The 72,089-nt window shown below is 37.9% G+C and overlaps 1 protein-coding gene and 1 pseudogene across 1 annotated transcript; one reads left to right on the forward strand and one right to left on the reverse strand.

Moving 5' to 3' along the window:
- Positions 1–14,923: 14,923 nt before the first annotated feature.
- On the reverse strand, positions 14,924–23,837 carry LOC113351445 (annotated as a pseudogene).
- Positions 23,838–25,901: 2,064 nt separating this feature from the next.
- LOC113353597 (nicotianamine synthase-like) lies at positions 25,902–27,134 on the forward strand. Its single transcript, XM_026597146.1, has one exon. It carries the CDS (start codon positions 25,902–25,904, stop codon positions 26,742–26,744), a length of 843 nt encoding a protein of 280 aa, XP_026452931.1. The 3' UTR covers positions 26,745–27,134.
- Positions 27,135–72,089: the final 44,955 nt, after the last annotated feature.

A 72,089-nucleotide genomic window follows, 5' to 3' on the forward strand; every position in this document is an offset into this window, starting at 1 on the left:
TTTCTGCTTTCGGTTGGAATACGAAGCAACAAATAACGAGACTGAATATGAAGCAGTGGTACAAGCTTTAAGGATTGAGATAGAAATGGGATTAAACGAAGTACGAATTACCAGTGATTCACAACTAGTGGTTCACCAAATTGAAGGAAGATATAACGTAGTTGATCCGGTGAAGCAGAGATATCAGCAACTCGTGAAAGAATACTCAATGAAGATACAAAGCCTTATTTGGAGCAACATAGGACGAGACAATAATAGACATGCAGATGCACTTGCCTTTATAACCTTAATGATTGAGGATCCAAAAATCGGGCATATCATAATTGAGCGGTTAATGCAACCCTCAGTAAGCATAGAGGAAATGGAGTCCCAAGTAATGATGATAGAAGAAGGGGATGTGTAAATAAGCGATGATGATTAGCGAGCCCCCATTTATAACTATTTGATGAAAGGAGATCTCCCGCGAGATAGGCAAGAGGAAAATAAAATTAAAACTAAGTCCACGAATTACGAGGTGCGAGAAGAAATCCTGTACCGAAGATCGTATTTGGGTCCGATGATGAGATGTTTGTCGCAGAAGGAGGGAATAGAAATCATGAAATCAATTCACTATGGAGACGCTGGTAATCATAGTGGAACCAGGTCACTAGCTCTCAAAACCAGGACGCAAGGGTACTTTTGGCCATATATGCACAAGAGACGCGAAGGATATCTCCATAAGGTGTGAAGCCTGTCAAATATTTGGGAAAAGGATACATGCACCATCCACGAGCTTAAACTTTGTATTGGGTGTATGGATCTTCGCCATGTGGGGAATAAATATCGTGGGACCGTTTGTAACCGGGAAAAAGCAAAGAAGGTACCTGATAGTAGCAACAGATTATTTCACGAAATGGGTGGAAGCCAAATCCCAACAATACACGAGAGATGGTGATATGTACGATTTCATTCTGGAGCATATTATTTGTAGATTTGGAATACCAGTTATGATCGTTTCGGACAATGGGAAACAGTTTGAAGGAGAAAATGTAAGAATGCTATTTAACGCATTCAAAATTTAATCCGGGAAATCAACTCCGCTATACCTACAGATCAACGGGCAAGCGGAGGCTACAAACAAGACGATAACAACAACGTTAAAGAAAAAGTTGGACGGTCATCATAAGGGATGGTGTGAGAAGATCCCAAACGTGTTATGGTCATATAGAACCACCAGACGAGATGCAACGGGAATGTCACCCTTTTGTTTAACATATGGAGCTGAGGCGGTGCTGCCCGCTGATGTATTTTCAAAGTTGTTGTAGTAAAAAGGTTCGTTGAGACTTGTGAAGGAAGATTATTTTAGACTTAATTTTAAATAAAAATATAAGAAACTTAAATAAAAGTGATTTTATATTCTCTAATTATAATTATGCAAATCCTTCATTCAAATTGATTCTAAATATTGCAAAAGTTGATTTTTTTTAGAAATAACAATTGTAAATCGAAAGTATGGGACATCAAAACCCTAGTCTAGCATGCTCCATCAATTGAAATAACAATTGGTTAACAAAGCCATTTTTTTCTATTTATTTATCAAGGCAAATATTCATATAATAATTGCATAAATTAAATAAAATTGAGATTACCACATTTTATTGGCGAAATAGCTTCCTCCGTCGCCCCAGAGGATGGTTTTAGCTCATCATTGTATAAACTTGCTCAAAGTATTGATTCATGCTCAAAATTTGTATACAAAGATGAAATGGAGAGAAAATAATGAAAAATAGGGTCTTTGCAACATTTATAATTGCTGCAAAACACTGTTACAAAGAACGATAAAAGAGAACTGTTGTTGTTGTCTCTCTGCGACCCTCACGTGACTATCGTTGTCACTGTTGATAAACGACTGTCTTCGTCAGTCTGTTCTTCGTGTTCTTCAGTTCTGCAGCAGCAGAAATGGTGTTCTCTTCAACTCGATTTTTCGGCTCTGTGATGCTCTATAACTCTCCCAAACTCTCCCTCTCCCTTCCTCGAAACCTCAGCAACATATTTATATCCAACAGGTGAAGAAAATCCTCTGTAATAACTCAAAATTATCTTCATATATCTGGCAGTGAAGAAAAGTTGTTAGAGTCTTCCCAGCATGCGCAAACTCTCTCCAACTCATGCAAATCCCGTGAATATCTCCTCTCTTTGCACACACACCTATGTTTTCTTCCCAACGATTATCCAGCCAAACTGGATCAATTCCAACGACCCTACCACGCCTGTTAAGCTAAATAAAGTCTTCCCATCAAGTTTCAGCCATTGAATCACATTATAACCCCTCCAAATCACGAACTGAAAATCTGTGAATATTTTCCCGCCAAAATTTATATTTGAATTTGAAGAAGATGGGTGATGTGGACAAAAATGGGTGATGTGGACAAAAATGGGCTACATATAGTCGTGGGTGAAAGTTAGCAAAAATGGGGGTCCGTATAGCAAATGTCCTCTGGGGTGCTCCGAGCAACTTTTCGAGCCGAATTTTCCAACAATATTTATTTTCCAAAAATACCTAAAAATACATAAAAAAACAATATTAGTACAAAAATCGAGTTTCAACAATATAAACATTGAGGACAATTTAGACACAAAAATATGTCTATCACCCGCCGAAGTCATCCTTCCAACCACGAGAAGAGAAGCATGGGAGAAAGGGATAAAATCGGAATTGATTCTAGTAAAGTTGGACGACCTCGAGGAAAACAGGGAAGTTGCGTTACAACATATGGTAAATTATCATCAGAGGTTGTCAAGGGAGTATAACAAAAGAGTAAAGCCCCGAAGCTTCGTACCTGGAGAGCTTGTACTACGAGAAATACCCCCATACCAAAGGGGATCAGTAGGAAATCTAGAGCCTACATGGGAAGGCACTTACATCATAAAAAGGGTAGTTGGCAATGGGTCATACGAATTGGCAGATTGCGAAGGAAAGGACACAGTTGAAGAAGAGAATATAATATATGGTGAGATAGAGAGGCAAGAACGAAAACTGGATCATCCCTAGAATCTAGTATACATCAAGAAGTACTACCCATGAACGTAATTGATAATGCAGAAAAGGCAATAAATATGTAGAATGGAGTTTATTAATGAAATATCTCTTCCGTAATCAACTTATACAGAAGCAAGGTCTTTGAAATAAGCAAACAAAACTCGCAGAGAAATAAGACCTCACATTAGGAGGAAAATAAGATTCACAAAATAAACATTTTCTAGTGAAACTTAAAACCTTCGCATAGGAAGGCTGAGAATCCACAGCATGCACCCTAGTTCGCATGAAAAATGCAAGAGGAAAGACCTAACGCATGTCATGAACAACTCTCAGAGAGATAAGCTAGGGGCAATGATAAGACATATCCGCTGAAGGTCCCTTTAATGATGGCCTTCAGTAAGGGATGCATAAATATGACCAAGGCGCCGACGTATTCGGTTGAGATGCGGTTGCCTGGGACGTCTGGAGCGTTACCGGCCATGACCGTATGGCAAGTCTTGGCTACGATGCACTCAATCCCAAAGAAACCTCACTTAGGGTGTGGCTTCATAACCCCAAGCCATATCGGCGAAGGTGATAAGCAGTCACGAAAACAACTGAATGTCGTAATAACTGGATGGGAGGAGACCAACATGCATGTTAGGGTTAACCTCCTTGAAGGGGAAATCAGGGGGGTTATAAAGGGATGGCGCTCTCCAGATTAGGGAGCTGTGTGACCAAAAAATACGACAATGTCATGGGGCTAATGTTCAAGGGAATATCTAGGCATGTCGCATGTCGCGGAGAAAATAAAAATAAATGTTAAGACGAGGTAGATGGATTATTATTCGCAAGGGTAATAAGCGCCTGATACTTCGTCGAGTTAAGATCCTTCAGAAAGGATGAGGCACAATAAGACCTTAACTAGGAGGCGCAATAAGACCTCGTAGAGCCACAAAGAAAACACAAATTCTCTCAGACCCAGCAAGCAAGTTGAAACAATAAATAGAAAGGACTAATCATGAAATTGGTCTTGCGCAACATTGTCTTGATTATCTAATGCTCAATAAGAACAAGAGGCAAGTATATACTTTTATATTTTATGTTCTTATTAAGCATTATCCTCACAAGATTCAATTTTCCAAAGTATATACTTGGTGTGAAGGCATAGGCACGAGATATACAAACGCAAAGAAAGAGATAGAGGAAAACGCAAAGGCACGAGATAAATGCAAACACAAAAGTACAAGGAAGGGTCAAATACATTAAAAATATTGTCTGCCCCCCAAGATTGGGAGCGTTCAGCCAAAGTGAATGCTAAGGTTACAACACTAGCAAAGTTCAACAATGTCATGCATCCTCGCGGGAATCATATTTATGATCCTCGTCAGTTTCGGTATCCTCGCGGGAATCATCTTCACGATCCTCGTCGGTTTCGGTATCCTTGCCAGTAGGAGACAATTTATTAATGTTAGGAATTGATTCTTTGGCAGCAGGTTATGGCTCATCATCAGAAAATGCTTCAAGATCCAGAGAAACGCGAGGAATGCCTTGGGAATCACAAAACTCATTAAAGATCCTGACCTTCTCGTCTTCAGCATTTCTACGAAGACGCTTTGCAATCAGGGTTACATCCTTCACCATCTGATCGAGCTCCTCATGAAAATAATGAACGTCCTCTTGAAGAGTGGAGACCTTGTTGGAAAGACTGTCCTTTTCGAGGAATAAAAGGGAGACCTAATCCTTAAGCTCTTGCTCACTTCCTAAGGAATGAAGGAGTTAAACAGGTAAGTTATCACCAAAAGAAAGACAACGCCAAAATGACAAAGAAAGGGAAACTCACGGCGAAGATTGAACGAGATTTTCCTCTCTTCTGCGAGCTGCTCCTCTAGGTGGAGAATACGAGCACTAGAATTTTCATCAATTCACGAGACTCTCGAAGCTCCATGAGAATAGCCATGTTGCAATGTTGCTCCTAATGATGAAAGATCTTCTTTTAAAGTTCTCCGAAATATTACAAGGGGAAAACAAATTTTAAACGCATGTGAAAGATTCACCAAACCCATTATGGAAGAATGTTGCTCCAGAGAGAGATTCAAAGTAGCATTCAATATAAAGGATTGATCTTCAACCAGAAAATCATTAAAACTAAGAGAAACCAAATATTCAGTCGCCTCAGATCTTAAGGAAGGATCTCCGCGAGTTTAAACAAAAATCTCCCTTAAAAATTTTATGTTAGGAAGAAGATTAGGCTCCTCTACTTCGGCAGTTTGCTGACCACCTCTAGATAAAGTGGGCTCGGGAGAAGGGGAATTACGCGAGGGGATAGTATCGAAAGATGAGAGAGGATGCTGATGATGAGAGGGATCAGGGAGAGGTAAGACTGAGGAATGGACTTGGGACAGGCCGTCCACATCCAGGCCGTGACGGCGACGCTGTGAGGTGCGAAAGGTGGGAGGATCGTCCTGAAATCCATGAGGTTAAGGAATGATGCGAGAAGAAGAAAACAAATTAAGGAAGAAAGGGATACCTTGGAAGTAGTAGGAGGAACCCCAGAACGTTGGCGTTTCCTAAAATTCTTAGCAGGACCATCCGTTGCTTGAGGCTCATTCTCCTGAAAATCGGAGGTTAGGAATCGACGAAAACAACGACCAAAAGGGAGGCCACGGGATACGAACCCGTTCTTGAACTGACTTTTTAGACCGGTCTTTCAGCATACCAGTCGGGGGAACAGGATACTGAGGCAGGAACAAGGACGTTAGGATACAATAAAATAAAAGATAAGGAAACCAAATGAGGATAAGACTGACCTCGTGGGGCATCTTATGCCAGCAAAATCGACCCGCATCATATGCCTTGAGATGGGCATTTTGAGAGAGAGGACCAATGCGAGCAGTCCCGTTCTCGTCGAGACCCCACACCAGAGGACCTTTGGCTATCAAAGGAAACATCATCCAATCCTCATCACTAGAAAGACGAAGATACTTGTTTTGTTTCGCACCAATAGGATCAACATCTAAAAGAAGGGCCTTGGATGGATCAGCCAAAGTTTTGCGAGAAAGCTTGACGCCCCACTCCTGATAGGCTCTCGTGGTCATATCCTGGCCGGTGTAGTTCGTAGAGAAAGATTCAATGATGTAATCCACAGGAACGAAACTTTGCACCAAGAGTGGAATCTGGGAAGTATCGCCATTAGACCTTCTGACGAATTCATTAGCAAGACGGATGGCATTTCCACTCAATTGATAAACACCTCGTTGAAGCTTGACAAGGATTTCATAAAAAAGAGGGTTCTTCGGATCATACAAAGGAAAAGAAATACCCGCTCTCAGTTTTCCAGCGGTGATCAACATCTTTGTATAAGACTAAGTTTCCGTTTGAATCCATCAGTAATTTAATTCCATGAATTTGGTTGTGGTAATAGAAGGAGAAAAGGGGGAATCAATCGTCGGAGATAGACAAATACCCAACTTTCGAAGATCGATTTTAAAATCCTCATAAGTCGTGGAGGTGGTAGGACTGGGGACTTTCTTGGGAGCCATTGGAGGAGAACGAAACGAAACCTAAGTTTACAAAAGGAAAGAAAGGGAATAGAAGAAGGTAAATGTTATAAGGGACTGATAAAAGGGGTATTTATAGAGATGACTAGTCAAACCAAGCTACCCACTATCGAAGAATACGAATCGGTAATTAGCGGTTACACGAGAGAAGGCACCACGTGGAGAGCATTGATGGGGAGGAGTGGCGGTTACTTAACTTCAAACGATCTAGAAAAGGGGTTCTTATTCTCCTTTACCTACGATCCAGAAGAATAAGAAAAGGCAAACTGTAGATACCAAAATATGGATCGCCACGTAGAAGACGCGAGAATCCGGACTAAAAATCCTGTATCGTGTCACGAAAATCTTCGTCAGTGACTTGTCAAATCAAGTCAGAGTCACCATTATTAACAACTCGACGAGGTAAAAGCTATGTGCGAGATAGTGTCTCATCACGAAGTAAGCTCCGAGAGGAACAAGGGTTACGAAGGATCCATGAAGTACCCTACAAGATATCTGCCACGAAGTAAAAAAGGACGAAGTAAGGTTACTTGGTCGAAAAGAAAATTCACGAGGTATATAAATTATGGAGCAAGAAAATAGACAGGTGTACCTACAAGCCCATGTGAAGTAAGCGAAAGAAGGGGAAAAACTTTATGGAAAACGGTCTGGGCGAAGTGTAACCGTTACTGCGTGAACGCGACGAGATAAAATGAGTTGTGTTCCATTAGGGTTAGATAGCCTATAAATAGAGGTCCATGGGCAATGTATGGAGGTGGGGATTTTGGAGAGTGGGAGAGTTTAACCTTGGGGAGGGATTAGGGTTTCCTTGTATTCGAGAACTTGTATCTTTGTAACTTTGAAGGATTCATCAATAAGAATTTTCGGTGTTTACTTTACTTAAGATGTCTTAGATCTTGGTTACTATTACTTTGGGTGTTCTTCTTGGTTTCCAGTAGTTACATAAGCATTGGTAGAGTCAGTTATTATAAATTAAAATGGTGATGCTATGCAATTATATTGTTTATTGATTAGTTTCAATAAATAAGCTATGTATCAAGCTTTTATTAGGATAGTAATCAGCGGATCATCAACTGAATTACACCGGCAAGAGATGTCTTCAATAAAATGAATGAATGAAGAATGAACCCAAATCCAACAAGCAAACCAAGTACTTCTTAACACCAACAGCAAGAGTGATGAAAAGATCGAACCAATGATAATAAGGTGTGCGCAAATGGATCAAGGACAAGCACTTTGTAGAAACTCAACAACAATGATTTCATCTCGCGTAGAAACATCAACCCTTAATGGCGACGAGATAGTCCATCACGAAGATAATAAAAACGAACAAAGGAGAAATAGGGAAGGAAGAGGATAAGGAAGGATGCGACAAAAAGGAGTCCAACCAAAAATCCGTCGGTATGATAAATTATTGGCGAAGAGGAGGAAAGAACGATTTCAGTTCCAAAAGGGAAGCGCGTAAATCCGTCGATATGATAAACTATCGGTGATGTGGAGGAAAGAAAGATTGCAGTTCCAAAAGATCCTGTATCGTGTCACGAAAATCTTCGTCAGTGACTTGTCAAATCAAGTTAGAGTCACCATTATTAACAACTCGACGAGGTAAAAGCTATGTGCGAGATAGTGTCTCATCACGAAGTAAGCTCCGAGAGGAACAAGGGTTACGAAGGATCCATAAAGTACCCTACAAGATATCTGCCACGAAGTAAGATTACATGATCGAAAAGACAATCCACGAGGTATATAAATTATGGAGCAAGAAAAGAGACAGGTGTCCCGAAAATCCCATGTGAAGTAAGCGAAAGAAGGGGAAAAACTTTATGGAAAACGGTCTGGGCGAAGTGTAATTGTTACTGCGAGAACGCGACGAGATAAAATGAGTTGTGTTCCATTAGGGTTAGGTGGCCTATAAATAGAGGTCCTTGGGCAATGTATGGAGGTGGGGATTTTGGAGAGTGGGAGAGTTTAACCTAGGGGAGAGATTAAGGTTTCCTTGTATTCGAGAACTTGTATCTTTGTAACTTTGAAGGATTCATCAATAAGAATTTTCGGTGTTTAATTTACTTAAGATGTCTTAGATCTTGGTTACTATTACTTTGGGTGTTCTACTTGGTTTCCAGTAGTTACATAAGCATTGGTAGAGTCAGTTATTATAAAATAAAATGGTGATGCTATGCAATTATATTGTCTATTGATTAGTTTCAATAAATAAGCTATCTATCAGGCTTGTATTAGGATAGTAATCAGCGGATCATCAACTGAATTACACCGGAAAGAGATGTCTTCAACAAAATGAATGAAGGAAGAATAAACCCAAATCCAACAAGCAAACCAAGTACTTCTTAACACCAGCATCAAGAGTGATGAAAAGATCGAACCAATGATGATAAGGTGTGCCCCAATGGATCAAGGACAAGCACTTCGTAACAACTCAACAACAATAATTTCATCTCGCGTAGAAACATCAACTTTCAATGGCGAAGAGATAGTCCATCACGAAGATAATAAAAACGAACAAAGGAGAAATAGGGAAGGAAGAGGATTAGGAAGGATGCGACCAAAGGAGTCCGACCAAAAATCCGTCGGTATGATAAATTATTGGCGAAGAGGAGGAAAGAACGATTACAGTTCCAAAAGGGAAGCGCGTAAAGCCGTCGATATGATAAACTATCGGCGATGTGGAGGAAAGAACGATTGCAGTTCCAAAAGGGACGTGCGTAAAGCCGTTGATATGATAAACTATCGGCGATGTGGAGGAAAGAATTATTGCAAATTCCAAAAGGAAAACGCGTAAAGCCGTCGATATGATAAATTATCGACGATGTGGAGGAAAGGACGATTGCAGTTCCAAAGAGGAGATGTGCAAAGCCGTCGATGTGATAAATCATCAACGAAGAGATAAAACAACTCCAACCCAGCGAAAAGGAACGCAGGAAAAGACAAATAAGAAAATAATTAATCCAAGTCCAGCAAGGCAAAATAAGCGAAAGATAGAGAACGAAAGAGAAAAAGTAAGACCTCGGATTAGGAGGCTAATAATATTCACGAAACGGTTCAGGAAACCTTAAACCCTTCACCTAGGAAGGATGGGAATCCACGCGTGCACCCTAGTTCTCACGAAAGTGTAAGAGGCAAGTCCTAACGCACGTCGTGAAAAACTCCCGGACAGAAATCTAGGGTCAATGATAATTCCTATCCGCCGAGGGTTCCCCTTTTGGTGATGGCCTTCGGTAAGGGGTGCAGATGTATGACCAAGACGCCGACGTATTCGGTGGAGCTGTGTATGCTAGGAAGTCTGGAGAGTTTCGGCCAAGATCGTATGGCAAGTCTTGGCCGCGGAAGCACTAGTCCCAAAGAACCCCACCTAGGGTGTCACTTCGTAACCAATAGCCATATAGGCGAAAGGGATAAGAAGTCACGAAAACAACTAGTGTCGTAATAACTGGATGGGAAGAGACCAACATGCATGTTAGGGATAACCTCCTTGAAGGGGCATTCAGTGGGAAGGGACGACACCCTCCAGATTAGGGAGTTGTGTGACCAAAAAGGACAGCAATATCATGGGGATATTATTCATGGGAATAGTTAGGCCTGTCGTATTGTCGCGAAGTAAGACCTCAGTAAATAATGTTAAGGAAAGGTTGATGGATCGTTATTCGCAAGAATAATGAGCACCTGAGACTTCTTCGAATTAAGACCCTTAATGAGAGGGTGGGGCGAGGTAAGAACCTTACTTATGAGGCACAATAAGACCCCTTAAGGCCAAATACGAGTAGAAGATTTGAGCAAAAACCTTACCCGTAACAATTTTCAACACTAAAATATGTATAAGATGCAAAAAGAAAGAAAGAAATAAAACAAAAGCAAAATGAAAAGAAAGAAAGAGAATAAATGAAGAAATCGTCTAAAAGGGAAAGAAGAAAAATGAATGGACGAGGAACAATAAGGCGCGAAGAAAAATGAAATATGATCATCAAGGAAAGATGGACAAAATTTCTCGCAAAAGGCATTAGGAAAGCAATAAAAAGACAATTATGCATGTTATTATAATTTGAGTAAATATCCATATCACTATGATTGTACTACTATTATGCTATGTATGCTAACATTGTAGGAATAAGCTCGAAGGCAATAAAGCGATGTGATGTACGAGCTAAAGTTGAACGAAGACGTACATGGAGCGAACTTAGAGCAAAAGTGGAGTCGATGAGGCAAAGAAAGCGAGCATGCGAAGAGCCATGAACGAGCTAAGATCAATGGATGAACGAAGAACCAAAACCAGGCGATGGGGAATCAAAACAATTCGAAGCAAGATTAACTCCTTCAAGACTTAACGAGTTAAGTAACACACACATACTCTATACATTTCAACTTTAGGTAAGCATATTATTCATGCTCATTCGTTGTATAAGCATTGCATAAGCATTTTCGTCACATTCATCCATTATATATATTCATCGCACACGCTACATATTTCATCTACTTCAAGGAATGATTCTTCTTACTTCGCGTATATAATTCGCAAAAATACAAGGGCAGGTGATCAAGAATGAATACTTCGTATACTTCGGAATTTTATTATCATACTTCTTGAAGATTATATTTATCGCCACGAATACTTTTTGAAGATAATTAATGAAAGATACTTCTTAAACTTCGTAAGGATACTTCGCATACTTCATACTCCGGATATACTTCATACTTCATACTTCGAACTTCATATACTTCGTACTTCTTATACTTCATACTTCATACTTCGTATATTTCAAGGAATAATGTATACTTCACACAACAAGGCTTCGGAACTTCGCAAAAGAATGAGAGGAAAGTATATACTTTTCAAGTAATTATTCTTTCGCTCGTTCCTTCATCAACAAAGGTGAAAGTCATCCACTCAAGCACCACACGTCTCGCTCCAAGAACTACACCAAAACGGATTTTTCCTTAAGGATCGCTTTTCAAGCAATACGCAAGGAAAAAAGGGCAGAATGTAGATACCAAAAACCACACTCGACGGGTGGCTCTAAATGAAGGCCGAAGTAGTATAACATCCCTAGGATACTCTATATAGTATTTTATCCCAGTTTCCTTAATTTGTAAGTAAAGGACATTTATGTAATTTCTACCTCCTTACTCTAGTACTTAAACGAAAAGCAAGAGAGAGAAAAGGGGGCAGATTCTATTTTTCTTATCTTCTTCATCCGAAAACTAGATCTAAAAAGAGCTCAAAGACTCATTAATGGAGTCTCATGTAAACCCCAAAATACTATAGTGAAAATCATGGATGTAGATCCCTTTATGGATCGAATCATGTAAAAATTGTGTGTGTTCTTTGCGTTTGTAGCACTTCATATCATCATTTTAGTGCTCAAAAGGATATATCTAGAAATTGTTCTATGTGTATGAATTTGAAGTGAGTCAAGAACAAGGAAATAACAAATTGGGTGTAAACTATGGATTTTCCGTAGTTACATTACTGGCTACATTAGTGGGTGCTTTTGTTGATGGTGGTGAAGGAAGGTTAGCGATTTTGATTATTATTAGGGTAAAGATTTTTATTATGATTTTTTTATTTGGTTGTGCTGGAGGCGTAAGTGGTAGCGTTGCCGTAATGGTTATGCCGTTCACAGTGTCAGCAGTGGTTGTGGATGAAGGAGATTGTGATTAGCGGTGGAGTATTCATGGGATGAAAATATGCTTGGATATTTTCATTATTATTTAATATATTTTAATTATCTAGAAAGATATATTGTAATTAATTAAGATATTTTCATTTATTAATAATATTTTAGAAATATAATTGTTTATTTAGGAATTTTATATATTAGTTCAGAAATCTCGTATTTTAAGGAATAAATATTTTGATTATTTGTCTGGAAGTTATCTATATAAAGAGCTCCATGTTTTCATATTAGAGGAGAAGATTTTGATTAATTGAAAAGTAGTATTTTACTTGAGAGTGGTATCTCGGAAATATGTGGTTTTAGATTTTAATTTTATTCAACGCTTCCGCCATGCATCAGTTGGTTCAGAGACAGGCAACGCTCCTGCATCATGTTTCGAGGAAGAAATTATGATGTTGTTCGAAGAGCCGCTCTCAGCGATGAGAAAGAGCAAGCGGTAATAGATGATCTAGAACGGAAGGTTAAGGCGCTCACCCTCCAATTGGCTGAAATGCATCATCAGCAAGAGCCCCATCATGGTCCTAGCCTACAGCAAGTGGAGGAAGTGACAGGTGATGAACAAAAAAACTTCCTTGGCGACAAGGAAGAAGGATTTCAAGGAGTTGCACATGATCCACGAGATTCGTTGGAGTCCGGATTAAAGCTTCAAATCCCAAGGTTTGATGGCATTTTTTCTTTTTCTGTGGTTGAGAAAAATAATGTTGTCGTGGATTGGAATCTACCACCAATTTATGATATTTATCCTGATGATGAGATCATATTATGTTCTAGTTATGTTGATTCATACTCTCTAAAAGCTTTATGTAGTCAGGTGGATCAACGACATCAACTTCACATTTTCAAAGCGCAAATATTTTTGAGTCCAATAGCAATTATGCCAAGATTATTTAAGTCGATGGATTATAAATATTTTCATCGACGAATTATTTATACAAGAACTAATACTGGCAAAATTCGAGGGCGAATTTTTTCTGAGAAGGGGAGAATGGTGGAGTATTCATGGGATGAAAATATGCTTGGATATTTTCATTATTATTTAATATATTTTAATTATCTAGAAAGATATATTGTAATTAATTAAGATGTTTTCATTTATTAATAATATTTTAGAAATATAATTGTTTATTTAGGGATTTTATATATTAGTTTAGAAATCTCGTATTTTAAGGAATAAGTATTTTGATTATTTGTCTGGAAGTTATCTATATAAAGAGCTCCATGTTTTCATATTAGAGGAGAAGATTTTGATTAATTGAAAAGTAGTATTTTCCTTGAGAGTGGTATCTCGGAAATATGTGGTTTTAGATTTTAATTTTATTCAACGCTTCCGCCCTGCATCAATTAGGGTAGAGATTTTGATTATGAACGATTAAGGGTGGTGGTGCTGGTTACTGTGATAGTGATAGGGTGGAGAATTTGGCGGTGGTGGTGCTGGTTCAGCAAGTTAACGGTGTTGATGGTTTGAAATCTAATGGCGCTGGTACTGATAGCGTCGGCTGTGGTGTTGGTTATGATGGTGTCGGCGGAGGAGGAATGAGTCGATTAACAGTGAGAGTGGTGGTATTGGTTATGATGTCGGCAGAGGAGGAATGAGTCGATTAACAGTGAGAGCTGAAATTTTGCGGCCGAAAAAGAAACGGAGAAGGAGGACAAAGAAGGAAGTAGTTTTTAAATGTAAGGGTATTTTGGATTTTTCAGGTCCCAAAGATTACCACCAAAATCTTTTTTATCAATTTATAAATTTTTGTTGGTTTCAATTGATAAAAAAGTGGTCATAAAAGAAACTCCCTCCCTACGGACCTTTCAGACCCTCCAGTCTGTCGGCCCAATTAGTGTATATACATTGATTATGGAGGTGACGGTGCCATCCGAGTACAGCAACAAAAAAAAAAGGGGATATTTCCTACAAAAGTATAGTGTATTCTGTTGCTAAGACGAAGAATCTGTATACATGAAAACAACATAATTCGGAAAGTTGTATAATAATGACCAAGAAAAAGGAATCTTTAAATAATAATCTGTTATACTATTATATGTGGCATGGATTAAATCACCAAGACGTGTTAAATAATACATATCAGCCACAAAGAGCAATTAATAATAATACTCGCACAGTGACAATCTACGAAAGAAACATTTAATTAGCCCTGCTTGGTGCAATCAGTTGGCTTCAAAGAAACCTTCTTCTCCTTCAAAGCATATTCAGCAAGGAAATTGATCGGAGCTACGTTTCCATAAAGGTAAGGTCTCTCGGAGGGAAAGAAAGATAAACAAATAACACACCGGCCAACAGAAACAAAATAACAAGTTTGATATCGGCATACGTAAAATGAACAGTAACCTCCAGAAATGTCATAGAATCGTCGAATGGGTAACAGGCTGTTGGCATTAAGGATAAAAATTAACCACCACTTTCTGGTCCATATCAACACAAGCTTTAATAAGAGCTTCTTCGTCAAGATCCATCGCCTCAGATAATACTTCCAGTAATTTGTAAGCCAAATATGTTTCTGTCACTTCTTTCCACCCCTCTGGCTTGTCGGGTCATCTCGAGTAGTCCCTGCTCCTAATTGAGTACGTAAAAATGAGTTACAATTTCACGCCAATCTTGAACAGCTTTTCCCTGTAATTCATTTTCTTTAATTGAAAGGCTTCTTCCGAACATTGATGGTGCACGTTTAGCTGGAAATGGTTCTCTGGCGACTGTCTTTCTCGTCAAATTTTTCAACTGTGTTTTCGGCAGCCACTGGTTCCGTGTTTGTACTAGCATTGTCTTCCTCATTATATCTGTCAACACTGTCTAGAAAGATTTCAATCAACCATATAGCTGCTGCTACACCAAAGATAGACGTGAAAATAAGAGCAGTCGTCCTCCAATTGTGGATTTGATCTTGGATACGTCCAATAAGTGGTGAAGAAGGAACGTCACCAAAAATATGGATTGCTACTGTGGAGATCGCCAGAAAGATTGGTCTTAAACTAGGCTTGACGCTCGAAGACAAATAAAGTTCACCGGTGCCTGTGTAGCAAAGAGAAACAACTGGCCCAATACGAAAAACCCTATGAAATCATACATGCTTTTGAAACAAAAGGCACCAAAACAACATGCGCCTCCAAGAGCTGTTGTTGCAGTAAGAAGCTTAAACCCGTTCTTGATTGAGCAATTTATGTGATCAAGGAGATACGCGCCAGCCAGCGTTCCACATGTTCCACATAAAACCGTAATCACCCCAAAGAAAATATCAGGATTAGTCATATGATAAATATCGGCACCAGCCTTGATATAGCATAGCGGAAACGTTTTGATAATAATCGACACACGGAGAATCCATTCCGGCTAATAGGACCCGATAACGATATACAAGGAGAATCCACTCCTTAACGGTGATGATAGAAACTCCAATCCAGAAGCATGATAACAAATAACGATCAAGATGATCAAACTCTCAAAGAGAAGTAAACATGTTTTAACCCAAACGGTGTTTTCATTAAACGAGCTAATCCAAGCTAATTAAAATAATAAAGGAAATGGCTATTTATAGCCTCCAAACATAAAACCCTAAGTCTAGACTTTCCTAAACAAAATAAACTTGATAAAGAAACTAATTATCTTAATTAATAAAATACTAAATCAATGAATATCCTAATAAATATCCAAGATATTAGCTAGATACTAAAATATACGTGAACTCACGGGATATGTCCCATATCAGGTTCCCCTACTGTGACCAAACTCGTCTCGAGTTTATATTGAAAATGACGTGTCCAAGAAAAAAGAACTTTAGAACTGCCCCTAGTGACACAACTAGATCTTGAATTGTGCATTGGAATCACTAGCAAGCTCTGAAATCAATTTCTCCTTCACAATATTCGGCTTATGCATGTAACAGTTCATCGTCCAATATATTTTGTTCCCACCACTGTCATGTAGCAACTTCCACGAAATTTTCCAAGCATTATCTCTTCTTTGTCCAAAAGAGTTAGGAATACCATCATAAAATTTGGTAACAGAGTCTTCATAAGAATTCTTCGCGACTGTAGACTCCCTTTGTTTAGTTAACTGATCCTGAAATCCATCTTCCCTTATTGTTTGTGGCATACTCTCATCCCTTGCTTCTTTCGAAGGTCGTTTGCCCGGCATTAGCTTGACATTGATTGTTCCCCACATGAATTCACAAATGTTATCACGACAACTTGCTCGAACCTCAAACAACCACGGAGCACCCAACACAACATCACAAACGTCAATATCAATTACTTCACAGAATATGGTGTCAGTGTAACACTTACCAATTGCTACCAAAATATGGTGTCAGTGTAACAATCAATCCAGGATCAAGAACAACTCTAATCCAAGATATAATCAAACAATCAAATGGTTAAACCAAACATACTTTCCATTAATCAAGATGAGCTATTCCAAGCTGATTACAATGATAAAAGAACTTGATACTTATAGTTCTAACTAAACCTAGAAAACCTTTGACTGACCATAACTTCACATATGTGTGAAGTTTATCCTAACAGCTTTACTCATGATAACTCCTTATCTCATATCTTATTGGACTTGGAAATAACCAACTAACATAATTAAGCAATTCCCAACAAAGAGTACGACTAAACAAATAACATGGATTGAATGTATATCACTTATAATAGAGACCCTAAATACGTCCCGTATCAGGCTACCCTGATGCGACGAAACTTTATTGAGTTTATACTGGAAATGACAAGAAGAAAGAATCTTGGTATTCCCACATCCTTTGAAACGGCTTGACCTCGAGTTGTGCATCGGAATTACCAAGTGCTCACAAAACGAACTGCACTTCGCATATAAGAACTTGATGATTGCTTCTTCCCATGTTGCTCGATGCTTCGGATGTATAAAATCCCATATAGAAAACGGCTTATGTCCACAATACTTGGTAAATGGATCTATATAAGTTCTTTTCGGAGCTGCCACCACAGAGTTCATTTGGAAAAGACTAGTACTGAGGAACTGAATGTCTTCAGTCACTTGATTACTGTCTGGACATGAGTAGTAGGAGTGATGTCGTGTTCAACTTCAGCAAAATTTTCTATAAACTTAGCCTCACACGTTGTATGAAGTAAACTTTTAGAAGCCACTTCCTTTGATTCTCCCAATGGTCGTTTTCCCTGCATTAACATGACTTTGGTCTTTCCGCACATAAATTCATAAACGCTATCACCATAACCATGAACTACTTGAACGTCTAATAACCAAGGCGTACCAAGCACAACATCACAAAAATCCATATGAACTACTTCGCAAAAGATCGTTTCAGAATAACACTTACCGATTGACACCGGAATTTTGCAGACGCCCATACAAGTAATCACCCCATCATCCTTATTGACCCATTTAATCTGGTCTGAAACAGGGGACCAATCCATCTCAAAACCTAGTGATATTATCATTTTCATCGAAACCAAATTCTGTTCACAACCACCGTCAATAATGAAATCACAAATTGTGTTTTCCACTATATATCGACTTCGGGAAAACTGATTGTGCCCTGCATCTTGCATACATAGAGACAAAGTTCCCTGGCTAGACACTAATTAGTTTTGGAAAGGTATAAAAGCTAGCTCTGGATGGAACTAATGTTCATCGGAGGTATGTAACTTTGGTTGGATTTCACGTGACAATGGCTTGAAAATTAACTTAAGGCAAATGGATTCACGAGAATCAATAAATTAATGGGATGGATTATATCTATCCAATTTTGAAGTAATAAACCACGTTTTAATTGTTCTCTGTTGGATGGGACATTTGAGTTCAGTAATGATAGGGAAGGGTCAAAGGTTTAGTTTTCTTGACAGGCAAAAGTGGTAAAGGTTTTTGATCAATGGTAAATGCAAAAGCGGGTATTGGGATGGATCTATATTAACCAGTGATAACAGAAGACCCAACAGTTTAATTTTCTTCTCATTAACCGAACAGATTCCTTTTCTTTTCCACTAGTAACAAACTAGGGTTCTCAAAGTACATCAATAGTTAACAAGCAAAGCCAGTTATAAATCTTACCAAACTGAAGAAGTATGCACCGTGATGATGAACAAGATCCTTACGAAACAAGTGGCGACCGATGATAAACAAAACCCAAAAACTTCACAGCCTTCTTTTTTTTTTTGATAAATACCTGGAGATCACAGGAATCCTCGACTGATTATTCTAGGCGGCCTCACAGACCAACATCGCAAGAAAACTTGCTCTGAATACCACCTGGTATGGCACAAGTGGAAGCAATAAAAGACAAGGAGAATCCACTCCTTGAGGGTGATGATAGAAGACTCCAATCCAGAAGCAAAGACTCTAATCCAAGAGTTAAAGGAAAATAACAATCGATCTCTCAAGAAAGGTAAACAGGGTTCTAAACCAAATACTAGTTTTCATAAACGTGAGCCGCAGCACATTTACTATTACTCTATTATTCTTATATTTTATAAGCCCATTTGTTCTCGTATAATACAACGAGGTTACAGTGAACATTGGTTCCACCGAGTCCTGGTTTTCAAACCTTTCCTCAACCAATCCGTACCTAGGGGAGGAACTTAATATATATGCAAGAGTCAAGATGCAGACACAGAATTATACTTTTCGAGGTCGATACATACTTCAAAAGAGACTGTGGGATTTTGTTATCGATGGCGGTTGTGAACAAAATTTGATTTCCATTAAAATGGTGGAAGCTTTGGGTTATGAGATGGACTGGTATCCCGTATCGGATTAGATTAAATGGGTAAGCAATAACGAAGGCGTAGTTACTTGTTTGGGTGTTTGCAGAATTACAGTAGCAATTGATAAGTGTTACACTGACACCATATTTTGTGAAATAGTTGATATTGACGTTTGTGATGTTGTGTTGGGTGCTCCGTGGTTGTTTGAGCTTGGAGCAAGTTGTCGTGATAGCATTTGTGAATTCATGTGGGGAACAATCAAGGTCAAGCTAATGCCGGGCAAACGACCTTCGAAAGAAGCAAGGAATGAGAGTATGCCACAAAAAATAAGCGAAGATGGATTTCAGGATCAGTTAACTAAACAAAGGGAGTCTACAGTCGCGAAGAATTCTTATGAAGACTCTGTTACCAAATTTTGTTCACACCGCCATCGATAACAAAATCCCACAGTCTCTTTTGAAGTATGTATCGACCTCGAAAAGCATAGTTCTGTGTCTGCATCTTGACTCTTGCATATATATTAAGTTCCTCCCTAGGTACGGATTGGTTGAGGAAAGGTTTGAAAACCAGGACTCGGTGGAACCAATGTTCACTGTAACCTCGTTGTATTATACGAGAACAAATGGGCTTATAAAATATAAGAAGGGAAAATTTGGCGCAGAACCAAAAAAAATAATATTCTCACTGTGAGGTCCACAATTAATTATGGGACACCCATAATTATTTCCGTGATACCCATAATTATATGAAATTATTAAAAATGTTTGCATGACGGATTATGCATCCGCATGACGGGTTATGCATCATGGGTATAATTGGCAACGCAACTTGGATATAACATATCTAAAAATCCGCGCCTTGAAATTTTACAAATTTTATATTGTTGGAAATCTTTTTAAGAGAGTTACGCAACGAGTACAAACAACAATATCAAATTTTTGTTTTTCACGAAAAAATTGGAGGTGATCATCATTTTAGGCAAAATTTCGAAAACTGACTACATAACCATTATGCAGCCACCTAAAACGATGCATAACACATTATGCAGACGCATAACGAATTATGCAACCATTTTCTCGACTGCATAACAAATTATGCATTTATAACAAGTTATGTAACCATTGTTTTGGTTGATTTTAGTACGTACATAAAAAATTGATGCATAATGCAGTATGCATTCATATTTATGGATGCATATCAGGTTATGCATCTATTTTCTCGATGCATAAAAGATTGTGCAACAATTTTCTCGATGCATAATGCATTATGCAGTCATATTTTCGGATGCATAACAGATTATGCATCCATTTTCACGATTGCATAACATGTTATGTAGATATTATTGTAGGTGCATGACAAGTTATGCAACCTTATTTTTTGTTGGTTTCAATACTAAGAAAAAATAACAAATTATGCAAAAAAAAAAAAAAAAAACTGCATAACTTGTCATCCACCTACGATAATAACTGCATAACGTGTTATGCAACAAATTTTGTAGATGCATAACATATTATGCAACCATTTTCGTAGCTTCATAAGATATTATTCAACCATTATGATTAATACCAACACTAATACATATGTAGCTTCCCAAACAACAACACCGATTCCTTCAAATAAGTTTATCCAACCATTATCCTCCATCCCCTTGAACCATCTCAGCAATATAACAGCAAAACTCCAAACTTAACTCCACACTCGAGCCAACACCAGTAAGACACACAACCTTCTATATCATCGCTACCGAGCTCTCTCTACAGCCACAACAACACTTTGTTCTCTCCATCTCAACCAATCGACACCACCATTCGTTCGAGACTCCAAACTCATGTCGATACTTCAACTAGTTGTAACGCTAATGGATCGAAACCAACTACGTACAACCAATTTCAGACCCAACAACCACCATACAAAACGAGTTCTGCTGCTGCCTGTTTTAAGAAATGAGAATTTCTTCTGGTTATGGTAAAGATGTTATGATGCTTTAGAGAAAGATATGTGGCAGGAAAGCAGTCCACGTTCACACTTTCATTTCTCATTTGGCATGTTAACCTAGATCACAACACCACTAGTGGAATTTATGTCTTGGACTCGTGAAATTGACAAAGGCAGCTCATCTCTGTCTCTGGCCATGCGTGGATGAAGTAGCGCCAACATATAATGTCAAGTGGCAGTCAAATAAAGCCCTTCTCACTTTTCTCCCGTGAGCCATATTCATCATTTTAGCCGAAAACTCCATTTAAGCTTCCATTCAGTCATTTATCGTCCGACTGTGTGAATTCTCCATCCCCTTGAACCATTGCGTTTAGTTATATCCAAGATGATAACATAAACAACTTAGTCTAATTATCTGCCAACTTCATCTTGCTAATGGTGCACCACCATTCCATTCATTTCACCTGCAATATCCTGGCAACAACTGACAACAATACAACTTGAGCCATTCTTTATAACCTGCAATCCTAGCTCATTCTCAGCTCAACACACTAGTCCTAACATTCATCTACTCATTCCTTCCTTCAACCAAGCCCTTCTTCCATTTGTTACAGTTCATACACCAACTCTCATCGCGACCCTGGCTAGCATCTTCTCTTCTCTGTAACAGTAACCCACACATTTGAGCAAAACAACTCACCAAAACAAATAGCCTGTTTCAGTCCATTCAGAACATCACCACCATTCTCCGCTCTTGTAGCACAGCACTTCAAACTTAGCTCATGTACCAGCAACAAAAACTAACTACACCGATAAATCTTTAATTAATCACCTGTCTTCCAGTAGTTCATCTTTTCCCGGTAATTGATGGCAAACCAAAACTTCAATTTCATTAATCTTTAATCAATCACCAAATTACGGCATAATATGTTCTTCATTCAGAACTTCATCTAATCACATAAACCCTAGTTTCCCATTCTTCTCAATCAAACCCTAATTGCTTCACACTACCACACAATTACCACCAAACCCATCTTCTTATTATCGAATTCGAACTCAGTTCCATCTGATTCATTCACACAGTCAACTTCAAGCAAAACCCATTCATAATCTTTTCTAAATCTTTATTTCTTCATCTGTTTTCAACTGATATAGCAGACCCTAGCTTAAATCAGATACAAATCAAACCACCGTGTCTTTCCTTCTTGTAAATCTGTCGATAGAGATCGAAAACCTCGATCAAACTCGATCGAGGAACAAACTGACGTGATATTCGTCCTAACAAATTTAAAACTTTGAATACCTGAATAACGAAGAATGAAATAATATTAGAGCGAAACCTAGAATGTGTTTCAGTTGATTCAAAAAGAAATTGAACTTTCAGCTCCTCCGACGGAGAAAATCAAATGCCTGCTTGAAAACTAAAAAGAAAAAAAAACGAAGACAGATACAAACGAAAGCATAATTTCAGAAAATATGGGCTTGTAAACAATTTTTCCCCTAAAATGGATGCGCCCTTCAAGTTTTAAAGACGTGGATTTGACAGTGGAAAAAATCAGAAAAATGGGTGTGGTAGTAGTTTTCACTTATAAGAATAATAAAGTAATAGTAAATAAGTTGCGGCTCACGTTTATGAAAACTAGTATTTGGTTTAAAACCATGTTTACCTAATTACCTCTCTTGAGAGATCGATTGTTATTTTCCTTTAACTCTTGGATTAGAGTCTTTGCTCCTGGATTGGAGTTTCTATCATCACCATTAAGAAGTGGATTGTCCTTCTCTTTTATCGCTTTCGCTTGTGCCATACCAAGCCCCCACAACGAATAAGCCCCTATTACAAAGGTATATGCTACGTAGCCCAGAAAACTAACGACATACACCTTCTCAAACAAAATAACTTTCATGTCGTTCCAAAACATGTCTTTCCAAAATCTTGAAATCCGTTTGCGCTTTGAAATCTGTTTGATTGTGCGCTTTGACAGATATGTTTTCCTTGAGGTCTTGTTATTGGACTGCCCTTCTCCAGATGAGACGTGGAAAACATCTTTTCCCTGCTCATAAACTTCTGTAATTCTAACCTTATGCAATTCAGTTTGTTCAGATGTTAACGCTGCTTCACCAGATTCGAAACCTTTTAACTGCAAAGGCTCCATGAAAAAGCATAAAAGGACGAACGGGAGCATTAGAATTGCTTCTCCAAAGAAAGCGCAACGCCAGTTAAGATGACTAGCGAAAAATCCATCATAAACATAGCCGACTGCAATTCCAACTGGTGTACACATGTAAAAGAGCTCAAGACAGAACGTTTTCTTTGCGGCAGGAGCATTGTCATCGATAAAGGGAGCCGCCAGACTCACGAACGAAACCTCTCCAACACCAACTAACATCGGACAAACAACAATATTCCAAAAACTAGATGTAACGCCACAACAAGCTTGGTCCAAATCAATAATCCAATTCCAATTAGCCTAAAGGGTTTGTTGTAATTCTTTGCTAAGGATGCAAATATTATTGAGGCTACGAGAAGTCCAACCATGAACGCAGTAGACAATGCACCATCCTGCAAATCTTTCAAGTCGAAAGCTCCTTGAATTCCTTTACCATCAATACATTCACCACTTTCTTTGCATACCTTAGGCGTTCCGTTAACACCAGTACTTGCAATAACTCCCCGATCAACATAATTCAACAAATTCATCAAACAAAAAATCAAAAGCAACACTTTTGGTGAGCACCAAGTTGTTGTTTTTTCCGGAGATGAACCATCTTTACCTGAATTTGTGGTACCTAATGTTGATTCTGTATTTTCGGACCTAGAAAACCGGCTTGCAAGATTAGGATTGCCTAAGGCTTATTAAGCATGGAACCTAGGTTTCTCTAGGGGATGTGGTACTATTTAACAACAACCACTACACAAATACTTTGAGACTCCTCTGAGCCAGAAGGTTTTGCCATCTATCGAATAATCTCATCTCTATCAATAGATTCGCTCGTCTCTATTTGTGATAATAACAATTAACACAACCTATAACGCTGCGGCTTTTTATAGGCATCAACATATGACAGTGTCTCGAGGGGAATAGGAAACCAGATAAGACCTGGAATGGAACTAATCTAAGTATGGAAAGAAAAGTGACCAACCAAAATATGGAAAGTGAAAGTGACCAACATATGGTGCAAATTTCAGTGTTTTCTTCCATAGAGTCTGCAGATGTTGTGTGAACTCTTGTTTTAATCTGGCTTGAGATAATGTCTTTTAATTGATACTCTTCTTTGTACCATGCCAATCCTTTCTTCCAGTGCGGTTATGATGCCGCCTATATCTGATGGCCCAACGTATCCCACATCATGGAACAAAACTATTATGGAAGGCCCTTGTTGATTTTCATCGTCTTGGATATTGGAATTCAAACTCAACTATCTCCTTTCACCGTCTCATCACCATCATTAACATTGTCGTGTAACGCATCCTCCTCCAGCTGCCTATAAATTAAGGGCCAAGCCAGGCCAGGCCGGCCTGTTTGACACCTCTACCTGTCGACTAGAACTTGACCTGGAACTGTTGTTGTTGTTGTCGTCTGTTGCAGATGTATCATCTATGTTAGATATATGTATAGATGGAATAAATGAAATACTTGAGGGAGGTGATAATCAATTTACAGGTCCCGTACCAAAAAGCATTAGAAACTGCACTAGCCTAACAAGGTTCGGTCTAGAACATAACAAGCTGGCTAATAATATATCAGAGGCCTTCCACGTGTATCAGAATCTATATAGGTTTACAGTGCATCAAAATATGTTGTATGGTGAACTCTCGAAAGATTGGGGTGATTGTCATACTTTGACAACCATAGATATCTCGGGAAACAAGATTACAGGTACAATACCGTCTGGATTTGGAAAGCTGGAGATTTTAATTGAACTTAATCTTGAGTCCAATAATTTAGTAGGCTTGATTCCAAGTGAAAGAGAAGTTTATGCATTGACAGAAATTCGACATAGGAACATTACGAAGAAGCAGCGGAGTTTGATTGGGTAAAGAGAATAAGATTCATCAAGGGAACGGCTAATGCACTTGCTTACATGCACCATGATTGTGTACCAGCTTTAGTTCACAGGGACATATCTAGCAACAATGTTTTGCTGGATTTTGAATATGAAGCTCGTATTTCTGATTTTGGAACTGCGAGGATTTTGAAGCCAGATTCATCCAACTGGATTTCACTAGCAGGAACTTATGGATATGTTAAGAGGAACATAGACATAGTCATATACCGTGACTATATACGTACATAGTGAATGCTATTACATGCGAATCGTTTGTTGTTTGTAATCAACATACTTTTGTAAATGTTAGTGTATTTCATGTGAAAGAGGAAAAGAAAAAGAAGAAAACATCAATTGTTACACCTACATGAGTCTTGAGAGCGAGAAAAACATATCTTTTTTGAATTCAGGTAACAAGTGATCTTTGAATGTCACATAAACCTAATCTATGCATTATTATCTTCATTACTAGTCACAAATGATATTTTTGAATGTCATTCAAACCTGATGGGATCATAATGACAATGACATTTGCAATCAAAATTTGGATTACAAATTGATATAATAAACATTACTGGCTTTCTATGATAACACAACTACGTACTACTCTACCAAACACCAATTGTTCGTGTATTTCATCTCGCGTTGTCAAACTCCTAACGTTGTCCTAACTATTAGTTATTAATTGTTTTTCTGCTTTGTATATTTGGTGTGTTATATATCAACATATATAGTAGTTCCATAAGATATGATGCCATATGGAATAATGGATTATAAAACTAACGACTACTTTCATTGAAAATGTTGTCCATAAATAGCCACCACACTTGGAGGCTAAACAATCAAACACAAATTCTCTTCGGCATATATCTTTATAGAAACTGCTTGATTCATATATACTTCATCCCCTTTGAAGCAACGTCAAAATTGTTGCTCTAATTAGTATATTCATAAACAACACAATTTGTCAGCATGGGTTCATTGGGTTCATTGGTTTCTTGTGATCAAGAAGAAATGTTAGTTCAAAATGTTTGTGAGATCTATGACAACCTATCAACCTTACAAAGCCTCAAACCTTCAAAAGATGTTGACACTCTTTTCACTCGACTAGTCCTAACTTGTATGCCACCATCTCCAATTGATGTAACCAAATTATCAGGAAAACTTCAAGGAATCCGTTCCAAACTCATTCGTGTCTGTGGAGAAGCCGAAGGTCTTTTAGAATCTCACTTCTCTGCCCTGTTGGGTTCTTACGATATCCCACTTGATCATATTAGCATGTTTCCGTACTACACCAATTACATCAAACTTGGCCGTCTTGAAAACACTATAATGAGCAATTATATCACAAATCCAAACCCAAGTGACATTGCTTTCATCGGATCCGGACCCCTCCCTCTCACATCGATAGTATTGGCTTCAACCCACCTGAAAACCACTACGTTTCACAATTATGATATCGACCGATCAGCCAATGCTTTGGCTTCTAACTTGGTCGCTGCAGATCCTGACTTGTCAAAGCGAATGCTATTTCATGATACCGATATTATGAAAGTTTCGACTGGTTTAAGCGACTACGAAGTTGTATTCTTAGCGGCTTTAGTTGGTTTGAACAAAGAAGATAAACGCAAAGTTATTGATCATCTAGCTAAATACATGGCACCAGGGTCCTTATTAATGTTGAGGAGTGCTCACGGTGCTCGTGGATTTCTATACCCAATTGTTGAGCCTAGTGCTTTACCAGGTTTCGAGGCTCTTGCGGTTTTTCATCCGATGGACGATGTGATAAATTCAGTGATTGTTGCGGTTCTATAATAATGCAGATTATGAAAAATAAGAAGCTAACAACAGAAAAAGAAGGATTGAAGACATAACCTTCTTCAAATACACTACGCACGCACCCGTATAATATATGAACAAGAGATATCCAGATTTCTTATATATATACTATAGTACTAATCATACTTACAGTACATGAAAATATTAGTACAGACCTCATGAAAAACCTCAAGTATTAATGACCGATACTCACCCGAATTCATCGATATATAACAGTTCAGTAACTTACGTAAATCTCTTGTCTCTTCGATTTGATTCGACATAATAACCTCAATCATTGACTCTCTAAAATCCTCCCTAGGATCATATGAATATTTATCCAAGGCTACCATTACAACAGACTTAGTACTATAAATATTGAGTCTTTCCTTGCTTCTCCTCTTTTTCCTCAACCCTTCATTTCTTAACTTATCACCAATCCTCATTGATCTGTCTCTTATCATTTGGTCGAGTCTCTCTTGAACCATTGTATGTGATGATGTACTTGCTATTGGCTCGTTAGAATCGGTGGAGTGACAGTATGCGGAGTCGTCTAAAGAAATTGCACGATACCTACACTTGCAACAACAACAACATGAACTGCACTTCTTTTTATTCCTCTTCAATGAAGAACTACAACTCCTTGAGTTCTTAATATCCTCACAACTTGACATTCTTACTACTAATGAAGGGAACACAAGAATGTATGTACACAAACCTAATCATTTATTTGCAATTGGAAAAGTAGTGTTTTTCGGCGTCTTAAGCCTTGTTCAAGTTTTGTTTTCTAAACTAATCATTATTTATTTCCAAATTGGATGGATGAGGAACATTTGGAACTAAAGATAAACCCTTTTACCTTAAATAATATAGGGTTCATTATGAGTTAACAATCTCTTTATAGAGTTATTAGTTGGCGTTACATATAAAAATGGATTGTGTGGTCCATTAAAATCTCTTGATAATATTATGTTTAGTTAGACATTATGACTGAAGTTTGGTACTTGTGGGTTGTCGAGGAGGCAGGGAAAAATGTTAGGAAATTAGTTTTGGTGTTAAATGAATTTGATTAAGACTCCCAAGAACTTTATGTGATACAACTTGCCCTTATCAAGTTCAAAAGCATGTCGACCCCCCAGCTTTAAATCTCTCCTACTTTGGGTTTTATTTTTTAGGGTACTGTTATAATGATGCTAAAATCTGCAATAGATATAACCAGCTGGTCGAGTATCCATTTTGCATATAAGATAATTGGCATGTGGTACCTTTTATAGGTTCCTCGTCACCCTATGAATCTTAGCACATATAATTGAGAGCAGTTTCTAGGCGCTGATACCAGTAAAGGTGAACAGTATGGTACGGTATCATGAGATATGGTGGGAAGAGCATTTGAAGTATTTATGCTAACAAATGAGCTCTGAAATGTCGATTGGCCAAACATAGGGTTGATGGGATATGTTGAAGTTGAATTAGTGTTAGGATTTCAAGTTTGAACCCTGGCTGAATTTCTTGTATATTGAATCAAGAGACACCGATCCTCATTATAACATCTCCTTACCAAATAAAATAAGTCAGCTGAGTTAGCTCTTACTCAAAAGTCAAACCTTAGTGAACCACAGGTACTCTGAGACAGATCAAGATGAGTCGGATTCCAAAAAAAAATTACAAACAAGAGTATATGTGATAAAAAAAGTTCGGACGAAACAATCTTCCGATTACAACTTGGAAAAAGGTCTGGTACTTACCATTGCATCTATTGACTTTGAAAGTGATGGTGCCGGGGTACATACAACGAGAAGATAAGACACTATGGACGAAACTATAGAATATTTTGTTGCAAAAACAAAGAATTGCACACCGAAACAGCATAGTTTGGAGAACTGTTACACCGTTATACACCAAGCTCCGTGAGCTAAAAACAATACTAGCGAAAGCTGCTCGGCATATTGGTTTGGATATTAAACAGAATTGTACAGTTCCCATTCCGGCTAAACTGTTATTGTTTAGATATGTTTTTACATTTTTATTTCTTAATTTCGTTTTCAGGGCGTTCTTCAAATTCATAAAGAAAAAGAATACAAAAATAAATTTCAGTTATTCACGATATGATCAAAATAAATTCGGAAATCCAAACCTTATTTTTCATGATTTGGGGCAGCTTGAACAATACATGCATTTAAAGGTCTGACTTGAGCAATATGAGGTGAAAAATGAAAATATTCAAACACGCCAATTTTGAATTAAAGTTCAACAAACTAGTATAAAAATATTTACACGTCTCTCACAATCGTTCATAAGAAAGAAGAACGAAAAGAAGCCCAAAATATTTACTAGTTAGATATACTTAGATCAGTGTTATTGAGGTGTTCACACAAAGGAGACGGGCATCTGTTCAACCCATACGGTCCATCATGGTAATATTTTTGAAACCAAAAATGTTATCGAAAATTTTCATTAATACTATTTTCTTAGCAGGTAAGCAAATCTTTACAATTAAGCTTTTAAAGAGAACCGACTTACGTGGGAAAAAAAGAAAGAATAAATTAACATGATCATGCACCTTGCATGGTTCACACAACACAACGAGAGATCTTTGACAATGTGTTGCCCTGCAAAAGAGAAAAGAATAAAAAAATATTTGAGTGGAATTAGGATCGGGTATTTACAGTATACCGATCACATCTCCGTTAGATTTGTATAGGTCGTGCTCTTGAGCTTTGATCTTGTTATGCAACTTCCTACTTTATGGACATCTACCACCAGATCTTCCAGAAAGGTTAGTACATGAAGATGGTGTACGAGGATCCGGAACTGATTGTAAGGACTGTTGATGAATTACAAGCTCAATCCTGCTTTTATTCTCAACCTCTTCTGTTTTCTTAGTCATTTTTTCATTATCCTCAACGTTACCAGCAATGTTCATAGTCGTCATGGAAGTACTAGTACTCGATGGACATTTACCAGTGTTACCTTTACCAGAGAGATTAGTGCAGGGAGAAGGTGTACGAGGATTTGGAAGTGTCCTTCTCTGTAAGGACTGCTGATGAATTATAAATTGAGGCTGATTATTCGAGACGACAACGCCTTCATTTGAATCATTTTCCGTTTTCATCAGTAACAAATCTTTATCTTCACGCAATATCCTCATCCCTTCAACTTGCTGGGAACTGTTGATGAGTAAGAAAATGGATAAAACAGCAAATACGGCTACATTGAAGACATCTCTTCTTTCTTTGATTAGACCCATGTTCTATGTTTTTGTGAATGAGAAGAAAGTGAATTGAATTTTACCCTCTTGGCTTCTTGTTTATATAAGAGAAAAATGAGATTTAGTGTTCTTTCTTTGTTTTCTTTCCGGGAGAAAATAGGTATAAGAGGATCTATTAGCTCTCTCTTTCAATATTATTTTTTTGGTTAGTTATGAGATATGGTGGGAAGCCCTGATGAAGTATTTATATAAACAAATGAGCTATGAAATCGTGACTTGGCCAAACGTAGGGTTATTTTTGTACGTATAAAACGAAGAAAGGGTCATGTGTGGAAGTTGAATTAATTTGTTTTAGGATTTCAAGTTTCAACCTTGACCGAATATGTCTAATATATTGAAGCAAAATACACGTACCTTTGAATAGAATCTTATTTTACCAACAACAACTACAGTGCTCTTACCGTTTCAACACACTTGTAAAAAACAGAGAAAGAATTAAGGAATTAAGAGGTCTTTTTGTTGCATGCAAGGACCCCGAGCAGTGGGCAGGCAGGCATCCAGGAAAGTAAGATCATTGCCTGTGGGGGATCTAAGATCAAAAATGAGAGAGGGTAAACAAACTATCTCATTGTATTGTAACAAGAGAGAGGGTAAACAAACAATGTCATTGTAATGTAACAAAATATAAATGAAGAATTTAATTTAGGAGATTTTGTGCCAAAGTTGTATAACCCTTGTAAGTTAGTTGGCAGATAGAGGCGCGGTTCCATCCCATTGCCCTGAGTTCACTCGCATAATAATCCAAAATCAATTTTTAACCATCCATATTTACATGGATGTTAACGGGATACCAAATTACTAAGACGAATACCATAATTCGATACACTCAAAATATTTTGTCTTATACGAATTGTGATACCCTTTTCAGTTAACTGATACTCATTAACAGTGTTGCATTTTTATTCAAATATTTTTCATGAAGTGCGAGTCAGCGGGTTTACTATGGGGTATGGACATTGCTTGTTCATACACACATCGCACTTTTGGATTGCAGAGATGAAAATGCAGCATAAAGGGACCAAAACAGTGATGTTGTCTTCAACTGTTGACTTTGATCAATATGCGGCAGCGCGTCTAGGTAGTTACCACCTATTTTGTTTGCATGTAAATTTTTCATAATTATATGAAAGTCGTGTTGTTGAATGCACTGTTTAAGTTAATTTAAAATAAAAAACAAAAACGCACTTTTGAAGAGCTACCATTATCTTTGAATAAAAAATCAAAATGAATCAAGAAAGAGAAAAGTTCAACCCAAATGAAGTCGTACAAAAGGAAATCAAAAATCAGGCACAACATGCTGTAAGTGGATTCCATTTGAGGGGGGAAATACCACAGTATAACAAAGTAACCATGGTAATGTCGTTATATGTTGGAGTGCTTTTACAAAGAAATTTATGGATGATCCTTTCGCTAACTCCTCTAGTCTTTTGACAACTATCTTTGCAACATTAGTTGTAGTATGCTTCACAAACTTAAGAATCGCAAACTTAAGACTCTGGCGCTGATCATATCACTATATAGGAGTACCTTCATCTACTAAATCTATATCCCATAGACATCTACCTTCGATGGGGATATAAGGAGGGTTGTTCAGGTCATGAGGTGGTATTGTCATTTGTCATTTTGAAACCAAATACATGTACTATCAATATTTTTGTTTACTAAATCTTTATTGTTAAACAAATCTTTACAATTAAGCTTTTTAAGAGAACCCAACTTAATTGGGAGAACAAAATAAATAAATTGGCACGGTCAACTGAACATGCAACCCCTTTGCATGGTTCACAGTTCCCAGAACGAGAGACTCTTGCCGAAAATGTGTTCCCATGCAAAAGGAAAAAGAATAAAAAACAATCGTGTGGAATAAGGATCGGATATTTACAGTATATCGATCACATATCCGTTGGATAAGTCAAGATTGGTATGCTCTTGGGTTTAATCTTGTTATATATGCAACTCCATCTTCATAGTGAACTTACTTCATGGACATAGACCACCAGATCTTCCAGAAAGGTTTGTATGTACACTTTTCATCATCCACCACGTGTACAGAAAGAGACACGTAGAAGACATGCGAAGCGAGACATCAAAACATGATAGCAAGCATCTCATCAGAAGATGCCATCGGTCAGCAGATCTGACGGTCAGGGACAGAGGACCACAGAGGTATGATGGCTCAGAGGAGCACCAGATAATACCCCTTGGGCATTAACACACCCAATCCCGAGGAAGATCCCAGATCAACGGCCGAGAGGAAGTTAGGCTGACACAGATATGACCAGACAAAGAGACACTTGTCTGACACGAGCAGACATCCATCTACCCGCATTAAATACCCAAGAGATATACACGTGTCGATCAGCTCGTGGAAGAAGCGAGGATAACCCTTCGTATTCAAGCTCAGGCCGCGGCATATGCCAAAGACCTCTGGGTAATAGGCACAAAGCACAAGAAGATAAGATTACAACGGCACCTCAGAGATGGGACCCACGTTCCATCCATATAAATACCCTTCTCCACTAAGAGAGGAGGGGCAGACCATTTTGGGAGAGCAATTAGAGGAGAACATGGGAGAAAGAAATAGGAAGAGTAAGTAATCCCCCTACTTCCGCAGACCTATGTATATTCTAAAGTCATTCGACTATCTTTGTAACCATTCAATACATAGTGAAACACCAAACCCCGTGGATGTAGGCCTTAGTGCCGAACCACGTAAATCTGTCTCATTTACATTTCAGCACCTTACATTCAGCGTTAAACTTCATATGCTTTATATTTATACGTGATTCTTTATTTATTCCTTTATACGATTATTATTTATGATAATATTCGACTAGACAATGACAAGCCCGGAGGCTTCGAGTCGATGAATCGATATAATCATCCCGTTACGCATACTACGTACAATTCTAGAATTAGGATGCATGCGAATATTGTTTGTGAACACGTGGTTGGATTCGTGATTTATGTGTTCACAATTTGGCGCTAGAAACAGGGACTTTGTCCCGGTAAAACATTTATCCTATCCTGTGACTTCACCTATGAACACTAACTCCATTGCAGCCGCGGCTCTCAAAGCAGCAGCCACGAAGACTGTTGCGGCCCTCCAGGTTACAAAAGATAACAAGACTTTGGTTTCAAGCCAAGTCCATCAACAAAAAGAGGGGGTAGCAGAATCTATGACACATCAGCCCGCACATACACCAATCTTCGGAATGCCATCAACCAACGGTCAGAATCAAACCATACCGGTGGTTTTAGTACCACGGGTGGAAGCTCAACCGAGGGGACCAAACTTGGAGATACCAACGATTGAAGCTGATCCTCGACCACCCTTAATACACACTGTAGACGAAGGGGGAACTATGGCCGTAGGGGTACCAGCCGGAACTCCCAATCAGGGATCAAACCAGTCCCACCGACTGATGGTAGAGCTCGAAGAATTGAAAAAGAGCCAGCAGGTCTACGCAGATGCCGTAGCTCTTCTGGCCAGGGAGAACCAAGACTTGAAAGATAAGATTGCCCAAAGCACAAAGACTAGCCAACAACTGGACGAAGCAAATTCTAAAGCACCAGAGCCTAATCGAGACCGAAGAATCATCCTAGCAAATGACGCCATGGGAAGCACCGATCCAGAATATTCCACCGAAGAGTTAGACTATTATGACAGCGAAGATCAAAGAAAGAAACGCTCAACTGAGCATGAGAACGTGGGATATTACCGCGCAATGGAGGAGCTGCGTGATGAGATGATGGCTGAGATCAAACAGTTAAAAGCCAGACAAGGCGGAGGAAGGCTTGAAGAGGTGATGAAATATGCTAACTCCACGCCCCTAACTCATCACCTGGAAAACACCCCCATTCCGTTAAAGTTCCCTGCCCCAACTTTTGAATGCTACGACGGATCCAGTGATCCCGCGGCACATATCCGGTATTATAACCGTATCTTAGCCCGATGGAGTCAGAACGACGCCGTCCTCTGTAGATATTTCCCATAAAGTCTGAAGGGATCGGCTTTGTCTTGGTTTGACAACCTTCCACCTGATTCCATCAACTCCTACGATCAACTCGCAGAGAAATTTCTGAGGACATACATGTACAACAAAGCTGTCAACACTGGAATGGATAAACTTTTTTCTCTGGCAATTGGCTACAAGGAGAACACGAGGGAATACACCAACAGATGGCACAAGATCTGCCAAGCCATAGGGAGTGTGGACCCAGTAGTAAGTATCAACTGCTACAAGTGGGGACTAGACCGAATGAGTCCACTATTTGTTGAGATTCATGGAAGCATGCCTAAGACAGAAGGAGACCTTCGAATAATTATTGAAAAGTACGCTCGTCTTGAAGAAATCCAGCGTGAGAACCGAGGGAACACACGCAGAGGTCTCACCGTACCAATTCCGCAGAACAAACCAGCGGGGCCAAAAGAAATAGCTCAGTGGAATGGCCTCACGAAGATAGGAAGGAACGAAGGGATGAACGACGAAAAGACGATCGAAAATTCGAAGATCAGGTTTACACGAAGCTCAATGCTAGCTACGCTCGGATCTTGCGAGAGATCAAAGGAAGGGAAAATTTGGAGTGGCCATGGTCTAAGGGAAAACATCCCCCAAGAACCGAGAAGTCTAAAGATTATTGTGAGTATCATTGCTTCAATGGACACCAGACCGAGAAATGCAAAAACCTCAAAATAATGATCCAAAAATTGATTGATGCTGGCGAACTCAAACTTTACATACGAAAGGAGGTCACCGAGGATAGATCCAAACGGACCAAGCAAGTCCAACTTCTAGATGGAAACCGCACAATCAACACCATCTCGTGTTCCTAAGCCTCGGGGCCCTCCCTTACAGCACAGATAGGAAAGAGGCTACGGAAGCAGTTCGAAGACCACTGCGAATTATATAAGATTCATGTCATAGAGGTGGACGAGCACGAAGAGTGGATGGACGCACCTATTATCTTCGATACTGAAGATATCGAAGAAGAAATATGGAAGATCATAACGATCCCTTGGTCCTCACACTACCAGTGGCTAGATGTAACCTCTAAAAGATCCTCATAGACAGGGGAAGCTCAGTGAACGTTCTATTCTACGACGTATTCAAACGGATGAAGTGATAGACGCATTTATGTGTCTATTTTGTTCTCAATATTTTGTATTGTTAGACTCGATTAAGTACTTATTGTGTTATTTTGTGTTTTTGTAGATGTTTTTAGAGAAATAAGCCTTTGCGACGAAATGAGCTCGAAAAGTAGTGTTTTACACCCCAGGATAATGTACCGGAGGCACCTCAGAAATGCACCGGAAGCGTCCCAGAAATGTACCGGAGGAACCCAGAAAAATTACTATTTCCACCCCAAAATTACTATTTCCACCCCAATTGCTAAAGGGACACCCGTACAGGATTAGGGGGGGTCATCTTCTTTATTTGAAAAATCAAAATTGGCGGGAAAAGCTTCCTTTCAACTGGCAGAATTTTCGATCCAATTTTGAAGGTGTTTTAGGGTGATTAAATGGCTGAAACTTGGTGAGATTGTTCCTAGGATATATATAAACCTATTTCAAGCGTTTTGGTCGATCGAATTTGGCTAGAATCGGCTAAACAAGTCATCATCAGATAACAGGGCAGTCACGGGTTTGAGAGGATTTTTGAGGGATTCGGACGTGTTATGATGATGCATGGAGGACTCTAGCACACTTTTGGACCGTTTAGAAGACAATTAAGGTGATTTTTTCAGCTGCATACGCGTGATCAAACAAAACAGGGAAGACAATATTTTTAGAATATTTTTCTTTAAACCGAATAATGAAGGATTATATGGAGTTATTGCGAGGGATTAAATGCTGCTGTTGGGTATAAATTAACTCCTTGGGTCGAGTAGAAGGTGGGTCGAGAGTCTGGGGGGCTGAGGAGAGCCAGAGAATAAGAAATTCGAGTTTTCCCAAACTCGGTTTCTGCTTCTGCTGCTGCTGATGACGAACACGAAGAACGTACTTGCAGCAGCAGTCGTTTATCAACAGTGAAAGAGACTCACAACCGTGGGTCGTAGGTGTGGGTCTTAGGTATTCAGTAACAATAGCACCTCTTCTGTGTCGTTGCTTCTGGACGCCTCCTGTGGGTCGCAGAATCCTGTTTTATAACATTTCCTTATCTTTCTCTTCATTGTAAACACTTGTGAGCATCAATGAAATATTTTGAGAGTTTTTCCAACATGATGAGCGGCTAAAATTCCCTCGTAACCAAGGAAATGGAGGAAGCTATTCACGCAACATAAATGGGTAACTATTTCATTTAATTATATGATTCACCTAATCGCTGCTTTTGCAGAGTTTTAAATTATTTGAATGATTGTCTTAATTATTTGTTATTCAGTTTGATAGGTTATACTTGGTTAAATCTCTTGAAAATCTATGCTTAAAGTTTAAAAATAAAATTTGAGAATTTGTATGATTGATAGTGAATTAAAGATAAAAGAAGACTTAAGAATAGAATAGAGTTTTGAAATATTTATCAATCAATTTTGCGTAATAGTGGAATCTAGTGTCTTGGTTACCTCTCGCACCCATTGTTAATATTTTTGTATATATATTTTTAAATCTAAAAATCCATTACCTTCACAAGTTCGAGTTTGAACGATACCCCCTTACCACTACAACTACTACAACCACAGAAAAATCTTTTAAAAATTTTTGGCGCCGCCGACGCGGACTTGTGCTTAGGTAGATTTCTTTTTTTAGGTTTATTTTTTTTATTTTTTTTTCTTTTTCCTTTTTACGTTTCTTTTTGTCTTTGATTTGCAGGTTTGAAGTGGAGTACTAAGGACCTTGGAAGGAAAAGCTTAAAGAGAAAGGAGCGAAAGAGGAATTTTTTTTTTATATATAGAAAAGAGAGAAAAAAAAAAGAGAGAGATTTTTTATATATTTTTTTTTTTAGGTTATTTTTTATTTTTCTTTTGAACTTTACTTTATTTGGACTTTGGACTGGACTCTTGGACTTTATTATTATTTTTTTAAACCCTACGGAAGGGTTGTTAAATACAAACTGTGTGCAGGGAAGGACGGTGATTACAATATCACCTCGGCCCCTCGGGTTCGCACACGGCATAGGATTCGTGGCCCGAGTCGACGAAAACGGTTCATCCCCCGTCTGGTACGGGAGGTAAGTCCAAACGAAACACTCGCGAATCTCCTGTAAGCGAGTTACTGTATTCCTTAAGGTGATCATTGATTGAGGACGAATTTGGACTGTCTTTATTTTCCTAGTAAAGGGCAAGTGATTGGGAGAGACTTAGAGCCGAGAGAATCAAAAGAAGAGGTCGACAGGCGAAGAAGTTCTGCTGCTGCTCAGCCAAGAACACGAAGAACATTAGACGGTAAGGGAAAGTCGTTGAAAAGTGTCGCTTAATTGCGACAATTTCCAATTCCTTTCTCGCGACTTAGGAATAGCACTTACAGCATTTCAGTTATGTCGTTCTTCCTTGACGCTTCCTGTGTGTCGCAACGGACGGTCTTAAATCTATTTTCTTATTATTTCATCAATTGTAATCAACTTTTGAGCATTAATAAAATATTTTGAGATGTATTACACCATGATGAGCTAAACCCAATCTCAGGGGTGATGGAGGAAGCCATTCACACAATATTTATGTGGTAATTGTTATTTATTTAATTTTTGCAATATTTTTATATGATTAATTGCATTGAAAAAATGATTTAAATGGTTTTTATTAATCAATTGTATTTTATCTTGATAATGCATGCTTAGTTTTATACTCTTGATGCATTATGCTTGCGACTAACATTTGATATTTTGGAAATCTGGTTTTGGCAATTATTAAGAATCAAATCAATTGTTTAATTTGCATAATTAAAAATTAAATAACATTACATAAATATTGTTGAATGGTGGAATCTTCACCTCTATTTTTCTCCATAAAAATTCACATCACTTTGTTTAATTTTGTTACATTTCTAAGTTTTAAAAAAAAATCTATCTTCACAAGTTCGAAAAGAACCCCTTTTACCACTATCTACAACAACTTTTGAAAATACATCATGAAGCTCCATGATGAACAACTAATGACCGCTTATTACACCATCTACGGGTTCAATGGAGCACCCAAAAAGCCATTGGGAGACATCGTGCTGCAGGTGAACGCCGGACCCATGAAAGTAGAAACACGATTCAGCGTGGTTGACGCCTCATCCCTCTATAACGCCATTATTGGACGAAAGTGGTTACATAAACTCAAGGGAGTGGCTGAAACTTACTACCAATATCTCAGGTTCCCTACACCCGAGGGAGTGATGGAAATCAAGGGAGATCGGGTCTCTGCAAAAGAGTGCCAGACCACTCAGGATCGTATCAACAACGAACAAGAAGAACAGCGAAAAAACCGAAGGATTAAAAATAAAGAAGCTGCGAAAGAAAATGCCATAGACCTGTTCCTCAAGGAAACCAAAGGGAGGGGTTTGACAAAATATGATAGTGTCCTAAACACAGAGACAGGTACTTCAGCAGCCAACGAAGGACAGAAACATACCAAATAGCAATTAAAGAACGTCCCAGTCCTCGGGGACCCGAAGCCGGTGTTGAGACCAGTAGAGCCCGTAAAAGAAATCAACATAAGAACGGAAGAAAACCCGAAGATGATCAAAGTAGGGACCATAATGGACGAAAGAAGAGAAGATTCCTTAACCAAATTACTTAAAGAATACGCGGATGTATTCGCCTGTAAGTTAGGAGATATGCCGGGGATTGATCCGAATATAATCCAACACGAGCTGCGCATCAAACCAGGCACGCCACCTTTCAGGCAGAAAATAAGAAAAGTTGCACCGGAGTATCATAAGGCAGTGGAAAAAGAACTTCGGAAACTACTAGAAGCAGGCTTCATCAAGGAAGTCAAATATCCTACATGGATCTCCAACATGGTCGTCGTTCCTAAGGAAAATGGAGGGGTTAGGATATGCATCGACTTTACTAACCTCAACAAGGCATGTCCCAAGGACAGCTATCCCCTGCCAAGCATAGATCAGCTGGTTGAAGCAGTGGAAGGATACGAAGAGCTGTCATTTATGTATGGATATTCTGGTTACAACCAAGTAGCCCTGGCAGAAGAATATCAACTACACACAACATTCTACACCCCGCATGGCCTTTATTGCTACACTAAAATGCCCTTTGGACTTCGAAACACAGGGGAAACGTACCAAAGAATGGTCCATGCTATCTTTAGGCCATGGATTGGTAATACCTTAGAAGTCTACGTTGATGACATGCTCGTCAAAAGTAAGTTGCGCAAAGATCACCACCAGGACCTGAGAGATATTTTCGAAGCAATGAGGAAACATCACATGAAAGTAAATCCAGAAAAATGCACTTTCGGTGTCACCTCAGGGAAATTCCTCGGATATCTGGTAACAAAAAGGGGCATTGAGGTAGACCCAGCGAAGATTCAGGCCATAGTAGAAATGCCATCTTCGAAGAATTTAAAAGAAGTGCAGAAGCTCAATGGGTCCATAGCAGCCTTGGGAAGATTTATTGCCCGATCCTCGGACAAACGCAAACATTTTTTCAATATTCTCAAAAAAGGGAGTAAGTTTGAATGGACCGCAGAATGAGAAGAATCCTTCCAAAGAATAAAGGAACACCTGGCTTCAATTCCAATCCTGCAGAAGCCTGATCCTGATGAGGTTTTGGCATTGTACATAGAAGCGACAGAAGACGCAGTTAGCGCAGTGTTGGTCAAAACCAATACGAAGATAGAACAACCTATCTATTATGTTAGTAAGACCCTCAATTCTGCGGAAAGGAACTACACCAAGATCGAACAACTTATCCTGGCATTGGTATGGGCTACTCAAAAGCTGAGAACCTATTTCATAACTCACTTCATCCGCGTCCCATGCAAAGCACCACTGGAAGCAGTCCTCAAAAGCGCGGGAAAAGTAGGCAGAATAGCCAAGTGGAACACCCACCTGGACCAATTCAACATCATTCATGAAATTCAACATTCCCAAAAATCCCAAGTTTTGGCGGATTTCTTAGCATACCTCCCCCTGGACAACGACGAAGAGATTAGGGGAATACCAGAAGCCGACGAAGAAAGCAAGGATCCAGTTGATGTCCTCGAACCCGCGAGTCAAAGAAAATGGGAAGTCTTCGTTGATGGTTCCAAAAATAAGGAAGGGGAAGGAATAGGCATTGTCATCACCACCCCAACTGGAGAAAGGATCGTACAGGCACTCAGGTTAGAATTCAAAGAGCATACTAATAACATCGTCGAATACGAGGAAGCCGTACATGCCCTCCGCTTAATAATAAAGATGGGGGTAACTGATGTGAGACTGACAAGTGATTGGCAGCTTGTCATACGGAAAATAGGGCTCGAATACAATGTGTACGACGACACCCTCTCAGCTTACATGGCCTTGGTCCAAACATTGGCATCACAAATTCCGAACATCAAGTTACGACACTTATGCAGAAGGGATCTCAGGAACGCGGATGCCCTAGCATATATATCATCCATGCTGAAGGACAAGAGTATCGAATCTATCAAAATAACAAGGGTATACGAGCCCTCGATTGTAACACAATTTTCCTTTGCTACAAATCAAGATACAGTGGAAGAAAATATCGAAGATCAGGTGGGAGAAGACATCCGTGACGATTTTGACGAAGAAGATATCCTGTCAAGAGCAAATAAAGACAAATATTTCAGCAACGAAGATGATTGGAGAATGATGATCCATGCGTTTCTCAAGGATGAAACCTTACCCACGGATCACAAACAAAACAGGAAAATACTCTCCAAAGTAGGAAGATATGACCTTCGGGATGGCATCCTGTACAAGAAATCTTTCCTCGGACCGTTACTACGTTGCTTATCCAGGAAAGAGGGGCATCGAATTCTAAACGACATCCATTATGGTGACGCAGGAAATCATAGCGGCATGAGATCACTAGCCGACAAAGCAAAAATGCAAGGATATTACTGGCCCACAATGATACAAGATGCCGCAAGAATGTCCCGACGATGTGAAGAATGTCAGCGTTTCGCCAAAAAGATACATGCACCAGCAACAACGTTGAATTCTATGGATAGTCCGTGGCCATTCGCAAAATGGGGCATACATATCGTTGGGCCTTTCATCGAAGGATCAGGGAAAAGACGATTTTTGATAGTATCCACGGACTACTTCAGTAAATGGGTGGAAGCCAAAGCCTTAGCCGGGATCAGAGATGTGGAGGTGTTTACTTTCATATTCCAAAAAATTATTTGCAGGTTCGGCATACCAGCGGAAATCGTGTCCGATAATGGTAAACAATTACAGGGGAAAAACATACACATGCTCTTCGACACTTTCAAAATAAAGAAAAACAAGTCCACCCCCATATACCCTCAAAGAAACGGACAAGCGGAAGCTACCAAAAAGACCCTCGCCCTTATACTCAAAAAGAAATTAGACGAACACAAGGGGTGATGGTGTGAACAGCTACGCAATGTATTATGGGCATACAGGACAACACGAAGATCTTCCACTGGGGAGTCCCCATTTCTCCTCACTTATGGAGCTGAAGAAGTCATCCCAACAGAGATCCTCATGATACCACAAAGACCGAAGCATGGGAGAAAAATCTCACAACAGACATGATGTTAGAGAGACTGGACGACCTGGAAGGAAGGAGGGAAGCAGCATTGCAGAAGATGGAAGACTATCAACGGAGACTAGCGAGGGAGTACAAAAAAAAGGTAAAGCTTCGAAATTTCGTAGAGGGGTAGCATGTGCTACGAACAATCCCGTAGTATCAACGAGAGAAGAAATGGGGAAAGTTAGCACCTACATGGGGAGGACCTTTTATAATACACGACATTGCGGGAAACGGTTCCTACTATCTTCGCATTCTGAAAGGAGAGGTCCTCCGGCACCCTTGGAATGCTAAATGGCTTAAACCGTACTACCCATAGGAGCAGCGCAGCTTTGCATCTGCGTGGAGAATACCAGAAGAAGAAGGCGGCGTAACCGCTTTACATGTTTCTATCTCTGGACGAGGAGTAGCAGGCATCAACCTATCAATCAAACAAGCTTTTTGGGAAAAGTAAACGAAATGGTCAAAAGGCCCACTGGATGAACGCATGTACATTACATTATATATTAACAATATTGGGGAAAGTAGTTAATCTACAACCATGGGGGAGGCATCCAGCAGAAAGAGATACCCAACCAATTTTAAGGCAGTGGGTCGACGGAATGGGTGCATGTGAATATTTTCACGTAAGCATTTCATATCCTAGAACGCTGCCTCGTCCCCCACCGTTTGGGAATCCTCTGGCCCAGGATTCGCCAGCGGGGTGACAGGTCTCAAGACGATCACGAAGGTATTTACCTTCGGTGTCGCACTCAAACACTCTCAACTTCTTACAGAACCAGTTATTTCTAGTTTAGCACTTCACAATACTTTAAAATAAAAAGATGAATTGAAAACGCAGGTACGCCAAAAGGATGATCCATTTCATAAAGAGTTGATTACAAGATTCAGCAAATAAGATAAAACAGGAAACACATCAAAAAATGATCTGAAATTATATAATCAACGAGGATCAACTTTCTATGACTAATAAAAGAAATCTACTTGGACGATACAGCTCCATCAACGGGGTTGTCTCTGCGAGATGAAGGTACCTACCACCTTAAGAGGGCCCAAAAGAACCAGGCAAAGGCGCGGGAAGTGGACGGCGCGGATAATTCTTGACAAGACCATGTTCGACTTTAAGGCCAAGTTCAGTCTTATCCAGGACTTTGTTGGTCTCTTCAGCCAACTGACATAGAGCCTTATAAGTGATAACAGCGGTCCGCTGGTGGGCTTGAGACAGCAATACAGATAGGTGTTCCGCCTCTTTGGAGGAAATCTCCGCTGCTTCTTTACGAGACGCGGCCAACCCTTTGAAATAGTTGGTTTGTCCTTCCTGCTGCACTAAGGCAGATTGAGTCTTTTTAAGCTCATCATTTGCTGCGTGAAGCTGTCCCTCGAGTGCTGAAAACAGAAAATACCAAGGGGTTAAAACGAATAATAACAGAATCACACTCGATAAAACGAGGTTATACCTTTGACATTAGCCGAAGCCTCCTCATACTCATTGACAACTGCGTCCCTAGCCTCATCAAGCAATTCATATTCGGTGGATAGTTTCTTATAATCCGTTTGAAGGTTCATAAGAGCAAATTGACTGGCGTCTAAATCTACCTGCTTCATCGAATCCAAGAGACGAAGATGGTTGACTTCATCATTCACCTCCCCCATCCTTTTATGAAATCGATACACATTCATCTCAAGATCTCTTTCAGACTCCACTTGGCGAGCAACATCCGCTCGAGACGCTGCTAGGGCTTTACTAAGAGCACCAACCTCATCCCTAGCATTATCTCTTTCCTCGGAAATACGCAGCATACTATCCCTAACCCCGGGGCCTAAGAAAGAACGAGCCTGTTGTAACTCTCCTTCTAAAAAGAGCACTCTAGCCTCTAAGTCTGAAGCATGTTCTCGAGCATCACGCAGGTTATCACGCGTCCATAGTAGCGTACCATTAAACAAACAACGGTCATGATTGTACTTATTTTGCATATCGACCATCAGTGTTCGCTTTTCACGCCACTCAGTTGTTAAGGCGTTGTGCTCATCAGCACGAGCATTCCACTTTACGGCTTCGATCTTCAACTTACCCACCAACTCTGCAATACGGGATTTCTGTCGTTCCCTTTCTTTCCGAAGCCATATCAACTCGGGGACTCCACCCACTGAAGATAGGGTGGGGAGACTCAGACATAACACCAAAATACAGATAAGGAATCACAAGGAGTGAAAAATCCGTAAAATACAAACCTGTGAAGGACGAGACACTTCTACGAGTTTGCTCCAATTCATTGCGGACTATAGCAAGTTCTGAACGAAGATTCTCCTCAGCGTTACCCAGCTGTTCTTTTTCCTTCAGACGGCCCCTCAGTTCATTTATTTCCGCTTCAGTCGCAGACAGTTCCTCTTCCCTATGACGAAGCTTGGCCTCCAACTTTAAAGACTTTGCTTTAAAGAATTGGTATAGAGCATGGTTACAGTGTTCGCTCCTCATCATCTACGTCACAAACAACAAACATTATTATACCAAAGGGATCAGATATCACGAAGAACACAATGCGCGGATATCATAAAAAGAGTACAAGGATTTACCTCTAAAACACGCTGCTGGGGAAAACCGTACTGGTACCCATCAGCTATGGCCATCATATCAGGAACATAGGAGGGAGGGTCAACCACTAAATTAGCTTCCGAAGCTCTAAGATTCTTCTCCCACATCTCAGCAACGCGGGCTTCAGAAGACAGTTGCATCATTCGACGAGTATAAGCGTCGGAATTCTTATCACCAGTGACCACGGGGGCAGGGTTAGGGACGAACATCAGGTTCTTCTTCTTTAGCCAAGCCAAAATGGCATCTTCACCTTCAGGCATTAGCGAGAAAGGGAAATCCTCGTAAGGAGACTCAACCGCAGACTTCCCCTTGGCGGTTATCTCCTCACCCGCGCAAGTCTCCACATTACCACCCTCAACATGACCATCTGCGTTCTCAGCTTGCTGATCAGTGGTACCTTCTTTGCCAAGGTCCCCAAGCACATCCTAATCATCATGTGGGGAAAGCAATGAGAAGTCCTCGGCAAGACCCATGACAGCAGTCACATCGAAGGATTCCCCCGCGGAATATATCTTATCGGAAGAGAACTCTGAGGAAATTACGGGAAAAGTACCCACACCAACAATTTCATCCCCAACAGGGGCAGATCCACTCCCACCAGTACCACCGACGGTAATATTACCCTCAGCCTCACCATCACTACCCGCGGCAACTTCTTCTTCAAGATCACCACCCGCGGCAACTTCAGCCTCACCATCACCACCCGCGGAAACTTCTTCTTCATCATTACCACCTTCGTCATCAGGGTAAGAAGTGTCGGTACGCTCTTCTCCGTTGGACATTTCTTCATCCTCACCATACCCTTGGTTTACGGGACTCGTAACCTCCTCATAACCCTCAGCCTCACCAATAACCGCAGTAGAAGATTGTTTGGATCCAAGTTTCTTCTTCTTCGACACCTACAAACCAGTATACATCCCACAAAGGCTCATTTTTTCCCTCACTTCAAAAAATGAAAATTATTTCAAGCAAGGAAAAAGGGGCAAAAAGATACAGAATATAAGAAGAAACTATACCTTGGCAGCAGCAGCACTCTTTGATGGATGGATAGCACCAGAACCCTCCTCCTCATCTCCATCAAGGACATCAAGAGCATAAGGAAAATTCATGCCCGTGAAATTAGAACGCTAAGGACAGAAATCTCCATAACGATCAGGAGGAGTTTCACGAGGCTTGCTATTTTCAGAAGGACGCCAACCACGTGGACCCGGAATCCATCTGTAAGCCCAAGGACCAACTACCTCAATAACAGTAGCATGCCATTCATAATCATGGTCACGCTTAATCCTTTCACGAGCAGGAAAGAGTTTCCGTTTAGCAGATCCCTCAGTACCAGGAACATACTTCAGCTTGGCATCACTCACCTCACTCAAAAGACGAATTTCACCACGGGGAGCAGCAATATTACGAAGACTAACACTCCACGGCTTACGGTTTCTGTTGTTGACATAATCCCCAAAAGAACTATTAAAGTTCTGAGGAGTGTACCACTCTCTCTCAGCAGGATTTGGAACATAGCAGGTCATCAAAGTCTCTCCCTTGCTCCGCAGATAACATTCCTTCAGTGAACGAAGATAATTCCCAGATAGTTGTGACACGGAACGATTATTAGTGTTCGTGGAAGAGCCTTCGCGACTAGCCAACACGTCATAATAAAAGGAGTCACCCGACTTATATAAGGGAAACATAAGACCCGCCTCGAAGGCTCCAACCGTGGTCAACAGATGAAACTCGTCAAACTGATAATTAGCAAGGAGCTCGTAGGTGATATCATCGTCAGGAGCATAGAAGCGAATCTCAAAATCTTGGAGTTCATGATTTTCCTTGAACACCTCAAGATCAATATGCTTGAAAGTGACCTTCTTCTTACCAACTGAAATGCTGCGTATCACGGGGACAGTTTCTTCTTCGTCTGCGGAATCAGAAGTAGGACCCAATTCCGAAGCTTTCCTTTTAGAAGGAAGATTTGTAGACGGATGAGCTCTCGACATAGTACCCTTGGAGTACTTCCCTTTGAAAGAAGTCGCGGGAGGAGGCGGCAAATATTTCTGCGGAGGCACTGAAGGAGGATCCATTGAACGAAGGGGCGGAGCATCCACTATTTCAGTACGAGGAGGAGGATCCCGCGTACTCCTAGAGTCATCACGAGGAGGATCCTGAGTACTCCTAGAATCTTCACGAGGATGAGAAGGGGCGCGGTTAACAGCGTACCTAGATCCAGAAGGACCCTTCGGCATATCCCCTTTCTTGGAAGGCACAATCTTCGCACCGGAGGAAGATGAAACCCTATGACCCCGAGGATCCGATTGCGATGACTTGTAAGGACCTTCCCCAAGTGGAGATATGTCAGGATATCTACGCGGAGGGGATCTTGGCGGACTGGACGGCGGAGTTTGGTAGGGATCCCGCGGACGATCAGACATATCTACAAGGAAACACAAAAACAGTTTAGAGAAGAATACAAGGAGATCACTAAAGATAAAAAAAACCCATAATTGATGGTTCATCCGGATAAACATGAAAAACCCTAAGAAACTAAAAAATACTCCATCCGACTCCAGGGATAATACTCAGATACAGACTCACAGACGCTGTAACAAAGAACAGGGGCAAGCATATATGTTTCGACGTGTATGATCTTCATCGCAAAACCAAGAACACAGCAGCAGGAGACAACGTATAGATACACAGATAAATCAATGATGAACAACCAATGAAAAACCCCATACCTGTATAAAAGAGGACGACAAGCACCAACCGCAGTCGAAGAAAGGAGGATCGGAGATATCAAAAGATACAGGGGCAGAAACAATCAAAAACGAAAGAAGCAGAAAAAAGAAACAGAAAATTGAATGCTATATTCCTCACAAGAACGGTGATAGTAAATGACTAAAGAACAAGAATAAGAAAACAAGAAGAGAATGAACACTGACAAGAAAAGGATAAAAGTTTTTCACATTCTCTTTCCTATTTATGAAGCTAGAGAAGACAATAACTGCTCCTCGTACCAAGGATCAGTTATGGGAGAAGTTAATGCAAAGTGGGAAACGTGTAGGACTACCTTTCTTCTTCAAAATTGCAAAATACGCCCAAGATAGAAGAAGAAGGGCAAATTATCTGTACACCTTTCATCATCCACCACGTGTACAGAAAGAGACACGTGGAAGGCATGCGAAGCGAGACATCAAAACATGATAGCAAGCATCTCATCAGAAGATGCCATCGGTCAGCAGATCTGACGGTCAGGGACAGAGGACCACAGAGGTATGATGGCTCAGAGGAGCACCAGATAATACCCATTGGGCATTAACACACCCAATCCCAAGGAAGATCCCAGATCAACGGCCGAGAGGAAGTTAGGCTGACACAGATATGACCAGACAAAGAGACACTTGTCTGACACGAGCAGACATCCATCTACCCGCATTAAATACCCAAGAGATATACACGTGTCGATCATCTTGTGGAAGAAGCGAGGATAACCCTTCGTATTCAAGCTCAGGCCGCGGCATATGCTGAAGACCTCTGCGTAATAGGCACAAAGCACAAGAAGATAAGATTACAACGGCACCTCAGAGATGGGACCCACGTTCCATCCCTATAAATACCCCTCTCAGTAAGAGAGGAGGGGCAGACCATTTTGGGAGAGCAATTAGAGGAGAACATAGGAGAGAGAAATAGGAAGAGTAAGTAATCGCCCTACTTCCGCAGACCTATGTATATTCTAATGTCATTCGACTATCTTTGTAACCATTCAATACATAGTGAAACACCAAACCCCGTGGATGTAGGCCTTAGTGCCGAACCACGTAAATCTGTCTCATTTAGATTTCTGCACCTTACAGTCAGCGTTAAACTTCATATGCTTTATATTTATACGTGATTCTCGATTTATTCCTTTATACGATAATTATTTATGATAATATTCGACTAGACAATGACAAGCCCGGAGGCTTCGAGTCGATGAATCGATATAATCATCCGTTACACATACGACGTACAATTTTAGAATTAGGATGTATGCGAATATTGTTTGTGAACACGTGGTTGGATTCGTGATTTATGTGTTCACAAGGTTAGTACATGAAGATGGTGTATCAGGTTTCGGAACTGTTCTTTGTAAAGACTGCTGATGAATTACAAGCTCAATCCTGTTTCTATTTTCAACCTCCCTTTTCTTATTCGTATTTTCGCTATCCTTAAGATTACTAGCAACGTTCATAGTTGTCATGGCACTCGTACTCGATGGACATCTTCCAGTGTTACCTCTACCAGAGAGATTAGTGCACGGAGAAGGTGAACGAGGATTTGGAAGTGTCCTCCTGCTCTGCAAGGACTGCTGATGAATTGTCAGTTGAAGCCTATTATTCGAGTCGACAACGCCTTCATTTTCCGTTTTCATCAATAACGTATCTTTATCTTCTTGCAATATCCTCATCCCTTCAACTTTGTGGAAATTGTTGATGAGCAAGAGAATGGATAAATCAACAAATACGACTACATTGAAGACGTCTCTTCTTTCTTTGATTAGACCCATATTCTAAATTTTGCGAATGAAAAGAAAATGAATTGAACTTAGACCTCTTTATTATTTGTTTGGATAAGAGAAAAATGAGATTTTAAGAGGATATATTTTAGCTCTCTGTATATTTTTGGTATGAATGATATGATGTTGGATGATGAGCTCTTCTATATTTATAGGATTTTGTCATTTGAGCTTTGAGTTGAATTGGCCAAACATAGTACTGTTTGTAGGAAAAGAAAGGGCGGGATATGCTGAAGTTGAATTAATTTAAGGATTTCAAGTTCGAACCTTGACTGAATGTCTTGTAATACACGGATCCTTGAACATAATATCATTTTTACCAAGAAACAACACCTAATCTTACCGTTTCAACCAATAAGTACTTACTACTAAAAAAGCAACTATGGTCACAAGCCTTAAAAATCAACATAAGCTTTGTGGCTATACTGGAGTGCTTGTTTTTAAAAGAGAAATTTGTGGATGATTTCGTCGTTGTTTTTGCTATTGCAACATTGTTATATATATACCCATCTGTGCTATAAGATTACACACGGCACCCAATGGTGTCATGTTATAGGTGTAATTAAATACAGAGGAACATGAACTTTATCAAACATAGCTAGCTCCTACTCGGGCATATCTATTAGTTAGTGAAATGTTTTAATCAAGGAGTTGATAAGAAACACGGTCAAAGCTCATATCAGCAAATTAAAACAGAGAAGATGCCGGGGATCTTTTTCTCGGTTATCGGATGGAGCTACGTCCCTTAAGACTTAAGTGCATTGTTTTCGATAAATTCTCTTTCTAACCGATCAGAAAAATATGCATATCAACAGTTGGAATTTTCTATTTTTGGGGAGAAAAGAAAATGAACAAGTTAACATAACCAATTGATCATGCACCATTTGCATGTTTGGAGAAAGAATGGAAAAATTTAGAACTACAAAAATAATTTAAAGACTGAGAGATAAACAATTGAACGAGATTTAGTAAACACTATATTATAATATAAAAAATCTTCTATTACATTTTTAGTTTCAAAAGAGATAAATGGCAGCAAAATCTCATTGCTGGTATATGATGAGATTAGTCTCACCTTGTATGGGTTATTTAAGCTTTTGCGGCTAATAACTTGGATAATCCTAATCTTGCAAACCGTTTTTTTGAGGTTAGTTGACAAACTATTTGTGTCGAGTTGTTTGACCATAGTTTTTATTTATTTATTTTGTTATTGATGTTAGAGCATTGCTCGGTCGAAATCGCATGCGTTGCTATCTCAAGCATGTTTGTCAATGTTAGTGATAAAAACTATAAGTCTTGATTTCAAGTCTATTTAGATGTCTCGGACTAGGACATAGATTGTGTAGTTGAGCTTTAGACTTCACGGCGTTCATCATTTGAAGATGAAGAACTACTAAGGGGAGCTTGTGGAACTTCGTCGACAAAAGGTATGTGGAGACCGAAACTCATCTATCACTTGGAAAGTCTATTTATACTTTTGAGACATAAGTCGTGTTACGATATAGTTTTCTATTATACACATTTGAGATTTCGATTTGAGTTTAACTCGCTTATATATTTCTCGGAATATGTGTTAGCAAGCTTTCGCTTCGGCCAAGTTCATCTTACATTCGTGACGAAAGTCCGAATAAGATTATATGAAAATATTCGAGTAACATCCCACATGGTTTTTGTGATACAATCTTTTGGTGAAGCCTTGGAATGTTTCATTATGATAATTTCAATAACTTGAAAATTGCTTTGATGAAAAATAGTTTGTGAATAACAACTATATAACATCCTCTAAGAAAATTTCAATGATTGAAATAAAGAGTTTAGAATCATGTAACCATGTTTGGATATAAACATAGTGTGTAAATCACATTAGTGTGCAAGTCCAAAACTGGGAGCCTGAAGTATGCGTACCCGTACGCGTACTGGTGGTTGATGATGTTTGGGAAAGTATGCGTACCCGTACGCGTACTGGTGGTTGCGGAATGTTCACGTCCGTGAAAATCTGCTGGAGTTTGGTGTGTTGTCGTATGCGCACCCGTACGTGTACTGGCGTAACCAAACTCAAGTACGGCTACTCAAGTATGCGTACCCATTTGCGTACTTGAGTAGGTTACTTTCTATAATCAGTTGAGTACATGAACTTAAACATTTTGCAAACCGTGGCTATAATATTCATGAATTGATTCGAGTAAATCAAACCAATTTTGTTTCAATTGTGTTCTTGTATATTTCTATGAGAATATACCAATTGAACGACTCTTTAACTAGTTTCATTTGAGTCATTTGAACTAGTTATGGTTAAGATGAATATGGTTGATATGAGGGTTATCAAATGGTTAACTTCGGTTAACTATTGTTAAGCTAACATGGTGTACACGTTTGGGTACGGTTCATAAACCTAAATGAGGGTACATTTCACTTGCGTGCAACAAGCTAAGTTCGATATAACGGTTGAAAGATATTATCTTAGTTGAATCAGGTTTTTTATCTAACGGCGAATATTGAATGTTTGTTACCAAGGTAACTTAGATTCCAAACCCTCATTTGAAAACTATATAAAGGAGAACTCTAGCAACTGGGAAACCTAATCCCCACACCTCATGTGTGTTACTAGTTGAATAAGCTAGAGTCAATTCTCCTTTAACCTTGGGTTTTCCTAAACCTTGTAGGTTAACGACTTGAAGACTTCATTGGGATTGTGAAGCCAGACCCAACTATTTCTCTTGTAGTTGCGTGTTCTAATCTTACCTGATTCTATCGTTTGAGTACTATCTTCTCTAAGATTTCATCGAGATTAATTTCTATGATAGGCAAGATAAAACGTGATCACAAACATCTTCGTCTCATCTTTTGTGATTCCACAATATCTAGTTTCGCCATCATACGATTTAGATTATTGTGAGGTGATTGATAAGACTGAGCTGTTCTTCGGGAATATAAGTATGGTTTATCAATTGGTTCATGTTCACCTTGATTTATCAAAAGACGGAACAAAAACTCTGGGTATTTCTGTGTGAGACAGATTTATTCAATCCTATAGACTTTTCTGTGTGAGACAGATTTGTTTATCAAGTCTTTGACTTTGGGTCGTAGCAACTCTTAGTTGTGGGTGAGATCAACTAAGGGAATCAAATGCGTAGTATCCTGCTGGGATCAGAGACGTAAGGAGCGCAATTGTACCTTGAATCAGTGTGAGAATGATTAGGGTTCAACTACAGTCTAGTCCGAAGTTCATTGGTAGTAAGCTAGTGTCTGAGGCGGCTTAATACAGTGTGGTGTTCAATCTGGACTAGGTCCCGTGGTTTTTCTGCATTTTCGGTTTCCTCATTAACAAAATTTTGGTGTCTCTGTTATTTCTTTTCCGCATTATATTTTGTTATATAATTTAAATATCACGGGTTGTGCATTGTATCGATCAATTAGGAAATCCAGCCTTTGGTTATTGATTGAGATTGATTGATCCTTCAACATTGGTCTTTAGTACCATTCAAGTTTACTCCTCTTATATTCAATAGGGCTCGCATATTTTTATTTGTTGATTATGGATTGAATTAAGAGTTAGAGATATTAAACTCCTTGATATACTTTACTCTAGATTGAGTCTGACTGTCTAGTTGATTCACTAGAAAGTGTACTAGAGTAAGTCCTCTCTGATGGCCAAACGAATTGTTGAGGTGTGGTTGTTAGAACCCCGCATTTTCAATTGGTGTCAGAGAAGGAAAACAAGCTAAAGACCTTATAAGTCTGTGTTTGTAGCAATCTGATGATGGATAATATCGTTTCTAAAAACGCTTCACCAGAAAAGGATAAACTCAACATCAAGCATGTTCTTACAACAATTGCTAAGGTTTAGGATCCTGATTTAAAAAACCTCATCAATTTTCTTTGTCTCAAGAAACATCTCTTGATAAGAATAATTGAGGATCTTGATTGCGAAAATCGAATAAAAAAAATGAGGTTCTAGAATGCTCTGAAGAGGTAGTTTATCTCCAAAAGAAGTTAGATGAACAAATCCAGATAAACTCTGATCTTTTTGCAGAAATTTCAAAACTTAGGTATTTGAAATCTGTAAAATCATCTTCAATGGGTTCAATTAACTCCTCTAATTCTTCAATGAAGAATTGTCGTAAGACAGACGATAAACGAGGCCTAGGCTTTGTGAAACCTGTTTGTGCTCAGAATTCTTCGAAAAAGATTAATGATGTTGGCACTTGATTATTTTTTGGTTCTTATAATCACTTTCAACATGCTTGTTTATCTTTTAAGAAAAGAATAAAAGTTGTGGGTGATCTTCATAAGAAAGCTATACAACTTGTGTCTTCTTTTAAAAGACAATCAATACGAAAGCCTAATTGGTTAGTAGCACTATCATGGGAGATTTTTCTCTAAAGTCAACATCACCTTTTCAATGGTTCCTTGACAGTGGATGTAGCAGACACATGACTGGAGACCTCTCGTGGTTTACCAACATAAGCGACTTTGATGGTGGACCAGTAACGTTTGGAGAGGAAGCTGCTGCTACATAAGTAAGAAGGGGACGATCAAATTACCCGGTGTTCCTGAAATACATGATGTCGTATTCTTTAAAGGTATGAATTCTAATCTCCTTTCTATTAGTCAAATCTGCGATAAAGGTCATAAGGTTGTCTTTAATGCTAATGGATGTCACATTGTCGATAAATCTGGAAAAGTGATTTTTCAAGGATCACGTGGAAAAAATAACTGTTATCTTCTTGATACTCAGTTCAATGATTGTTGCAATTTCACTAAGGTGGAATCTACACATATTTGGCATGAGCATTTTGGTCACATCAATTATCGTCTCCTAACTAAGATCATTAGGAAAGAACTTGTTAGAGGCGTTCCCAAAATCAATGCCAAGGTGGAAGGTGTATGTGGTGCCTGTCAAAAGGGTAAACAAACAAAAGTTCCACACGAATCATATCGAGTTATTCTCACAATGATCCATTTGATTTAATTCATATGGACCTCTACGGCCCAATTCAACAGTCTACTGTGGCTGGGAAGAAATATGCTTTGGTTATGATGGATGATTACACCAGATTCACTTGGGTGGCCTTTCTTGCTCACAAGAATGAAAATCTAAGTGAATTCAATATTATTGTGAATAGAATCCAGAATGAACAGGGTCGCAAACTAAAGAAAATTAGAAGCGACTGTGGCACTAAATTCAAAGACACCAAAGTATTTGAATATTGTGATTCTCTGGGAATTATTCAAAAATATTCACCACCTATTACTCCACAAGAAAATGGAGTTACAGAAAGGAAGAATGGAAACATTCAGGAAATGGCAAGGGTAATGCTCCATAACAAAAACTTACCGTTAAGGTTTTGGGGTGAGGCGGTCTTTACGGCTTGCTACTTGATCAATCGTGTTTATATACGGTCAAAGACCTTAAACACTCCCTATGAGTTGTGGTACAGTAAGAAACCCATCTTACACTATCTTAGAGTGTTCGGCAGCAAGTGCTACATTCTAAAGGACCGTGAAAAAAAGGGAAATTTTATTCGAAAAGCGATGAAGGTATTTTTCTTGGCTATGCATCTGATAGACGTGGTTTTCGAGTTTTTAATCTCAGAACCCGAGTCATGATGGAATCTACAAATATTATTATTGATGATTTAAGTAATTTTCATCATGATGACTCTCCTGCTGAATTGCCTCCTACCGAGACAATTGAGAAACTCAAAGAAATGTCAGAATCAGTAGAAGTTGTTCCAACGATTGCTGATTCAGAAATTTCTAGTGATGAGGAGAAAAGCACTAGTCAAGATATTCATGTTGAAAAAGAAAGTGTCCCTCCACAACATCTTTGGGTTCAAGGTAATCATGATACCAATAATATCATTGGGTGAAGGGAATCTACCGCTAAGATGAGAGGTCAACTTCAAACTATTTGCAATTTTGGTTGTTATCTGTCGCAAGTATAACCTAGGTATATTGATGAAGCTCTTAGAGATAACCATTGGGTGAGTTCTATGCATGAAGAGTTAAATCAATTCCAAAGACAAGACGTATGGGAACTCGTACCTTGTCCACCCAACATCAATATTGTTGGAACCAAATGGATATTCAAGAACAAGTCTGATGAGTTTGGCACCATTGTCAGAAACAAAGCCAGACTTGTCGCTCAAGGATATTTACAGATTGAAGGAATCGAATTTGACGAAACCTTTGCTCATGTGGCACGCCTCGAGTCCATTCGACTGTTATTAGCTCATGCTTGTTTTCTTAAAGAAGTTGTTTCAAATGGACATAAAATCTGCTTTCCTAAATGGGAATTTAAAGGAAGAAGTCTATGTCGCTCAACCTAAGGGATTCGAAAACCCTAATTTTCCTGATCATGTCCTTAACTCAATAACACATTGTATGGATTAAAACAAGCACCTCGAGCTTGGTTCGAAAAACTAACTACTTCCCTTCTTAGGAAAGGTGTTTCGAGAGGTGGAGCTGATAAAACCTTGTTTACCAAATGGAGTCGGAAAGATGTTGTGATTGTTCAAGTTTATGTAGATGATATCATCTACGGATCAACATCGGAGAAACTTGAAAAATATTTTTAAGTCCCTCTTGGTAAGGTATTTTAAATGAGCGATGTTGGTGAATTAAAATTCTTTTTGGGTTTACAAAATCAACAACACAAGTGTTAGAGCATTGCTCGGTTGAACCCACCAAGCGTTGGTATGTCAAGGCTGGTTGTCATATTTTAGTGAATCAAAACTCATGTTAAGAGTCGATTGATTATGTACTAGAGTCAAATTCGTATAGGTTAGCTTGAAAGTATTAGTATATGAGACATTACAAGTATTGTGAAGTCTTGAAGATGTGAAAAAGCAAGGAGTTACAACGACACCAATCATCCTTCCACTTGAGGTTAGTGATATTTGACTTGAACTGTTTCATTCCCTAACGTATCTTTCAAGTCGTGCATATTGAAAACATAACTGTGAAGCATATTTGAACTCTAGATAGACATAGTATTAAGGAATACACTACGATCTTTATTTCTTAACCATTAAACTTTGTAGATAAGACATCGCCATAATCATTTGAATGATATTGGGATTATGTATGGGTATGAGGTGAGGAATTCATCTTATGGAACAATGTTTACATGTGTTCTAAAGAAGTAAGTTCATAAACTTTTTTGTGGACCGAAAAGGAAATTTCCAGGTGTAATTGTTTTTGTTATTCATTGCATATATTATGAACAACCAATATGTGTAATAGAGTATAATCGCTCACAACTTGTTGTGTTCTTGGTAGAACTATTCACAAAGGCCTGACTTATATATTGGTATAACTTTTATTAGTAAAACTGATCTTAAGTAATCACCTGTGGTATGATCGGATTTTGTATGTATGACCAATTAAAAAGAAAGGGGAACCGATCCTTGTAAGGGTTGCAGTACATCAAAGGGAACCGATCCTTGTATGGGGAGTAGCAAGGTTTATAGCAGAAAGGGGAACCGATCCTATGGACATGTGCAACACGTTTTTAGTCAAAGGGGAACCGATCATATGGACATGTGCAACACATATAAGTTAGATACCATATATATGTTGGGAACCGATCCTAGTACCTAGTCAACCGAATTTTTGGAAAGCTAGTGTGACTATGCACAATACTCACATTGAGGTAGGACCGAGACTTGTTTTGGTAGAACCGTAAACCCATGATTGTGATTGAATGTTGGTTTGATCAATCACATAGTTATTGAAAGTTAGATGAACCAATTCTAAACTTCTTTGGAAGTGTGAGAAATCGGTTTCAAGGTTGTAAGTGTGAAAGAGAACTTACAAAGTTAAGATGTCGACAAACTTTGAACATGTGTTGTGAATGTTTATTTCTTTAATTGTTCAAAGATATTCCTTAATGGCTAAGGGAAGAGAACCCCAGGATCGAAACATAAGTAAGTTAAGAATCTTTTAATTAAGGTTATTAATTTCATTTTGTAGGGAAATTACAGAATTAGTAATGTGCATTTACTAATTACATTTTCCAAGAGATTTCGATCGTTATTTTTGGACAGGAGCATTTCCAGGAATTATGAAAAACAGAATCTGTGCTTTTATGAATATCTTGAGAATATTTTCGGTTTTGGAAATTCCTTGGTGTCCAAACTTCCTTGTCTATAAATACTCTAAGTTTTCCTTTCTAGCAAACTAATCCTTCGTAACAACAGATTTAATCTTTTATTGTTGTTACTGGTATAGCCGCCTATTCGGAGAGGAGAGTAACCTAATTAGGAGAAATCTCTTACGGCCGCTCAATTTAAAGTTTTCTTTGGGATTAAGAAGCTCTAGCGTGTACCATTGGTGGGAAACTAGATAATTGAGGTTTATCTTTTGTTTTCTACTGATTTGATTGACTAACCGTGGTTGAAATCTGATTGCACCTGGTTTGTTTATTCTTGAGAATCTTCTCTTCTGATATAAGATTGACTCAAACTAGTTCAGAGTTTCGACGGGGATATTAAGACTGTTGTTAGTTCTAAAGACGATCTTGTGATAATTCATTGTTAACAAACTCCGTTCTGTGCGTGATTGATCACAAGAGATTCAAGTGATTGTGTGCAGGTTTTTATTGAAGATTTAAGAAGATTTGAAGACAAAGAAGATATTGAAGATCTGACTTGGGTTTTATAATCTTTGGTGTGCACAATACTTGTTTCGGTAAAAGAGGATCCAATTAATAATCGGTTTATCCTTGTGGTAGATTGGATTGATTAATTGAGTAGATCGACATCAAAACGATTCTTTGGATTAAAGGTGTTGTTGGCTTAATCTTAATCGATTACCTTTGGGTGATTGAATATAAGATAGATCTAAGGACTTGATGAAGGAGTTTATGTTGAGATAAACGGAAGAGCCTTTGTCCGACTCATATCACTTGGTTGAATAGAGTTGATACCAAACAGATTTGTTATTCCTTTACTGTTTGGAATACGAACCAAAGGAATTGTTCCAAGTACGTGACTTATTTATAAGTTGGAGGCGTGGGAATACAGAAGGAACTAGGTGAACTACAGGGTTAATTACTTGGTCTCAACTATACGAAGTTAGTGTAATTTTGTGTAGCGTCTTAATCCTGAGAGTATTCAATTCTGGACTAGGTCCCAAGATTTTTATGCATTTGCGGTTTACTCGTTAACAAAATCTTGTTGTGTCATTTACTTTTATATTCTGCATTATATTTTTTTTTATAATTAAAGTAAATTACACAAACGTTTATTCCTATTTACTTGATAAACAATCCTATTGTGTTTGGTTAAGTCCGAACCTTTGTATCAAGTAAACATACTTTGTTGTTGTATTGTCTCGATATAGTATCCATAGAAGATCACACGAAGTGTGAACTGATTAGTTGTATTGTCTCGACTCAGTCTATAGACAATCACTTTCGGTGAAAGGACTTATAGGTAGGAAAAGTTTTAGCTTGAGGTGTATTTGGGTACCCTCGACTTTTCAACAAGGATGGAATTTACTTATGTAGGAAATACCAATAGGTCCTAGAAATAATATATTGGGGTGAGTTTGGTCCAGTTGACTCGGTCAACTGTCTGTTTAGTCCTTTTTGAAAATATAAATTATAGTTTGGTCCTAGAAATAATGTTTTGGTCCTAGGGTGACGTCATGGATGATGTAATTTTCATTGTGGGGCGGCAGAAATACCCTTTTAGATTAGGACCATATATATAGTCAATTCGTAAGAGAGAGAAATCATTTCTCAGATATATATTCTCTCTCCTCTCGGTTTCTTCTCTTTTCTTCCTGCTGCTACGATTTCTAGATTTTTTTTTCTCCGCTGATGAAGACGACGGACAGAGATTTGAAGATGAAGATGAGTTCATCTACGATTTTTAGGGTTTTTTCTGTTGCTGCTGTTTTGAAGATGAAGATGAAGCCGACGAAGACAAATGAATTGTTGTTGTTGTTCGTTGAAGATGATGAAGAAGATGACGAACTCAATCTGTTTGATGAAGATGACGACGAACTCATGTTGTTGTTGCAGCTGCTCGTGTTAAAGATGGAGATGAACTCTGTTTTTAGGGTTTTTTCTTCTGTTGTCTTGATAAAGAAGATGATGAAGACGATGATGTTGCTGTTGTTTAAGACGACGATATTGTTGAAGATGATGAACCAATATCGATGTTTGCTACTGATGAAGATTGAGGTGAAGAATTGAAGATGAAATCAGATCTGAAATCAGGTTCATTGTGAAGGATGAATCGATTTTTTGATGTTTGTTGCTCGTGTTCATTGTGAAGATCTTGATTTTTTATGTTGAAGATCTTGATTTTGATGACGATATTGATTTTTTGATGTTTGATGCTCGTGTTGAAGATCTTGAATTTGATGTTTTTCTGCTGGTGTTGAAGAATGATGAAGACGACGAAGATGAAGTTAGGTGTTTATGGATTTTTTTCTGGGTTCATTTAAAGAATGAACTCTGCTTTTTATGGATTTTTTTGTGGGTTCATTTAAATAATGAACTCTATTTTTAGATCTTGAATTGATAGGTGTTCATCTAAAGAATGAACTCAATTCTAGGTTTGAATTAGCTAGTTTTTGATAGGTGTTCATTTTGTCGAATGAACTCTGTTTTCTTGTAGGTTTTATCAGGTGTTCATTTGAAAGAATGAACTCTGTTTTTTGTCATAAATAAAGAAGTTTTGTGTTGTGTTCATTTTACAGAATGAACTCTGTTTTTCATATGTGATTTATTAGGTGTTCATTTGAAGAAATGAATTCCGGAGTTCACCAGACAGAATGAACTGCTACAAAAAATAAATAATCGGAATTTTTTAGGTTTTTATTAGGTGTTCATTTGAAAGAATGAACTCGGAAGTTCATCAGACAGAATGATCTGCTACAAAAAATAAGTAGGAATTAACATGGGAAGGTACTTTGGTCCATTTAATATTTTTAAATAATTATGGACCAAATGGAAAAGGTGATTTCTAAAAGGACCAAACAGATATGGGACCACCTAAAAAAATGACCAAACGATATTTTCCCCTGTACTTATCTCAAGAAAAATATGCCAGAGATCTTGTCTCAAGATTCGGTCTTGATAAGTCAACTCCAAAATTGACTCCTATGCCTACCACGGGTAAACTTCATTAAGATGAGAAGGGTGTAAATGTGGCTCAAAAAATCTATCGATCTATTATTAGAAGTCTTTTATATCTCACAGCCACAAGGCCTGATATCGTATTTAGTGTTGGTTGATGTGTTAGGTTTCAGGAAAATCCGAAAGAGTCTCATTTTGCAGCTTCAAAGAGGATCATACACTACATTAATCACACTTCCGGGTATGGTATATCTTACACATTTGATACTAACACTGATCTTACTTCCTATTCAGATGTTGATGGGGCGGGATGCGTGGAAGACAGAAAAAGTACATCAGGGGGTTTCTACCATGTAGGATTGAATCTTGTTGCTTGGCATAGCAAGAAAAGAATTTCACAATCTATCTCTACATGTGAAGCAGAATATATTGATGCGGGTTCATGTTGTACTCATCTTCTATGGATGAAACAAATGCTTGCTGACTATGGAATTGACTCTGGAATAATGAAGATCTTTTGTGATAACTCCAATGCGATTAACATAACTGAGAATCCTGTTGAGCATTCAAGAACCAAGAACATTGACATAAGGTACCATTTTATTCGAGATCTTTATAAAAATGGTATCATAAATATGGAATTTATGCCTTCCGAACAACAATTGGCTGATATTCTCACCAAACCATTATACACTGCCACTTTTCAAAACTTGGGGTAGTCTATTGGTGATGTCTTGGTTCATTAGTTCTTCATAACTCTTGCCCCTTCTATAATCTCAGTCTTTTGGTCAAATAAGTTTGGATTTCCATGAGTAGTGGTTCAGTTTTTGCTTTTGTTTCTAAGTAGATGTGTTTCTGTTTAGTATCTTTGTGTGTGTAGAAATCCTTCTTTCTTGTAAAAGCAAGGTCTCCTTTGTTGTTCTCTCGGGAATGACATTTTATGAGGGAGAGTTCGTTTTTGAACTTGTGCTTAATCGCCATATCTTTGTGGGGAGTGCGGTTGTGGAATATTATAGGGTTTATCTTGTATCTTTATAAACTCCTTGATGAATGCATTTAGCTTCGGCTTTATGATTGCATCTAAATTTGTTGGTATGTTTTTCTCATTTGTTCATGAAGAATCTCTATGGAAATTTCATGAGGATCCCACTAGTTTTCGTACCTTTGCCAATTTTTATTGACAAAAGGGGGGAGAATTAATGTGTAGTTTCATACTACAAATACATATGTTTTACGGATCATTATGTAAGGGGGAGTGGTTTTCATATTGAGATGATGTATTGACTAAGGGGAAGTGATACATATCACCATAGCATTGTTGTCAAAGTTGTTATGAAAAATTGAACTTTGATGTTGTGTAATAGTATTATGACACTGTATAACAATGATCGATAGCACTTGTTTTCTCATTGTTATTGCTACGGATCTTCAAAAACTATGATGTTGAGTTGAACACGTTTAGAATCATCGAGTACTTGGAAGTGACGAAGATTTCGAGTCGTGTTGAAGATGCCAAGGAGATCAAGCATTTGGATTAGAAGCTACAAAATTTTTATTTATTTTGTAATCCATATGTATTGATAGTTTTGTTACTAAAATTGACAAAATGGGAGATTGTTAGAGCATTGCTCGGTCGAACTCGGATGCGTTGCTATATCAAGCATGTTTATCAATGTTAGTGATCAAAACTATAAATCTTGATTTCTAGCATATTTAGATGTCTCGGACTAGGACATAGATTGTGTAGTTGATCTTTAGACTTCACGCCATTCATCATTTGAAGACGAAGAACTACTAAGGGGAGCTTGTGGAACTTCATCGACAAATGGTATCTGGAGACTGAAACTCATCTATCACTTGGAAAGTCTATTTCTACTCTATCTCCTATATTGAGACATAAGTCGTGTTACAATATAGTTTTCTATTATACACATTTGAGATTTCGATCCGAGTTTAACTCGCTTATATATTTCTCGGAATATGTGTTGGCAAGCTTTCGCTTCGGCCAAGTTCATCTTATATTCGTGACGAAAGTCCGAATAAGATCATATGAAAATTGCCGAGTAACATCCCACATGGTTTTTGTGATACAATCATTTGGTGAAACTTTGGAATGTTTCATTATGATAATTTCAATAACTTGAAAATTGCTTTGATGAAAAATAGTTTGTGAATAACAACTATATAACATCCTCTAAGAAAGTTTCAATGATTGAAATAAAGAGTTTAGAATCATGTAACCATGTTTGGATATAAACATAGTGTGTAAATCACATTAGTGTGCAAGTACAAAACCGGGAGACTGAAGTATGCGTACCCGTACGCGTACTGGTGGTTGCTGATGTCTGGGCAAGTATGCGTACAGGTACGCATACCGGCGGAAAGTTCACGTCCGTGAAAATCTGCTGGAGTTTGGAAACTGTTGTAGTATGCGCACCCGTACGCGTACTGGCGTAACCAAACTCAAGTGTGGCTACTCAAGTATGCGTACCTGTTTGCGTACTTGAGTGGGTTACTTTCTAAAATCGGTTGTGTACATTAACTTAAACATTTTGCAAACCGTGGCTATAATATTCATGAATTGATTTGAGTTAATCAAAACGATTTTGTTTCGATTGTGTTCTTGTATACTTCTATGAGAATATAGCAATTGAAAGATTCTTTAGCTAGTTTCATTTGAGTCATTTGAACTAGTTATGGTTAAGATGAATATGGTTGATATGAGAGTTATCAAATGGTTAACTTCGGTTAACTATTGTGAAGCCAACATGGTGTACATGTTTGGCTACGGTTCATAAACCTAAATAAGGGTACATTTCATTTTTGTGTAACAAGCTAAGTCCGATCTAACGGTTGAAAGATATTAGCTTGGTTGAATCAGGTTTTTCATCTAAAGGTGAATATTGAATGCTTTGTTACCAAGGTAACTTAGATTGCAAATCCTGATTTGAAAACTAAATAAAGGAGAATTCTATCAACTGGGAAACCTAATCCTCACACCTCCTGTGTGTTACTAGTTGAATAAGCTAGAGGAGATTCTCCTTTAACCTTAGGTTTTCCTAAACCTTGTAGGTTAACGACTTGAAAGACTTCCTTGAGATTGTGAAGCCAGACCCAACTATTTCTCTTGTAGTTGCGTGTTCTGATCTTACCCGATTCTATCGTTTCAGTATTATCTTATCTAAGATTTGCTAGAGATTAATTTCTCCGATCGGAAAGATAAAACGTGATCACAAACATCTTTCTCTCATCGTTTGTGATTCCATAATATCTAGTTTCACCATCATACGATTTAGATTATTGTGAGGTGATTGATAATACTGAGCTGTTCTTCGGGAATATAAGTCTGGTTTATCAATTGGTTCATGTTCACCTTGATTTATCAAAAGACGGAACAAAAACTCTTGGGTATTTCTGTGGGAGACAGATTTATTCAATCCTATAAACTTTTCAGTGTGAGACAGATTTGTTTATCAAGTCTTCGACTTTGGGTCGTAGCAACTCTTAGTTGTGGTTGAGATCAGCTAAGGGAATCAAGTGCGTTGTATCCTACTGGGATCGGAGACGTAAGGAGCGCAACTGTACCTTGAATCAGTGTGAGAATAATTAGGGTTCAACTACAGTCCAGTCTGAAGTTCATTGGTAGTAGGCTAGTGTCTTTAGCGGCTTAATACAGTGTGGTGTTCAATCTGGACTAGGTCCCGGGGTTTTTCTACATTTGCGGTTTCCTCGTAAACAAAATTTTGGTGTCTCTGTTATTTCTTTTCCGCATTATATTTTGTTATATAATTTAAATATCACAGGGTGTGCATTGTATCGATCAATTAGGAAATCCAACCTTTGGTTGTTGCTTGAGATTGATTGATCCTTGAACATTGGTCTTTGGTACCGTTCAAGTTTACTCCTCTTATATTCAATATGGCTCGCAGATTTTTATTTGTTGGTTGCGGATTGAATTAAGAGTTAGAGATATTAAACTCCTTGATATACTTTACTCTAGATTGAGTCTTTCAGTCTAGTTTATTCTCTAGAAAGTGTATTGGAGTAAGTCCTCTCAGATTACCAAACGAATTGTTGGGTGTGGTTGTTAGACCCCTGTATTTTCAATTGACCATTTTTGCTGCGTCTTCATGGCGTTTTTTGATACGTATTTTCCAAATTTCTTCCTTGCATTTGTGAATATTTGGTTCTTTGGTGGTTTAAGCACTCCATCAATGAGCTCTTGTCATTGAAATCTGGACTCTTCTGATCAAGAATTAGGAAAAAATCTCTTGATTTGAAATATCTCTTTTCAAAGAAGATTCAACATCAAATGGTCAGACTGTCTAGAAAATTGCCTCTCTTCTAATTTAATCGGCTCTTTCATGCTTGTAATATGTCGTTTCCCAGTATTCCTTTTATTTCTCTTGTCGTATTATTCGGACATGTATTTGTATGTTCTTGATGTTCAAGGACTCTTTCTTACTTGTTAATGGCCCTCTAATCATGTTTTGCTATCAATAAAATGGATTCCTTTTGTCAAAACAAAAAGAAAAAAAACACATAAACAAGAGAAGAAAGATGAAAAAATACTACCTCCATTTTAAGAAAAGTGATACTTTCACTTTTTCATTTTTTCCTAAAAATAGGCCAAACTGAAAAAGTGAAAGTATCACTTTTCCTAAAACGGAGAGAGTATAATATGAAAAACATATTATAGATTGTTTAAATACATAGGAAGGCAAATATAATTTATCATGTTTCATTATTGTATTCTTTTTAATTTCTTCTTACAGTAATGGGAATGAGAAGTCATGTATGTCTTTTTTAGACATGATTGTTAAAGGTGGATACCAAGCTTAGTCGGGTGTGCACCATTTGAATGATCCAACTGCCATGATCGAATATAATTTTTGTCTTATATGTAGGGCTTTCAATGGGTACCCATTACCCGGACCTGGAACCGGATCCGGTATATTTGGGTCCGGTTCCGGGTCCTAAAGTTGGAGCCATTAGCTACTTAGGACCCGGCGGGTAATTACCCGATTGGACCCGAATTTAAACGGGTCCAAACGGGTAATACCCGTTGGGTACCCGCGGGTATCGGGTACCCGTTTATTCATGTTTTTAGCAAAATTACAAGTATTTTTGCCAGTTTTAGCTTTGATATTTTACTCATCTAAATTTTTTCTCTTACATTTAACCTTTATTTAGTACATTAATAAGAAATAATAATAAATTTTTATCAAAATTACTTAAATCCAAGCCAAAAAGAGAAATATATTAAGTTTTTGAGGTTTTTTAAATAGTTTTATTAAGACCCAATGGGTATCCGGAACCGACGGGTACCCGGGTATTTAAACGGGTCCGGTTCTGGATCCACAAGTTTAGGAACCGGACCCGGAACCGTTAGGAACCGGACCCGACCATTATAAGTAGGGTCCGGGTCCGGGTCTAGTGATACTCGGGAGGACCCGAACCCGTTGACACCCCTACTTATATGAAATGGTGTCTGCCGCACTAATGTTGGTCCAGTTTTTAACAATTCTGTTTTTATAGGTTTTGATATTTATAACATGGTAGTCTATATATCTTTTTCTCTTCTCTTGTCTTTGACGGAGGTCATTCCTAACCCCTCTTTTTTTTTTTTTTTTATCATCAAAGCACAAGTATTTCATTCCACAAGAAACGTTTACATGATGGTTTTAAAGAGAAACAAGCACATCATAACATGAAACAAATACAAAGAATGATACAAAACGTAAATAAATCGCGAAGAGAAAGAGCGATCTACCAAGACAACACCCAAATCTTGTACTATGAGATTGGAGAAGGAATGGTATACGAAACTATAATTCGACCATTTTGATAGATTTTTTTCCTCTTGGAAAAGAGATGATCCTATGACATAGGAGTGATATGCCTAAAATTCGTCATGTGTAACTAACAGAACCCAAGATCTATTTTTATGATGAAGAAGAAATTGATCTTTGCCCTTGCTAAATCGCCAATGTACTTTTATCAAGAAAACCAAACACGAACAAATCATTAGGAAAAAACACTATAAAAGTGTAGATAGAATCGCCAAATAGCAAAGATAAAAATCGCTCTAATAGCGAAAAAATTATTGAAAACAACAAAAATAATTAAAAACACAAAGTTGATGGATTTTTCTCTAGTTTTTGAGTAGAGAGCTAACCCCTCTTAATTAATAAAATTTTCCTCGTTACCTTGCTTGAAAAAAATTAATTAAACCCATGTTGTAGCCTATTTTCCATTGATGTGGATAAAAATGATTGTTCAAGAGTATAACCTTAAAATTTGCAAGATTATTAATAAGCGCCAGGGTGCTGATTTACTTAAGAATGTACCAAATTTCTTACTCCAACTAAGCAAATCCGTACCCCAACTAGCAGCCATGTCAATGTGAAATTTGTTGATATCTACGTTTGGAAGCAAAAGAAAATGGAATATCAAATCTTCAATATTATACTGTTATTTACTAAATCTTTCTGGCTGAGCAAACCAGTCTACAGTCAGCATTTTACTAACCCCAACTTAATTGGAAAAATTGTTTTTTATTAATTAACATGATCAATTGATGATGCACCTTTTGCATGGTTCACACTTCACAACGAGAGACTTTTGCCTAAAATGTGTTCCCATGTAACAGAAAATAAAATAAAAAATATCATTAAAGATTGGATATTTACAGTATACCAATCAAACCCGTTATATTAGTATAGAATATATAGATCGGTCATGTTCTTTATGCAACTCCCATCTTCTCTTAGCGATGGTAGATGGCCGAGCTGGATTAGTAGCCGTCATTCCCTTAATATTTCATGGACATCTACCACCACATCCTCTTGGAAAGTTAGTACACGAAGATGGTGTACGAGGATTCAGAACTGTTCTTTGTAAGTACTGCGGGTAAATTACAAGCTCAATCTTGTTTCTATTTTAAACTTTCTCAGTCTTTTGATTCATATCATTATCCTCAAGGCTACCAGCAATGTTCATGGTCGTCATGGTACTTGATGGACATCTACCACTGTTACCTCTACCAGGGAGATTATATAAGTTTTAATTTTATACATACTTAATTAGGATCGTGAACTTCATGATAATCACACAATAAATATGTAAGAATGGTATATGAGAAATACCTTATAGCGCAATCCTTAGTCTGTGATCGATCAATCTGGAACAGCGGTAATACCTTGTGGATGTCATGGTTTCTCTCTCTTGACCTTAAGCATAATGAATAGTTCCTTAGATACAATAGTAATGGTTATTGTTTCCCTTTCATAGGTAGAGAGAGGACCAAGTCCCTAAGGTTTTAGTGTTAGACATTAGATCTCGACTGTCCATCAAGGAAGAGCATAAATAGGATACTAACTCCTTATATGAACCATGGATTAGATATTTAGCAATATCCTAAATATAACCAGATTCTCACATGGGCCCAATAAAGATAATTATCCTATAAAAAATTGTAGGAATTACTGTTTAGTCCAATTTTTCATGACCCAGTTAATGGCTAGTCCACTTGTGAAAAACATTTACTCCCTAGTCCAAAAACATTTTTTTGGACTAGATTATTTACTCTCTAGTCCAAAAACTTCGTGGAGATTATAAAGTGTATTTTATAAATGCCTAAAACACTCTTCCAGGTCTAATTAGTATCAACACATGTAAATATTACTAGTAGTATGTTGCTACATACTAGTAATATCAATACGGTGATACTACATATTAATATGTACTATACTATTAGTAACAAAAATATCTAACTAATTTGTTACTAGTAAATTAAGTAACAACTTTACTAGTAGTAACTAGTACTAGTAGTATACTGTATACTAGTATACTAGTAACTAGTACTAATAGTAACATGTAGTATCAATACATAACAATTTTTTGATATGTAGTATCAATACATAAGATACTACATATCAATATATAACATACTACATATCAATATATAACATACTACATATCAATACATAACATAACAGTATTGAACATAATATATAACATACTACATATTAATATGTAGTATCAATATTAATATATAGTATCATATACTCCCTCCGTTATTTTTTAATAGGCCAGTTTCTATAAATAAAAGTTTCAAAAAAATAGGCCAGTTTCTTAATTGGGAAAGTCAAATATTACTTTAATTTTTTGGGACCACTTTTATCTTAACTTCTTTTGGTGACAAGTGTCATGTGGACCACTTCACTTTACTTCTTTTGCTAACAAGTGTCACGAAGACCATTTCACTTCACTTCTTTTATTGACAAGTGTCATGAGGACCACTTTCAATGATTAGTTCTCTTAATTTCCTTAAATTTTGCTAAAAACAAAAGTGGCCTATTAAAAAAGAACGGAGGGAGTATAACATATTACATATTAATATGTAGTATCAATATATAACATATTACTACTAGTATGCTACATATTACTACTAGTATACTGGTTACTACATATTAATATATATAACATATTACTACTAGTATACTAGTTACTACATATTACTACTCGTATACTACATATTACTACTAGTATACTAGTTACTACATATTAATATATAACATATTACTACTAGTATTCTAGTTACTACATATTACTACTAGTATACTAGTTACTACATATCAATGTATAACATATTACTACTAGTACTAGTTACTACATATCAATATATAACATATTACTACTAGTACTAGTTACTACACATATTACTACTAGTATACTAGTACTAGTATGCTAGTTACTACATATTACTACTTGTATACTACATATTACTACTAGTATACTAGTTACTACATATTACTAGTAGTATATTACTAGTATACCACATACTACATATGTAGTAACATATGTATTAATATACATAATATTATATGTTAGGGTTAGTAGAGCAATTTTACTCTTTTAAAAACTTTTTTGGACTGGCGAGTAAATATGTTTTCCCGCTGGACTAGCCATTAATCTGGGTTGGGTTTACTGGATTAAACAAGAAAGTTCTCTAAAAAATTATCTTACATTCTCCCACTAGTCCATGTGATAATCTATTAATGGTTAATTTCAGGAAACATAAGGCGCGCGTAATTGCTAAACATAATACATTAGTGGTTAACGTAATACCTTGATCAAGCAAACTACTCATGCGAGTCATAGCGGTGGCACATTGTCCAGTTATCAACATGTTCCCTTCCATGTACCACAACATGAGTACCTCACTAAACTAGGCCTTAAATAGGAGTATCATAATGGTCCAGCCATGTCTTTAAGAAAGACGATTTCCATAAACATTCATCCATTCACATAAAAGTATACTAAACATGGATACAGAAATATATTCAGAATACATTAATAAGAGCTCAATAAGTGTTCAAAAATAAGCACATAAATTAACTGAATTCAGTAATCAATTACTCCCACAGACCTAAGATTTTAATCTTTTCTTAAGAGGTCTTAAAAGGTAATTGTTCATTAAGTGCATCTCCGAATGAAATTGTGCTTAAGTGACACATGAACAAATATTGCTTCTGAATTTCTTAATTCACGCATATATACTCAAGGTTCATGTGTTTTATTCCTTTTTGTATCATATCGTGCTTTGATGTTGCGAAGCTAAGACGATAAATTTCAACAATGTAGAGACAAACCTTAAGTCTCTAAGTCTCGCAGTCATAAATATTCAAAATCAATTGTGGGACTAGCATTAAAGGATTCTCCATTTATAGAATCCGTACATCCACAAAACTGAAGTCTGAAAAATCCAGTCAACTCTAGTTGGGTTTGCTAACTAATTATAAGACATAAAAGCTAAGATAGTATCTCAAAATTCTTGATAGCTTTTCCATAATTTGTTCTTCGATTCTTAAGGCATTTAGTTAACATATCAACAACTTTTTTATAAGTGTCCTATCAGAATTAAGACGTAATGAAGATTAAATATGTATCCTCTATCCAACATGAAATGAAATAAAATCTGTTAAATATGTTATTATCTCAAAATTCTTCGAATATTCGATAAATGCCTTATATGAGAGCTTTAGTAATCCATATGATATGTGTTATCGCATGGTAAGCTTCACTGATATCCTTTATTTCAAAAAATATAGAGATATGCATAAAGTCAAGATCACTACTTGTAGGTAGTATGTCTTAACATACATGACCAAGAGTATGTATTTCTCCCATTGATCTTGAGGTATATGCATAAATCTGTAATAATTTCATCCAAAACTTGAAACATTTATAGTTTTGTTGAATTTCATATACCATTATGGGAGGCTGCTTAAATTTCATACTTTTACTTCTAAAAATTGTAGACTAAAATTTATCATTAATAAAAGCTATTTTCACATTTGAGTAATGAAACTCTTAAATCATACTGAGCTACTAATAATACTATGATAATTCTGAATAAGTCTTTCTTTGACACGGGAGAAAGACTTATTTATAATCGATGCATCATTTCAATAAAATCTTTGGCTGCACTTCGGGCTTTATATCATTTAGTTATGCTATTACAGTCATGCTAGGGCTGAAAGACCCACTTGCACACAATTTTTTTTGTGTCTTTCGTGCAACTAAATAATACCCCGGACTTCATGTTCAATTGATTTTATCTCACATAGCATCAATCCATTAACCAAAATTATTGTTATATACATAATAGTTTGTGAACTAGAAACCGAGTCTTTGCCATTCCATATATAAATGAAATAAATTCTTGTAAGCAAATCACTGAAACAATATGAACAACTTTCTTTCAATCTCTTTTGAGACCTTCTTAATGCTAGTAAATGTTGTTATCAGGAAATTTCTTTATTGGCGGTAGTTTTATTATGGAATATAGGATCAACGATTTTTGGTCTTTCATTATCTAATATTACGACAATGAGAAGATTCAAGATATATGTAGAAAACTTAAATAAAGGATCATTATCATGACTTTTTGAAAAGATATATCCACGAACTCCCACCGATTATGCCATCACTAATGAATTTATATTTTCGGTTTCAACAAATCTCATACTATAGTTAGAACATTAAATAATACCATTTGGATTATTTAGGAAAACCAATGAAACAATAATAGTTTTCAAATCCAATTTTCATTCTTGGAAATGTAAGCCTCACCTCCAATTGAAAAACCATAACTTAAAGGTGGTCTAAACTAGGTTTCCAACCTTTCTAGTCCAAAGTGTGTCTTTGAAACTACTTTATTCGGAAATCTATTTAAATCACATAGTGGTAGAAAGAACATACGTTCACAAATGTGTGGAAATTATGCATAACTCATCATGTTTCTAACTATTTTCATAAAAGTATGATTTTGCCTTTTGTTATACACATTATGCGAAGGATAAGTTGGCCTTGTGTGTTGAAAAACAATTACGAACTTTTGGAGATATTACGTGAAAGACTTAGGATATTATCCTGTTTTCTCATACCTTTCACAATATTCACCACCTTTGTCAGACTTTATGATTTTCACTTTCTCTATAATTGCCTCTCAATTTCAATAATGAATGTTCGAGAAAACATCCACATATTGAGATTCATAATGCAATTGATAGATGTACACAACAATGCGAAAACAACATCAGGTGATAAACAATTTTATCTTCCAAAAATTGGACCATTAATTAAAAGTCTACAAAATAATCATAATCAACAATTAATAAGAACAAAAACTGAAAGTTATAATAGAGATAAATGACAATTAAGCTTAAAATAGTTTCATACCTTCAATAGGATTCTCATGTAGGTAAAACCCTATCAAGGAACAAAGTAAGACATGAAAAATATCTGTGGATATCTTACATTCTCATAATTCAACATTACGTCTGTCAAATACTACAACTAGAATCACCTGTGGGAAACTCACGTCCTAAAATGTATTAACAAATTCCAGTAATTCTAAATATGTTCAACCTAATATAATGTGAATTGTAGTCACCTGTGGGTGGCTATTATTTCACATGTACATGAAACATTTAGATAACCTTAATGCTTGTTTAAACTTGTGAACCAAAACTACTTGTGAGCAATATTGTTCTAATCGTTAAATCAAAGTAAGAGGACTCAAAAACATACAACACTTACAAGATAAGAGTTTAGCATCACTGTGGTGATGACTAAAGTACCACCAACAGTGGAAGATTCAACATC

The sequence above is a fragment of the Papaver somniferum genome, chromosome 2 (genome assembly GCF_003573695.1).
Source record: "Papaver somniferum cultivar HN1 chromosome 2, ASM357369v1, whole genome shotgun sequence".
NCBI lineage: Eukaryota > Viridiplantae > Streptophyta > Magnoliopsida > Ranunculales > Papaveraceae > Papaver > Papaver somniferum.

What these genes read in the sequence shown, in the direction of transcription:
- LOC113353597 (XM_026597146.1), top strand. Translation starts at nt 25,902, where the DNA reads ATGGGTTCATTGGGTTCATTGGTTTCTTGTGATCAAGAAGAAATGTTA.